At 47.3% G+C, this 70,737-nt stretch overlaps 2 protein-coding genes across 13 annotated transcripts; one reads left to right on the top strand and one right to left on the bottom strand.

Annotated features, from left to right (window-relative positions):
• Positions 1-25,343: 25,343 nt before the first annotated feature.
• MTRR (5-methyltetrahydrofolate-homocysteine methyltransferase reductase) lies at positions 25,344-56,120 on the bottom strand. Of its 11 annotated transcripts, none has more exons than XM_045082000.1 (16): positions 56,030-56,120; positions 55,005-55,165; positions 54,180-54,340; positions 52,306-52,459; positions 50,408-50,525; positions 47,513-47,900; positions 42,198-42,320; positions 40,255-40,408; positions 39,231-39,319; positions 37,804-37,984; positions 35,465-35,507; positions 34,685-34,871; positions 31,426-31,544; positions 30,318-30,410; positions 30,021-30,203; positions 25,344-27,184 (listed from the first exon to the last, which is right to left on the bottom strand). In XM_045082000.1, the coding sequence occupies exons 3-16, from the start codon at positions 54,306-54,308 to the stop codon at positions 27,040-27,042; spliced, it is 2,106 nt and encodes a 701-aa protein (XP_044937935.1). In that variant the 5' UTR covers positions 54,309-54,340; positions 55,005-55,165; positions 56,030-56,120; the 3' UTR covers positions 25,344-27,039. The 11 variants fall into 11 exon arrangements, with proteins under 11 accessions (XP_044937935.1, XP_044937932.1, XP_044937930.1 ...); XM_045081997.1 differs by having other exon boundaries at positions 56,035-56,120; XM_045081995.1 differs by having other exon boundaries at positions 55,331-56,113.
• Positions 56,121-56,216: 96 nt separating this feature from the next.
• FASTKD3 (FAST kinase domains 3) lies at positions 56,217-66,472 on the top strand. 2 transcript variants are annotated; one of them, XM_045081992.1, is made up of 7 exons: positions 56,217-56,299; positions 57,154-58,627; positions 59,217-59,302; positions 62,343-62,517; positions 63,694-63,763; positions 65,066-65,180; positions 66,111-66,472. In XM_045081992.1, the coding sequence occupies exons 2-7, from the start codon at positions 57,187-57,189 to the stop codon at positions 66,207-66,209; spliced, it is 1,986 nt and encodes a 661-aa protein (XP_044937927.1). In that variant the 5' UTR covers positions 56,217-56,299; positions 57,154-57,186; the 3' UTR covers positions 66,210-66,472. The 2 variants fall into 2 exon arrangements, with proteins under 2 accessions (XP_044937927.1, XP_044937928.1); XM_045081993.1 differs by lacking the exons at positions 65,066-65,180; positions 66,111-66,472 and having other exon boundaries at positions 63,574-63,708.
• The last annotated feature ends 4,265 nt before the right edge of the window (positions 66,473-70,737 follow it).

Raw genomic sequence — 70,737 nt, 5'->3', positions numbered from 1 at the left:
ACACATACATATGTACATATACACATGTGGCATTTTGGCATATATATACATATACACACACATATATATACACATACACAGAGATATATCTTTAATGAAGTCATGAATACTGAAATATGACTTTCACTAATAGAGTGGTTTTCCCGGGCCAGGCCTCTTCCAGATGTGTTCTGTTGACTGATAGCAGTTTATTCAAGAAAGCTGTCTTTGGTGGATATGTTTACTACTTTGATTGTAGTGACAGTTCCCAAGTATATGCGTATTTCCAAAGACACCCAACTGGATGCATTAAAAATGTATAGTTTTTTGTATATCAATTATACCTCAACAAAACTGTTTATAAAGCAAAACAAAGACCCTTTTTCATGCAAGGAACAGTGGGATATGGTGTGCTAAACGGAGGGTGAGTATAATACAATTTAGTAAATCAATCAATAACCAGACCAGGTATTAACTCCTTGTAAATTAAAAACCTAATAGGCTTTCCTTGTCTGCCAATGGAAATGCTTTTTTTTTTTTTTTTAATTGTTGAGGACATCACAGAGTCAGCCTGCTGCTGGTTGGCCCTCTCCAGGCACCTAGGCAAGAGGCCACAGGGATCTGAAGGTCACACAGGAGCGTGTCATGGGGTTTGACCAGGAGGTCTTCTCCAGTCTCACTTCTTAACAGGAACCTTCAAGGAACCATGGCGCCTAGGCACATCTGGAGACTCAACTCTCTTTGAGGCTATGCAAAAAAGGTGCACCATCAAATTGTTCTCTAAATGGAAAGGATTTATTTTCATGCTCACAGACAATTGCATGAAACAGACTATTTACATAAAACATAAGTACAAACAATATAATACAACTTATAATGCACATAATTAGGATTCTCTTATTTTTGCTCAGAACAATATTGGCAGAGACAGCAGGACCGTTGCTAAAGGAAGAATCTGAGAATTGTTAGCAATACTCTGAATCATTTCTCATGCCTTTTTTTTTTTTTAAGAAGAATCAGTTTGGGTTATAGAAATTGGAAATTCACTAACAGCATGAGTGAGCACACTTTCACTTCTGTGATAATGACTAATTTTATCTTATAAACGTGTTGTTTTCCTCAGAGCTGGGGCTTGGAATGGGTGTGAGCAGTTTCTTCTGACTGTTTAGGTAAATTCCCACTCCTCAGAACTTTCATAATTGATCCAATGCCCCAGGCAATGAGTGCCCAGCCCTGGCTGCCACAACTCGTGTCTTAAACTGACTTTTAAAAACAATGTCTCTGACAGATGTCATTAAACAACATTTTTTACAGGTAGAACTGGACAGCTCTCAAAGGAGCATTTGACATCAGTGAATTAAAGGGGAAATTTATATTGTTCACATCTAACAACAAGATTTCAAATGACTGTCATAATTAAGATCTTAAGACTGCAAAAATGTATGGTGCCTCCATATGACCCATAGAGGAAATATCCAGCAAAACATGAGCATCGCAACAGAACAACCAAAATTACCCTCTCTCATCCCAATGAAGGAAGAAATGCCATCTCATCGTATAAAAGCTCCGTTGTAATTCGAGGTTTCTGAGAGAAGCAAGGTTGGTAATTTCCTATACTTTTGCCAAGGTTTGAAGTTGACTTTCAAGAATGTCCAAAGACAAAATAAAATAATTCCAAATAGGTTTGATTTTATACCACAAAACATGCAACATGATCAAATAAAAATTAGGAATTTAACATTTCATGTTTTTAGAAGTGTCTTCAAATGGTAGAGCACTAGTTCATTGTCAGGCACTTTATAAGAATCCTACATTGGACCGAGTGTATGCATGTTTTCTGCGGATGATGTCATTTCGTTGGTGATTCTGGATGCTCAGACTGGAGGTTCATATTGTACTTCCCTTCAAAGTGCAGAAGTTCGAGTCTGGTGGTGGTTACGAGTCATGGTATAGGCCAAAATAATCAACTTTAACAGGATAAACATTAGCTTTCTTAGTCAAAGCTAAGGAGGACACTGTTGCACACTCGCGAAGCAGTTTGACACTTACCTTTAAAAAAATCAGGTGGTGTTCTAGGTGCTTCTCGTATGGCCAGTCACCATGTCTGCGGCAGGCAAGAGCCAGTGTCTGACTTCCCTGTAGCTATGGTTTTCCTGAGGAAGAAGAGTAACAAGTCCTCTGATTTCCCAGGTATCACATTCCCATTCTACTACAGAACAAACACTACAGTGGTATGAGATTGGTTGGCTTGTTTGTCTGTTTCTGGAAAATGTAAAAATTAGAATGGAGTCAGGCTCTGGAGGCTGAGGCTGGGTTGGCCTAAATTTTAAATTGATTTTTTTCCAGTACCACCTCCCCAGCAGAGTCGGATGGGCGTTGTGTCAGTGGTTTTCTATTCCCGGGTTCAAAGAGAGTCATGAGTAATTTCCTTAAAGTATATCCAGTCAATCATCTGCTTCTAACTAGAACCAACAGTATCTATGAGTAATGATTAATCATCTTAAACAGGGTGCTGGCAACTTTTCATAGGATATTAAACTATCTACAGTAGGTATGCTAATATCAGAGAGGACAGTTTGATGTTCCAGAATCCAGATCTCCTCCTTAGCTTATGAGTCTGTAACGTTGAGTCATTTCAAGTTTTTCTTGTTGTGGAGGATTAAATTAGCAGGAGTCGAGAAAGGAAGAAAGCACGTTTGAATGCCTGGTTTCTGATCTCTGATTAAATTAGGAGAAGTGGAGCACAGTTTCTTGGCCAACCTACATCTGAGTTAAGACATTTTCAACTGCTAGCAATGTGTAGTGAATATTCTACCACTTTTCTTCTCTCTGGTCTGAAAATGTGCTGGCTAACTCTATCTTGTCAACACAATAAAATAGGTTTATCTGAATTAGATCTGATATCAACTTTTATCATGGGTAATAAGCCTTATTTTTTTCCAATGGCAGAGCTAATATGATCTTTAGAAAAGACTATATGAAGTGACTTTTGCTAGAAACTGTACAATTGGTATCATACTCTGATTAGGTTTTTATGATGCTGTAAGTCACTTTGCAGTGTGAACTAGATTTTCAAAAGAGAGCAGGTCTCCATTCCTGATGTTTTAATGCCAAATTTCTGATCATAGACTATATTAAAGTTGAATAAAATTTTAACCCATCTGCTAAAAGAAATGTATAATTCATATTTAATATAAATCCATTTTAAAAAGAGTAGGAATACCATCATTTTAAAAATCACTATCAGAACTTGAGCATTGCAGAGAGGCAATCAGACATGAATAATGCATCTCATTTATTGTTTTTCAATATTCAAAAGAGAAAGGAAGCAAAGATTAGAGCAATATATTTTCTTTGGTTTTGTAGTTTTGAAACAAATACCCTGAATGCTTTGGTCCAGTATTTATTGAGTTACAAAACATCATTAACTCGATTATAAATCAATTACGAGTAGTGTTCTCAACGAGAGAAAACAGCAAAATAACATCAAAAATGGTACCCAGCCTGCAAATATTTTACCCAAATGGGAATGCATTGTGCAATATTTGGTTTACCTTTGGTGCACTTCTTAGGTGCAAATAAATATTATTTTATGTTATCTCACTTCACGAGGACTGATTGGTATGGCCTTCTGGTATCTGCCATAGATAATTCACAGAAGAATAATCAAATATTGGCCATGCCATGTCAGTAGAAATTGCCAAGCACACCATGAATGAATGGATGTACTGGGCGTGACCAAAGCAATCATCTTAAAAAAGAGTAGCAAAGAGTTTGCAAATGAGTTCGTTTAACAGTGTCATTTGAATACCTATGTAGAAATTGGTTACTGTAGCAATGAGACTACAGCATGAGCCCTCCACATGGAGAGCAGCCACTTTGAGGCAAAGAGAGTTACTGTATCCATCCATGACACCTGTTATTTGCCCCAGAGCTATCTTTTGAGATAAAAATGCTCAATTCTTACATAATAGAGATACTTAAAAAAAACGTATGTATAAAAAAAAGAACCCTTATGGAGTATACAAGGCATCCTGGGGCTGAAGAAAGTCTATGGCCGTCAGCAAAGTCTATCCTGAAGGTGTTTTCACAGTGCTGAAGACAGGTTCACGATTTATTCTGAAAGCAAGGAAAATGTCATAAAGAAGCAGCAGGATATTTGTGAACTCAGACGCTACCAACACTACACCTTCAGTGTGCATTACGGCAGTGTTCATGCAAAATGATTAGCTGAGTGCAGACTTGCTACATGTTTAACATAAAATCTCCTCTGATCTTCCAGTAGACCCTGGAGTATCCTGGGGACACGGGACTCCTCCGCTGAGACTGTGTCCCTAACTCAGAAAGGCGGTCTGACCCATGGATTCTGCCAAAGCTCCAGTGGAAACCCTCACCGTCCTGGACTTTGAGTCCCACGACTCTCACCCCTGTGCAGAGAAATAAGGAAATAAGGCCATCCTCGGCTGAAACTCCCGCCCTCAGGACAGTCGGTTCTGGAAGAGTCCCAGCGTCAGACCCACAGAACTGTGCGCGCATCCCGGCTCCCCACCTGGGACCCGCCCTCACACTCAGCTCGGGAGCCACTGGGTCCCCATTGTCACCTTTTCTCACTTTTGCTTCTCTGCCCTCTGGCATCACTCCGTGAGTCCGTGGGACCAGACCCTGGTCCGCCCTGAGCACGGGGGCGACCCCTTCCCAGGGACAGGGCTACTCCGGGGCAGGGATGCTCGTCCCGCACCGTCCATTCCTCCGCAGGCCCTGAGGTACCCCGCCCGGCCCGGCGCGCACACAGGGAAGCGCCACTGGCGGTCAGGACACACCTGAGTGGGCTTGCTGGACGTCCCCGCGGGAGTGGGGTGCAGAGACCGCCCCAAAGCATCACGGACATGGGCCTCCAGCGAGCCTGGCAACCGAGCGCAGAAGCACGGAGTCTGCTGGCGGAGGGGCTTCCGTGGGGCAGAGCTGCCCCCAAGTCGCTGTCCCATCGCTCAGGGGTGACGAACCCATGTTCATGCCAGCCGCTGGTCCACAGCGCTCCCTGAGAAAACTGTGCTGAGGTCTCCCTCCGAAGGATGGTGGCCTCCACAGTCTATTTTCTCAAAACAGAGACTTGTCCCCTCTGGAGAAAAGACCCTGAGCCCTGCCTCTGGGAATCGCTTCCAAAGAATTTAATGTGAGCCCCAGGAAAGCCAGTTTCCTAATGAAAAGCAAAAAAACTTCAACTGTATCCAGAAATAACCCTAGAGATTAAACTGTGATAGTGTCATTTGATATTAATGGCATTTGATTTTTCCTTTAGCAGGATTAAATTGGTTGGTGCAGCTTGAAAGTATTACTCTCCAATTGTGTTTCACATAGTAAAAAGAAAAAAGGATGATAACAGGTGTTGGCGAGGACGCAGAGAAAGAAGAACCGTCTCACACTGGTGGTGGGAATGCAAGCTGGTGCAGCCACTCTGGAAAAAAGTATGGAGGCTCCTTAAAAAGTTAGAAATAGAACTACTCTAAGACCAAGAATTTGCACTACTTGGTATTTACTGAAAGAATACAAAAATACTGATTCAAAGTCTATAATCACCCCAATGTCTATAGCAGCACTTTCCACCATAGCCAAACTATGGAAAGACCCCAAGTGTTCATCAGCTGATGAATGGATAAAGAAGACACATATAAAATAGAATATTATGCAGCCATCAAAAATGACATGTTGACACTTGTAACAAGATAGAGAGAACTAGAGAGTATTATGCTCTGCGAAATAAGTCAGAGAAAGATAAATACCATATGATGTCACTCATATGTAGAATTTGAGAAACAAAACAAATGGGCAAAAGGAAAAAAAAGAGAGACGAACTAAGAAACAGACTCTTAACCACAGAGAACACATGGATGGTTACCCTAGGGGAGGGGGGATGGCAGAAATACATGAAGATTAAGGTGCACAGTTGTCATGTTGGGAAAAAAAATTAATTACAAAGGAAAAGAGAAAAGAATGAAAAAGTCGCAAAGAAATTAAAAATATGACAAGCATCCCAGAAGTTCTCGGCAGGAATCCCAAACATTCCAAGCCAAAGAAGAGCTGCTTTGTGAAGGGGTGGGTGGAAGTGGCGGACGTGCTGAAAGCCCACTTGGGGCTCAAGGAATCACCAAGGGTGGGGAGACCAGGGCAGACTCGTGAGCAGCCTCTGTACAGGGATGGGAAAACAGAGATACTCCCCAGGAGTGAAAATGCCTTGATTATAGCTAAAAATTTTTTTAATGTTTTTTAAAGATTTTATTTATTTATTTGACAGGGAGAGAGAGATCACAAGCAGGCAGAGCTGCAGGCAGAGAGAGAGGGGGAAGCAGGCTCCCCACTGAGCAGAGAGTCCCATGCAGGGCTCGATCCCAGGACCCTGAGATCATGACCTGAGCCAAAGGCAGAGGCTTAACCCACTGAACTACCCAGGCACCCCTAGCTAAAATTCTTCTAAACCAATCATTCTTGTGTTAAGGAATCCTTTTGTTTATTATTTTTTTAAAGATTTATTTATTTATTTATGTGAGAGAGAAAGAGAGAGAGCATGTGCGGGGAGGGACAGGGGAGAAGGAGGGAGAGCATCTCAAGCAGACTCCACGCTCAGTGCGGAGCCTGATGCGGGGCTCGATCTCCTGACCTCGCGATCATGATCAGAGCCAAAATCAAGAGTCAGCAGCCCATCTGACTGAGGCTCCCCAAGGCATTCTTTCAAAAGATTACAACAGGGACATACCCCCACATACCCAGTAAGAAAACTAAACTACAAGTAATGGCCGCAGCATTACTGGCAGGGATGTGGAGTGACGGGGACCCTCATGCATTGCTGGCGGGAACGAGGTCCTGCTGCCGCTTTGGAAGACGGGGAGCAGCGCTGTACCAAGCTCCAAGCAGCCTTATCTCATCATCCAGCAGTGTTCCTCCTGGGTTTTTCGTAACTGATTCTAAAACTTAGGGCCACACAAAAACTGGCACTCAGAAGTTTATAGCAGCTTTTTTTCCCTCATAATTAGGGAAAGCTAGAGGCAGTCAAGGTGTCCTGCAGTAGGTGTACAGATAAACAAATCAAGGTACATCCATACAATGGGGCATTTATTATTGAGCAGTAAAAAGAAATGCTAAGAAGCCTCACAAAGATGTAGATGAGATTTTAATGTAAATTGCGTTAAGATTTCCCATTAACTCTGAAGGTTCCTGTGCCCTGAGTGAACCCCAAGGACCAGTGAATCACTTGTCCAAATGCCCAACGTAATGGGGATCTGGGACCCTTTTGCTGGAATCCCATTTAGACAAATCCCATTTTTTTTTTTTAATCATTCTGGAAATTCATTTGGAAAGTTCTGGAGAACTCCACAGTATCTGTTAGGTGTGGGTGTGAGTGCCTCCCCGCCCCCACGAGGTGAGTTCCTTCCTCTTCCTCATGCTGCGGGGGGCTCTGTGAGAAGCATGTTACTCCTAGGAGGCGCCCATGGCTTCTGGATCCTGCTTCCCTCAGAGGCCCCGCGGGGAAACACAAACGGATTGGAAGGGACAGAAATGATACTGGTGGAACAGAGAGGCCATCCAAACACTCCTTCCGTATTTTTTGAATCATCAAATGAAATAGAACATCAATATTTAGTTTACTCCATTCTGGAAAATTCCCCTCCCTCCTGTATGTGGACGTGGAGGTTGGACATCCTTGATGCCTTTCCAAGGACATTTATCGCCACTTGTGCACACTTGGTAGCAAGGCTGGACCCTCCTTGCTGGTCACGGGGCTTTATGCGCTGAACCCATTTAAACCTTACTGCCATATGGAAGTCGTTGTCCTAAGCGGTGGTGCACCTCTTAGACATGTAGAAACCAAGATACAAAGAAGCCAAATAAGTTTCCCAGCACCACAATAGAAATGACCACTGGGGGAGAAGAAAGAAAAAAAAAGAAATGACAGTAGACAGTCTTGCTCCAAGCCTTGTGCTCTGAACCACCACTCAAATCCCGAAACCCCGGTTTAACGAGCATTCATGCACCATACGCCGGTCGAGGAATTTTATAGAGAATTTCTCATTCGATGCTTGCAGCCGTCCTGGAAGCCGGGCCCTATTATCTCCAATTTATAGACAGAGCAATGGAGGCTTGGAAGGTCCAAGCTGCTTTCTCAAGGTTATGCAGGTCAGTCAAGTCCAAAGTTAATGTTCCCTCCCCCACCTCTTCCTGGGAACTAGGAGACTGGCCCTCTACACAATTGTTTGGTTTAAAAACTCACGGTTTAATTGCCCACTGGGAAAAGAAATAGCAATATGCACCACTTCACACCAGAAACGGGAAGCATCTCCTTACAGTGTGCAAAGAACCTTCCCTGCACTTGGAAAGAGGTTGATGCCGGTGAAAATACTGCAAACGTTGTCTCAGGGCGCCATCTAGGGGACAGTCCTTGAAGTGACACCCTTTTCCTCGTTGCTCTCAACTGCCGGGCAGGCCTGCGGGCCTCGGGCCAGCGCAGCACAACTTCCTGCCCAGAAGCACCTGAGTCTGGGGTTTAGACACATCTGGACGTCGGACAACTGTCCAACACGGAGGAAGTCTTCATTTCTTGTGTTTCGCTTGTTCTTCTACATGTGCGCAACTCATGTGGCCTACCACGGTGTGGGGAGCAAAGCAGAACTAAAAAGGGAGTGGGTCAGGGGCGGGGCGGGGGCATCACCGTTGCCAGCCTGACACCTGCGCCACTGGGTTCTGCCAGCAGCCACCAGGGTCCACTGCCTTCCTTGCACACCTGGCTGCAGGCGTCGCTGCCCATCCCTGACCTTGGTGGCCTCTTGCTCCGTCGTTCCCTTACGTGCACCCTTCCCTCGGAACCTGGACGATTCCGTCCACAGGAGCAGAACCAGGCAGGCGTGTGCAGGTGCCCCAGACACAGGCCCCAGGGCTCTGCCGAGTCCCTCCTGAGCCCGGAGGGGCTCGAGGCCCATGGGGAGCGCCACGGCCTCACTGGATCCACAGCAGGAGTGGGCTACCTTCCACACCCTGACGTCCCCCTATGCCGTGTCCCTTTACGACTCCCGGACGCCGCGCTCCTGGGACCCCTGAGAGACAGAGCGGCGTCCCCAGGGGAGCGGCCAGCATGCACGGAGGCGGGGCGCACCGGAAGCTGCAGCCCACTCCTCCCCCATTCCTGCCGCAGGTGTCCAAGCCGGCAGCTCCAGGCCCTGGATCATCCGGCCGGACGTGACTAGAATATTCCACAAGCATCACTTCCCCCACCTCCAGCTGTTTCTCACTTCTTGATTCTCTGGTCCCTGGTCTAACAAAATGGAAGCAATTCACAACTCTCTGACCTTTCCGGATTTTGTCTGAAGCCTCCAGAGCTGGACCTGGACGGGTTGGACCAAGCCCCGGGGGGCAGCCCACCAGCCACTAGAGGTGTCCACGAGAACACTGAAACTGTGCTCAAGGCACGCGAGAACGGATGTCATATGGGCTGTCATCACTTTATACTGCAGCCACTTTGAGTCCCCAGGGTCAACGCCACCTACCGAGAAGAGTGCTTTCTGCGGCACTGATGGCGTTTGATTATAACGTGCGGAGACGGAGACGAACGGTGCTCGCCATATGCGGATACTTTGTCATCGTGGATGAATCATGGGTGCAGGTGCGGGGGTGGGGGCTGGGGCCAACCGACATCTTTATGAGGATTACATAGTCTATGCAACTAAAAATAGCCAAGCTGGAAATTTTCACTAGAGCCTACACTTTTCTGGATAAGGGGAAAATAGTGCCAAGTAAATCTCTTTTGAATTTGCTTAGTGAGGCTCTTTCCTTTAAATATGCTTTTTTGCTGTTATTGGTCAGTAAGCTGACCTAGAACCACCCCCTGCCCGCACTGGTAGGTGTGTAGGGAACCGATTTTCTGAGCAAAGTCTGATTTATTTCTCAATGAAAAAAAGGAAGAAGTGTATATTGTCTTCCTAAGCCTTCTCAACCATCACTGTTGAATAATTGCTTATTTTCACGCATCGGGCTGACAGTGAGATGCACTGACCTCCCGCCAGCCTCTGTGGATGTGTTAACGTGGGCAGCCTCAGCGGTCACGCCGCCTTTCCGGCGACTGTGAAGTTCTTGTCGCTTCAGGCAGCATCGCGGCGAGGCATGCTTCCGGGCCGTACCCGTATTTGGTGCAGAAGCAGCATTTGCAGACAGGAGTGGGCTCTGCAGCATGTCGTCCTGGTGGGCGAGGCCCTTGCTGGACTCCGCTGTCCTACCGCCGAGCGAGCCAGTGCGGATGGTCTGGGGCTCGATCAGCCCTCCTACCCGGCACGCGTGAGAGACACACAAGTGCTCAGGTGCCCTCCGGACGGCACAGTCTGAAACGTCCCAAGTCACAGTGGACTTGAACCCGAGTGTGCTGTTTGCCCTCCGGGGCGATGGAAAGTTAACGGTAAGTTAACTTATTACTGCACATCAGGCCCTGTTCTACTTCTCACGCCAAACTGGAGACTTCGGTGGATTCCCGCAGATCTTCCAGGTATGTGTCCCTGAACACTCCGGTGCCGTCTCACTCCCGGGCGCTCTCTAGAGGCCAAGCACTTGCACCGGCATGTGTACAATTATATACGGGGTTTGGGGGGTCCATGGGGCATCTTCATTCTGTCAGTCCTGGTCCCTAGCAGAAGGAACAAAAGGTAGGGGGTGGGGAATGGTCATAAAGTGTCAGAAGGTGGGTTCACCTTTGAGGGAAAAACTTGCCTCTAAGCCTCTTCTCTTCTACTCACAGACTTTGCCACAGATCCTTCTGGAAGAACAAAGTCATGGAAGGATGATGACTTTCACACTTTAAGAATACCTGTTTTGGGGGTCACTTGGGTGGTCTGTTGGTTAAGCATCCAACGGTTGATTTCAGCTCCTGTCATGGTCCCAGGGATGTGAGGTCGAGCCCCGTGTCGGGCTCCGTGCTCGGTGTGGAGTCTGCTGGAGATTTTCTCTCTCCCTCTGTCCTTCCCAGTCGAGGAAACAAAGTCTATCTCCCTCTTAAAAATATATATGTGTAAAAGAATACCTATTTTTTACATGACTTGAAGTTCTAGAAGCTTGTTTTATGATAAAAATTACAATCTGTAGGTGGCGATTCTTTTTTTCTACTTTGTGTTTTATATTTGTGTGTTTCTGTGGCTGACTTTGGTCAGAAATGCCCTGAGGAAAGAGAGGGAGGATGTGGCCATTTGCTGCCTTTGGAGCTGAAACCATGGCCCCGGAGTCAGATCCCCCATGCTGGATTTCCGGTGGAATCTCGCGGCCAGCTGTCAATCCTGGACGGTGCTCCCTGCCCCAGCTCTTCGGTTCATCAGAGCCCTGCTGCCCCACTGCCCACAGAGGGGAACCGACCGGGAGATCTCAAGATGCCCCTGTAAATCAGCGGACCATCACTACTCATCAGGCAAATGCAAATTACAAGCACAGTGAGAAAAGGCAACTAGACACAGATCTCAAGCCCTTCGCACAATCAGCTCAGAACGGATCACGGTCCTCAATGTAAAACACAGGACTGAAACTCCCAGCAGATCACAGGAGGAAACCCAGGTGCCCTGGGGCATGCAGTGGCTTCTTACATACAACACCAGTGACGTGACCCATGAAAGAAGTCGCTGATAAGCTGGACTGCATGAAAAACACACACTCCTACTCCCCAAAAGATTGTATCAAGAGAATTAAAGACAAACCGCAGGCTAGGGGAAAAAAAAAATTGTAAAAGACACATCTGATTAAGGACTGTTCTCCCAAATATACAAAGAACTCCTAAAACTCAACAGTAAGAGAACAAACAGCCTGATTAAAAAATGGGCCAAAAACATTAAGAGACACCTCACCAAAGATACACAAGTGGCAGGTTAGTCCATGAAAAGATGCTCCACCTGGTGTGATCAGAGGAGTGCAAACAAGGCCAGGCCACTACGCGGTGACTGCCTCACCCGGATCCGGAGATCTGACACCACCAAATGCTGGCAGGGATGTGGAGGAATGGGAACTCTCATGCATTCCTGGAGAACACAGAATGCTACAACTACTTTGGAAGACTGTCTCGCAGTTTCTTATAACACTAAACAGACCTTTACCCTACAATCAGGCGATCAGGCTCCTTGGCATTTACCCAAAGGAGCTTAAAACATGTCCACACAGAATCCTGTACACACGGTTTGGAGCAGCTTTATTCATAATCACCCAAACTTGGAAGCAGCAAAAATGTCTTTTAGTGGGTGAATGGATTAGAAGTATATCCAGACGATAGAATATTATTCAGCACTAAAAAGAAACGAGCTATCAAGTCGTGAAAAGACATGGAAGAAACTGAAGTGCATACTACTCAGTGAGAGAAGTCCATCTGAACAGGCTCATAAGGTACAATACCGACTAACGCATTCTGGAAAAGGCAGAAGTACGGGGACAGTAAAACGATCAGAGGTTATGGGAGGAGGAAGATGGGCGGAGGGAAATAGGCAGAGCACTGAGGATTTTTAGGGCTGTGAAAATATTCTGCACCCTATTATAATAATGGACAAGCACCGTTATGCATTCGTCCTAATCCAAGAGTGAATCTTTACGTCAACCATGGACTTTGGTGAGAGTGTTGTGTCAGTGAAGGTTCATCCTAGGCTAAGACAAAGGATCCATTCTGCTGAGGGATGTTGACGATGGTGGGGAGGGCCGGGGCAGTAAGAAATCTCTGTACCTGCCTCTCAGTTTCATTGTAAATTGAGAACTGCTGTAAAAACAAAGTCTTTAAAAAACTGGGGAATGGAGATCTCATGCCGCCAAAGGGACATAAGACAGTATAATCTCTTTGGAAAGCAGTTTGGCAGAGTTAAACACACATCCTCGTATAACCCAGTTATTTGATACCTAGGCATTTGCTGAAGAGTAGAAAAGCACATGGCCACACAGTTCTTGTATGCCAATGTCATAGCAGCTTTATTCAGAAGAGCCAACAGCTGGAAAGATGTGACTGGTTATCAACAGGTAAATGAATCCACAAATCATGGCATGTCCATACAGTGGAATATTACTCTGCAAGGAAAAGGAATAAACTATTGATTGCATGCAATGATATGAATAAATTTCAAAATAATTATGGTCACCAAAAGAATCTAAAAGAAAAGAGAGTATATGGTGTATGATTCCATTTACAGGAAGTTCTAGAAAATGCAAAGTAATGTATAATGACATCCCGCAGCTCAGTGGTTGAGGTGGGGTTATTGGTGTGAAAGGAGGCATGTATCTATCTCAAAGGGACACAACAAAATTTTTGGAGTTCATTATCTTGATGTTTTGATAGTTTCACAGGTGTACATGTATGTCAAAGGTCATCGAATTGTGCACATAAGGTATATGCGCTTCATTTGATGTGTGTTATCCTTCAATAAAACTAAAAGGGGGGGTGCCTGGATGGCTCTGTCAGTTAAGTGTCCAACTCTTGATTTTGGCTCAAATCATGATCTCAGGGTCCTGAGATCAAACCCCACATTGGGTTCTGCACTGGGCTGGAGCCTGTTTGAGGTCATCTCTCCCCCTCTCCCACTTTACAAAATTATCTTTCTCTCTCTGTCTCTCAAAAAAAAAAAAAAAGGTAATTTGTTTCCTAAGTAAAAGGTCTATTATTCAATAACTATTATGGGCTAAGTAATGTCTCCCCAATATTCCTGTGTTGAAGTCCTAACACCCATGACCCCAGAATGTGCTATTTTAAGCCCCTAGTGGAATTGTGTTAAGGCAGCCTTGGGAGACTATTGCAATAATTTGCATAAACTTGCAGAATTTGACGTTTCCCTTTCTAATGCCTACTCGACTTTTTATTATCTAACAATATATGTAAGAAAATAAGGAGGAATCAAACATTTGACAAAAGTTGTATCAGTAGTAAGAATACAAGCGTTTGCCTAGAATTTTGTAATTTTCAAAAACAATCCCACAAAATTTTCTATCTCAACAGATTTTCTGGTATCTTTTCTCCCCTCTGACTATAATATTAGTCCAAGCTTGAATCACCCACATGCTAAGGAGCAGGAAAACCATTGCCGCTATTACGGGAAGGAAATCCCAGGGGTCAAAAAATTTGGCTGCCTGAGTATACAAGTGTACAAAGGACCAGGGTCTCAGAGGGATTTATTGACTTACGGAGAGAGTAGAAGAGTCCACTTTGGAACCAGCCCTGTAGTTGGGGGTTCCTTGGCTTCTAAATCCCATGACGTCTCTAGAGATAAAAGCGTAAGTGTATGCGTTCACGATCTTTCTACAATCAGGAGATCTTGCGCAAGACAAATGACGCATCCAACAGTGCTTATCCCGGTCCGTTTTGCAAGGAATTCTGACACCAGCTTGTAAGAGATCTGACCGAACACATCGCCTGCCCGGTCTTGCAGCCCGGAATCCATTCCCCGTGCAAAGCGGCTTCCCGGGGCTGCGGAGCGTAGGGCTGTGTGAAATGTGAGCCGAAGGAGGGAGCCCTAGAGGTTTATGTGACATTTGTAACACAATCCAGGTTCTAAATCATTCCCACATGTGAAATTCAAAGTCAACACGACGCTACCCAGCTATCATCTTCAATTGCACTGCCCTTGGGGCTAAATCCAAGAAGCTAGGGAGATGGCTGTTTCCAGTGCTCAGGTAATCGTGGAGGTTGGAGAGCCCCGTCAGTTTTATGCTTGTTCCCCTTGCTTTGTGCTCCTTTGCACTTGTTTCCCAGTCCATCTATTAGCAATTATTTCCAGTTGTCTGGACGTTGCCTTGCAGCCGACGGGGATTCCGTCAGCGGGAAGAGCGTCTGTCTTCCTGGACAGGACGCTGCGTGCACATGCAGTCCTGAGGCTGGCTGTCCTGGTCAGTGCGTTAGCCCTCTCTGTGCTCCTCCTGCCGAGTCCTGGGAGCAGCCCTCACACCTGACTCACTGCACCTGATCTTCCCCGTAACCCAAGACCCCTTCATCGACGCCTCACGGCCACCCGAGCGCTGTCTAGGGCTCTGCATGTTGCCTCTGACTGTGCCCCATGACCGTTCCGGAACAGCAGGAACTTCCATGACGGTCCCGCTCACTGCGGCACCCCCAGCTCCCTGCACAGGCTGGCACACACGGGACAACCATCAGTCATCCTTCGCTGGGGCCTGAGGGAGAGGCAGGAGTTGGCCACATAGAGGAAGGGAATGGGGAGTGAGGGAGGGGTCATTCCAAACCTCAGATGCAGAGAAACGTGTGAGCATAACCTCTTTTTCGGTGGGTACAAGCAATTTAGTCGCGCTGGAGAAGGAGACGAGATTGGAGCAGGGATTGTAGGAGTCATGGAGCAGATGGGCAGAGGCGTGTGTTTCCTTTTTCTTCTCTTTTCTTTCTTTTTTGTTTTTTTTTAGGGACACATATTTTCGATCCTTCCGGTACTTAGTAGTATACTGTGCTTTGATTTATGTAGTACTTGTGAATTGATTATCACATTATTTATCAATTCATATAACTGTTCCCACTCAAGAGTGAGCCTTCCCCGAGGGTCAGCTAGCACCTCGCAGGTTGGTAACAGCGGCTCAGTGAGCCTCTGTTGGGCAGACGGGTGCATGAGTGGAGAGGAGCAGGAGCGTGGGGACAGATGGATGGACGGCGGACGGGCGGACGGCTTGGGGGACGGACAGACAAATGGACGGATGAATGAGTATGAAAGTTAAATGGAAAACGCAGAGTTCCCAGGGCAGGGGGGACTATTTTGAGTTTTAGTTACTAAAATTTCATTTAGCCAGCAAGCAGAACTGCAGATCTGCCGATCTGATAGTCTAGAAAGAAAGTAGACCAGAAGTATCTTCCTCCATTTTCCCTTTGACTTTTTGGATTTAATAGTCAATGACTTTGTCTCATGGAATTGTACAACCAGTGCTGGACACCTGGTCCAGAATTATTGAAGTACTTCCATGCATCACTAAGGGACCCACAAGGCTGCTTGTGGGTCCCAAATTATTGGATGTGGGGGATTATCGGATTATATTACCATAAAACAAGTCAGATTCATGGTCTGGAATCTTCTAGTCCAACTCCAAGTTGACCCTTACCAGCCCATCCCTTTTGACCATCAGTAAGACAAAAAGATGCAGGTCCGTAGCAAGCTGCCCCACTCTAGCGTATGTATCTGTGGTTGCTGTCAAACCAGGGTGTACTTGAGGAAACAATTTTTCCATGTGGAAAAGTCCCAGAGCTATAGCAGGTCTTGTGATACAGAGTTCACATATATTACTTAGAAACTTCTTACAAAGAAAATACAAGTATCTCACCTCCCCTTGAAAATCCAGAAGAAAAAAATCTTAACAACCTCCAGATATGTTCTGAAATAAAAGCAAGATTTAACTGCTCTTATACACAATGGAGTCACGCTCTTGTGTTGAAGTCATCCGTCCGGAAAAATGGAAACATGATTTAGACCTTTTCTGAACCTGTTCCTTTGCCTGTTAACCTTTGGAAAGTGAATTAAAGCTGGCGGAAGGTGCTGAGTTAACTGCTATTGAATCAAGGGCCACGGAGACGGATGTCTGCTCCGGAGCCATGCGGTGGGCTGGACACACGCCAGGGAACGGAAAACATACCAGAGTGACCTTGCCATACATCAAACGCTCCTCTGAAATTCGGAGCACACCCATCCCCAGAATGTCCCTCCGGGAACAACTGCAGCAGCGACAGTAATCCTCGTAGGAGTAGCAACAGTAGCGATAAAGCAGAGTAACACTGTTTTGTTTTAGTTTTTTTAAGATTGCTTTATTTTTTAGAGAGAGTACGTGGGGGGGGGGGCAGAGGGATAGAATCTCAAGCCGGGTCCCTGCTGAGTGTGGAGCCCAACTCGGGGCCCAATCCCAGGACCTTGGGGTCATGACCTGAGCGGAAACCGAGAGCGGAAACCTTAACCAACTGAGCCCCCCAGGCGCCCCCATACAAACACCGTTTTAAATGCTTACTTTCTGGGGCCATCATCAAAACACTTGCTCACTTAGGTTTGAACACCTACCCGGTTGCCAAGATCAATACGGCTGTAAAAATGTTCTTGTAAGGTAGACAAGGTGACCCAGACTCTCGCCCAGTCTGCCAATCAGAGGCCTCAGTCGTGAGAAGCAGACCAAGAGGCAAATACATCATTAACCACTGAAGAAATACCGAGCAATTAAGTCTTATCTTGGGTGGTCAGAGTCAAGGAGTGTCCTGGGTTTGTTTTTTGTTTTTGTTTTTTTTTGTTTTTGGTGTGTGGCTGATTGGTTTGCTGTTTGTTTTCAGAAAACCCATACCCAAAGTGTGAGCAGAACTCGAAGCCATAAACCACACGAACTCGCCTGGCCTTTTGAAGCCATGTTCCTCACACCCCGTTGGAAAATGAGTATTTGTGTGCTTGGCTTCTGGTCTGATATTTACAACAAAGATCAGCTTTGGTTAAAGTATCTGAAAACAGAAGTTTAAAAAGGTTCCGAAATCAGAGTGTAATTTAATACACACAGAAGTAATGGGGCATTTTCTCTTCACTTGGATGACTTAAAAGATACTAGGTTGTCTGCTTTGCTATCAGAGGACAGAGGACGGGAGTGGAGACCACCCGGTCACCACTCGGTATACCAGACCTCGGTGTTTTGCGTTCCCCCAAGCAGGCCATGCCATGGCAGGATCTCGGGAAAGCACGTGTGTGACCGTGCGCAGTCCTATGTCCCCGCCTTGGTGTTCGTGGCGGGCAGCTGGCTCACTGGAGCTGGTGTGGAGCTGGTGACCCCTTTGACATGGCCATGTGACACGTCAAAGGGAGTGAAGGATTCCCGACCAAATCCCCTTCCCGCGTGGGGCTCACAGACGCCAGCGGACCTCAGCCCCTCACACTCGCCGTCTGTCATTCTTCAGGTAGTGTCAGATGCTGAACAATGAAAAAAGTGCGATTTCTGTCCGTGAAAAAGGCGAAATAAGTAGCAGTCACGTGTTAGATGATCTGTATTCAATTTCTGTATTTTAACACAGTCATGAAATAAAGCATGGTAGCCTTTTTACATGTTTCATCTTTCTGTTTTTTGTTTTTTTTTTTTTTAAGAAAATTCTCCCTCCCACGTGATAGAAACCTCTTGCCTCAGAACGCTGTGTTTTTTATTCTTATGACCCCAGGCCACACCCTCTTTCTGAAACCACGCTTTGGGCCAGCAGTGACCTACCTAGCACGTTTCACACCCGGAGCAGATCCCACCTCCTCTGTGCAAATTATTTCCAGCAGTAATTACGTTAATGAAACACATAATAATAATAGCAGGCAAGAAACACAGAGAAAATTCCCCTTTATTGAATTTGATATGTGTATGTAATTGTGCCAATTAAAAAGAAGGTAAAATAAATATTATAATACAAAATACACTAAGACGCTAATATATTTTTTTTGAAAAACAAGGGAGACTTGTAGCTACATATTGGTCTAACACCTGAATGAACTACACCGCCATGTCTAGTTTCAATCCTTAAGTTCTATGTATTTGTCAAAATTAGCGTTTTAGCACATTCATGTTCAACAGACATAAAATAAGATTTGTCCTGCCTCCTCACCCATAGCTAACAAAAAATACTTTCTAAATTCTAATTTTGAAAAAAATCTTTTTTCACATGAGGGAACAGACATGTGAATTGTTAGGACAAGTCTCCAGTACAAGCGTGAGTTTGTCAGAGATTTATACAAATCACGTTTCACAATAATTTCCAGAAGCAGCAATAGTGTTGGTATCTCTGTTTCTTCGGGGTTGATTCTAACAGCCTTCCGATGTCTCTGCCGTTGAAGCATTTCCCCGAAGATACCTGCCCCAGAAACCTCACCATCGATTTCTTTTTTTCTTTTTCTTTTTTTTTTTTTAAGATTTTATTTATTTGACAGATATCAATATCACAAGTAGGCAGAGAGGCAGGCAGAGAGGGAGGAAGCAGACTCCCTGCTGAGCAGAGAGCCTGACACGGGGCTCGATCCCAGGACCCTGAGATCATGACCTGAGCCGAAGGCAGAGGCTTTAACCCACTGAGCCAGCCAGGCGCCCCCTCACCATCGATTTCTATTAAGGGAAAACATCCAAAAGAACCTGAGAATACGGCTGAAGGTTGACAGACACTGAGAATATTGAAGCTGTCACTTTAGGAGAAGTGGCCTGTTCTTGGGGACATTAATAAAGCTATTCAAATAAGCCCCACCGTTCCTTCTGCCATCGCGAGGCCAACACCTTCTCTCCTTTCCCCCGACATTCTGCCTTGAAATCTGATTCTTTTCTTTCTGTGTAAATTTCCATCTGCTTCTGGTTTTGGTTGCAGAGTTAATGGGTTTCTCTGGCGGGACTGTGCGCTGATCTTCGAGGAACGATTTCAAAGCTTGTGTTTCGCTCTGATTTTTAGGGTCAGTTCTGGATATTTGTAAATATTTTTTATCTGATTTACTTGATTTAAAATTTCACATCAGAAAAAAAGATGGCTCGGAGAAAACATGGCGTAGAGCAGAGAACAAAATCGAAGGGGCACCTCTCCCGGCCTCTCCATGTTCAGGTTGCGGCGCCCTTGCAAGGTGCAGGCCGACCTCAACCTTGGCCTGTGCTCTGTGGGGAGCCTCGTAATGAGCACATGTTTCCGGCAGGGGGAGCCTTTTCATGATTCTACCTCTATCTGAGAGCATTTGCCACTTACATAAAGAGGTGGAAAGGAATAAATGATTGTTTTCCAAAGGTTGAAAAGAGCCACCAGGAAGCACAACTTCAAATGGTCATAGAGACGAACAGCACTGAAGGAACCCAAGTTCTGCTTCTTTGTGTTTCTAGTGACTATTGCTGCCACGTCAAGTTTTGCATTCCCTGCTTAAATGCAGCAATCCGTCACTGTGCGGCTGGGGGCCTGGAGGGCACCCACAGCGAAATCTAACAGCGCTGAGCTCCGACCAGTCTGCTCTCAGAATAAATGCAGGAGCGTTCGCTCCTTGCTGGTGGGAATGCAAAATGAGACAGCCGCGTTGGAAGACAGCTCTGCAGTTTCCTACGATTGTGTTTCTAAAAAAGGAAAATAAAATGAAAACTGAATATTTGACCCAGAAATCCCACTCCTGTGTGTTTCTGCAAGTGAACTAAAGTCTTGTGTTTACACAGAAGATTCCCTTCAGTCAGCAAATGAGTGAGCAGTCATGCATTCCCACAACAGAATGCTGCTTGGTGATAAAGTGGGACTCAATACCGATTCACGGAGCCACATGGAGGCACCTTAAAGCCGTTTCGTTAGATGAAAGGCGACTTACCCAAAAAGCCACATGTTGTATAATTCTAATCATATCACAGTCTGGAAAAAGGCAAAATGAGAAGTATTGAAAAGAGATCAGTGGTCGTCAGGGTTCTCTAATAAAAGGAATTGGGGCTCTTTGGGGAAATGGTCTGTAATGCCTCGGGGTTAAGAAATGAAAATCGAAGGACAGCCAATCACAGGCAGCCAGGCTATCCCAAATAATGCAGCGCCTGAAGCCATAGCCAACCCAATAATGTCCTCGCTTTGCTTCCCTGTCTTTTCTGGAAAAGCATTTCTGGAAAAGCCTAGCTCCATCCTGGGGAGCACTCCTAACGACTTCTGTTTTGGTGCTGTCCGATTTGAACTGATTTTTGTTCAAATAAAATCTTGGAACTTTCACTATGCCTCGGTTTATCTTTACCAAATCTATACAAGGGAATATTATTCAGCCACGAGAAAGAAGGAAATCCTGCCTTTTGTGACATGAATATACACAGAGGACATGCAGCTAAGTGAAGTAAGCCTGAAGTAAGCAAGGAAAGACACGTGTCACTCATATGTGGAATCTAACGTAACCCAGAAGGTCAAAATCATATAAATAGAGAGTGGGATGGGGATTGTCGGGGAGGAGCTGGAGAGTGAGGAAATGGGGAGACGCTGGTCAAAGATTCAAAGTCTCCAGTTAGAAGACGAATAGGGTCTGGGGACTCTCACACGTTGTGTGGTGACTGTCAAGAATGTGGCAGCGTACCCTTGAAGGTGCTAAAAGAATGAAGTGTTCTCATCTCACTCACACACAGTGGTAAGCATGTGAGGAGAAAAGCGCGTTCCCCTTCGTAACCTTGGTACCCTTTGTAAATGTGATCGCTTCGCACAGTACATCACACTGTACACTTAAATACATACAAATTTATTTGTTAATTATACCTCAGTAAAGCTGGGGAAATCCTGAACAATTTACTTTGGCTTTCTGATTATTTTTTCTATTGTGCCCTTTTTTCCTATTCTGTTCTTCTCTCACCTTCGAAATATCCTTCCATATTCTTGGTGTTTCATTTCCTGATCATGTTCTAACTTCCCAATATATGAGTTTAAATCATTGACTTTTAAGGTTTTGGGGTTTTTTTAAAGATTTTATTTATTTATTTGTCAGAGAGACAGAGAGAGTGAGCACAAGGCAGACAGAGTGGCAGAGGGTGAAGCAGGCTCCCTGCAGAGCAAGGAGCCTGATGCGGGACTCAATCCCAGGACGCTGAGCCAAAGGCAGTCGCTTAACCAACTGAGCCACTCAGGCGTCCCTAAGATTTTTTTTTTTTAAGATTTTATTTATTTACTTGACAGACAGAGATCACAAGTAGGCAGAGAGAGAGAGGAGGAGGAGGCAGGCTCCCTGCTGAGCAGAGAGCCCGATGCGGGGCTCGATCCCAGGACCCTGGGATCATGACCTAGGCTGAAGGCAGAGGCTTTAACCCACTGAGCCACCCAGGTGCTCCAGCCTAAGATTTTTTTTAATAAGAATTCAGATCCACCCATGGAGACCCAGAGCACTGATCAAGCCGCAAACTACAAATTTGGTATGTCCCTTTTTCTTCTTCAAAATAATTTCTAAATCCCTTTGTGATTTTTTTTTTTTACTTGGGAGTGGTGTGTTACTTATTTTTTAATGGTTGGGGAGTTTTCTAGTTTCATTTAGATACTGACTTTCGATTCTTAGAAAGTCCACTGTATGGTCTCCATCTTTCTGGAAGTTGGTCAACTCTGGCAGAGACTCAGTGTAAAGTAGAACAGAAGTTCGGAAGGGGTCGGTGTCAGAATGCTCTCTATGTCTACCAGTCCCATTGGTTTTGTTGCTAAAAATCTAAATGTTTACTGCTTTGTCTGCTTGTGCTTTCCGCTACTAAGAATGGTGTATTGCATTTCCCAATTGGGATTTTAGATTTGGCTTTTCTTCCTCTTAGCTTTTCTGACAAATGTATGTATTTTGGAGTTTTGTTATTAATGCATACTTGGGATTTTTCCTGTCTTCCTTATTAACTCTAATCACCATGAAAATATCTCTACTAGCATTTCTTGCTTTAAGTTTCCTGTTTATATTAAGTGCATCTGCTTTCTTGTGTGCGTGGCATGTCCCATTCCAAGCTTTTAAACATAAAGTAGAGCTTGTCTCTTCTAAACAGCATATGGATGGGTTTGCTTAACATTCTTTCTTTTCCTTGGATTGTTTCATACTCTTAATGCAATTACTAAATTCTTTGTGCAGGGTGTACTCAGGGTGTCCAGCACGCACACTATAAGTAAACCTAGGATGGAAAATTTATGAGGCTTGGCTTTCCAGAAAGTGTTACATTCACTGTGTGATTTTTCTCATGTAAAATGAAGACATTTCGTGACCTAAATAACTCCTTTTGTATGAGGGATGCCCCCTCTGTGATTTATGGATATGTTAACTCTCAGCCAGGACCTAAGGACCTGAGAAGGAAGAAGAAGGGAGCAGTGGAGGGGGGTCCTAGATTTCTCCACCCTTCACCTGTGTCCTGAAATTACCTGCACACACCTGGTGTTAGTAAAGGTACAATCGATCTCGTGAGTCTGATTCGAGGATCTGACCCCTTGTTTGCATCATGTCAGCTTGCCAAGAGGTTTTGCTGCTCTGATCCTTGGCTTCCCCAGGACAGCCAGAGGAAGCGCTCCAGGGTGGAAGCTAGATCCTATTACTCCTTCCATCAAGTGGCTCTCTGGACGCTTCGGGTAGACGCCTTAATCTGCAATGACCTCCAATGACCTCCAGGCATGCACCATCAGACCTCCCCTTCTCTTCTCCTCCCATGATCAGACACTGTCCTCAAGGCCTTTGTCTTTTCCCCTCAGCCTGAAGAAATCCACAGTGGCTGGCTCTAATGTAGGAGAGACGTTAAGGTTTGAAACCAATGGCCAGAAAAGCACTATTTATTTGGTGCAAAAAGGTGGTGGGGGTTAAAGCACAGGGACAGCACCGATTGGCAGAAAGAGCTGCACCGGGGTCATTAGTGGCTGATTGTACACTTTCAAGTTGGGAGGGGGTTAGGGATAGACTTAGGGTTTAGAGATAGACTTCCCAAGTCTAAGGAATTTTGGAAGCAAGTTTTCCAGGACCAGAGGGGGCTAGATATTGTTGGGGAAAGGTCATTTATTACCACCTGATAAAACCCTAAGTCATGAGACCCTTCAGATGTATATCGGTGGGTCATATGGTTGGGGGGTGATTGCCAACATGTATCTTGCGGGGGGGAGGGGCAGGGGTCAGGCTAGGATTGCCTTTTGCCCATAGCAAAGGGTCAACATCAACGAAGTTGAGTCCCTAGAGGAATGTCACTCTGCCTGCTTCAAGGACTTGTCAGTGGGCTGTAGGTAGTGAGGACATTTAAGGTTTTCTTCTGCCTCTGTTGCCCAGATCACGGAGACCCTTCAGATGTCTATCCATGGGTCATATGCTTCGGGGGTGACTGCCAATATGTATCTTGGGGGTAGAGATAATGGAAGTTCCCAAAGGAATTTTTATATAGTAAAGTAGACTCACGGGATCCTGGAGAGTCTGGCCAAGATCGCCTTTTGCCCTTAGCAAGGTATTAACCTTGAGGAGCTGAGCTCCTGGAGGAACATCACTCTGCCTGTTTCAAGGACCTGTCAATGGGCTGTAAGTAGTAAGAACATTTTTTTTTTTTTTTTGCCTGTTTCCCACATCAGCTCTCTTGTTCAAGTTTTCCCTTTTCCAGTGAGACTGTCCCCGACTCCCCCGAGGTTGCCTGGCCCCTGGAATACTCCTTCCCACCGCACCCTGGACCACCTCCTCAGACGCATGTAACCAGGCCATCGCTTACTCACCGACAGGTCTCTTCTCCACTTGCGAACGTGAGCTTCCTGAGAACAGAGGCTTGGTTTCGCTCACGGCTGTACCCGCAGTACTGAGCAGTACTTGACAAAGCACTCTCGACCACCTGTGGCATGCAGGAACGCCCCCTCTGCGTACTGTTTTAGCTGTACCCCACACTCATTTAGTAGTCTAAATCAGTCCCAAATACCCTGTGATCTGGTATTTCCTCCTACGCCATGAGTCAATGGCCTGTGTTCTTATGTGTGCTTTGTGGATTGCTTTCTACAGCTTAGTGTTAACTCCACTAGGGTCAGAGAACTTGCCTTATTTTATGCACCTGTTTTCCCCATGGCCTAGCTCATAATCCCATTTCCAATCACGTGTCTTGGAAAGCAGTGAGGGAACTCTTTTTCCAGATGTGGCATATACTAGTTTTTTAACTGTCAAATTGGAATCCTGTTTTATCTGACTCAGTATAGGATACTTCGGCCCAGATACGCAGAGTAAAGAACGCTTGGGTGTAGTTAGCACTCTAGTAAAAAAACCCACATTGCAGACAGCTGGCCGCCCAGCTCCTCGGTGATCAGCATTGGTACTGAAAACCACGGGTCCGACAGCAGCTTGATGGAATGACTGAGTTTGGAAAGGATGTCTTGTTGGTGGAACCAGTGGTGTTCAAGATCTGATGGGAGTTTGGGTAGGCGGGGCGCTCCCCACCCCTACACACAGCTCAGATTACCTGGCGAGGCCCCCGGGGAGTGCCTGAGGCTTGGCCCTACAGCAGCACTGTGTCCAGCCCACGGTGGTAAGAGGGACATAATCCTGACCCTGGAAAGTCGAAACCACCTTGAAAGACAGGCCGTGGACCTTCTAGAGACCTAACGCCCCTAAGCACACCTAAGCACGCTGGGCGTCTACCGCTGCCTAAGGAAGTAAGGGGGTTGCCGGAGGGAGACGAGACGGCTAAGGGCAGGTGCCAGCACCCACTGGGAAGGCGTATTTGTCAGTTTCTCTTTCCAGGTCAGCTTTGGGGCCACGTTCATAGACAACACGGCAGGTGAACACAAGTTCTTGTTCCACTTTGTGACACTTACCAGTGAAGAACATTGTCCTTTTGAATGTTCTCATCTCGTCTGCTTTGGCTGATGTACACAGCATATGCATAGAATTAGGTCTGTAACCAGATCTGCTTGACATGTTCTACTTTGTAGGTCTGTTTCCATTACAAGATGTAAGACATATGACTAGACATTAAACAGCTATAAAGCTTTATCAAATCTTAACACTGTTATTTTTTCAAAATGACCAGAAACCTTTGACAGGTAGATGTTTTTGAAATGCCAATCTCTTGAATAAAAAACCAATATACACCAGAGCCTAGAAAAATTAATCATACCCTTTTACACTGTCTTCTGTTCTGACAAATTTTAAGAGAATCTGTCACTAGGAATTGTCATAGTCCATTTGGGCGGCTTGTAATAAAACACCAGCCAGTGGCGGCTCATAAATAAGGATTTCTTTCTCTCTGTCCTGGAGGCTGGAAGTCCAGGAGTGGGCTGTGGGTGGGGTGGGCAGAAGGAGCCCGAGCGCTGGGGGGCCTCCCATCAGGGCCCTGATCCCAGGCCGGAGGGCTCCCCGCTCATGACCTAAGCACCTCCCAGAGGCCCCACCTCTTAAGGTCATCGTAATGGAGGTTAGGACTGGAACGTAGGAATTTGGAGGGACGTAAATATTCAGAATGGTAGAACTTTTAAAAATGCAAAGATACTAATTTAAGCAGGCATTTTAAGCCCAGGATACAATTTTATATCATGGGATTAATGTAGAAAAACTAAAAAAATATGCCAAAAAGAGCACAGAGGAAGAGTAGGAGGGATTGTAGTTTTACTAAAATATGTACTGCCTTGCACCTATACACAGGGTACAAATTTCCTAAATTCTAAAACTGTGATATTATCAATTGTGATAAAAATATCATATTTCACATTTCTAAAGTCATTTTAAAAATATCTCTAAGCGTTACCTTAATATTTTATCAGAAATATAGCTTTGGTAATAAATAACCATTTGATAAGGTTATACAGATCTTCCTTAACTTATAGTGAAGTTACATCCCAATAAATCCATGGTAAGTTGAAAATCTCGTTAGGTCAAAAGGCACTTAAGGCACCGACCACCACAGCTGGGCCTGTCCTTCCTCACACGTGCTCAGAGCCTTACGGAGCCCGCAGTCACCTAACGGGAAGGATCCCATGTTACTGACTGAACGCCACAGGATGGGACAGAACGGTTGCGTGGGCGCCGACGGCTGCTGGCCCTGGAGACCGGCGCCACTGCCCAGCGCCAGGAGGGCGGAGGTGATCAGTCGCCAGCAGCCCGGGACTCGAACTGGAGCTCGAACGCGGGCGGTCTCTGCTGACCGAGTACGGCTTTACACCGTTGTCCCTCGCACGTCCGGCGCTATCCAGGTGAACAAGTAATCAGATACGCTGTACCGAGTTCATTTCAATACATTAATAGGCATTCTTTATGGGAGAGTTCATTAAAAAATAAATTATTTTGTCCTTATTTTAAAAACTGGCAACAGAAGTTGAGAGGCTGTAACCATCTATGCGGTGGGCGCGCGTGCCCATATCCACACCAGGAAGCCTCATCACACGCAGACAGACGCTCTCCTGTGACCCGGAGGCAGCACCTGTGATGTTCTCTAGGACACGGTGGCCGACTCCTCAGCTCAGGCGGCCTCCAGGCTGAAGCCAGCGCTGCAGGAAAACCCGACCGGGAGGCTGCTGCCGCGGGAAGGTGGCCGCTCCACTCTACCTCCTCCAAAAATTTTCATTTTTAATTTTAAAAATGGAAAGTCTGTTTCAGCCAGTCTTTTACTTTTTTTTTACTTTCAGCCAAAAAAAAAAGCATCGTACTCTTCCTTTATTTTTTGATTTTATGACCAAATGTCCTGAAGATACCGTTTTTCTTCTTTCAAAGTAGCCAACATTTTCAGTGCTTCTAGCTTTTCAACTCCAGCCTGTTTGCTGATTATCTCCACAAGGGTGTCACTGACGTCTTTGGCCATATTCTTAGCATCTCTAGAAAAAAGAACCGCATCTGTGTTTGTTCAGAAAACAAGAATTTTACCAAAGCCTCCATAATTCACAAATCTAACTCCCACTGACTCCCCCACCCCGCAGCCTGGCCTCCAGTTCTCTGGGAAGCGTCTCAACAGGTGTCCCAGCCGGTCACCCGTCAGGCCTCTCCCCAGGGACCAACCCAATCCGCAAAGCCGACCCCGTCATTCACAGCTGAAAGCCCCTCACAGGCGTCCTGTCCCAGGAGCAGCTGAGTCTTCGGTTAGTGTGGAGGGACCTCACGGACCTGGCTCCTCACGTCACTGTCATCCCCGCCCGTCATCCCCCGGGCACACACGGAACCTACATTCCCAAGGGCAACAGGCTTTTAGGCCTACAAGCCTTCATGTACACACTGTGCGCACACACACGCGTCCAATCACCAACAGACGCGATCTCCACCACCCCAGCTGTGGGCCCGGCTCTCAGGGCTGACGGGTTTCAGCGCACTCGTTCACAGGACTGGGGAGGGGCCCCCGAGTCCCCCTGCGGCCCCGCCATGGCGCCTAGTTTCCCCCCAGAGAGCGGGCGGCCTGCCGGCGGGGGCGGGCCTCGCTGCGCCTTGCATCTCTCAACACCTGAGCCGGGCCACAGCACTCGGGAGGCACCGAATGCTGTGGAATGACGAAAACTGGACAGGACACTAATATGTCAGCAAGAGAGCTTGTCCTGTCCCTTACAGTGACATTTCCTGAAAAGGGGGTCTCCAGGGGCCACTGCAACTTCCTCCATCATGCTTCCCCTCAAGCACGACGAAGCAGCCAGTCCCACAGCTGCTCCCCGAGGCACCAGCAGCCGCCAGCAGCCAAACCTACCAGCCCCTCTGTCTTCCTTTTTTTTTTTTTAAAGATATTATTTATTTATTTATTTATTTGAGAGAGATATCGCAATAGGTAGAGAGGCAGGCAGAGAGAGAGAAGGAAGCAGGCTCCACACTGAGCAGAGAGCCCGAAGTGGGGCTCAATCTCAGGACCCTGAGACCAGGACCTGAGCTGAAGGCAGAGGCTTTAACCCACTGAGCCACCCAGGCCCCCCCCCTCCCCGTTTTCTTACTGGACTATCAGAGCATAAGGCTCCCCTGCTTGGGAGTGTCCCCTGGACTCAGGGACAAATTCACTCCTTCCAAGGGGCTGGTCTGCGTTAGGGGGCCATGGGGCCTCCCTCCGAGCCCGCACCACTGACCACCATGAACACTATCAACTCCACTGTACAGACAGAAGAATGAAAGCACCAGGGATTGTAAAGCAATTTCTGGGCTAATGTGTTGGGACATTTGACATGTTCCCAAGCTGTCATTTACCAGTTATTCATGAATTTGTACAACTGACTGTGCCTCTATTAGTTAGACGCACATCTAAAACTCCAGCCTGGGGGTGCCTGGGGGGCTCAGTCGGTTATTCGTCTGCCTTCGGCTCAGGTCTCGATCCCAGAGTCCTGGTATCGATTCCTGCATCAGGCTCCCTGTTCAGATGGGGGTCTGCTTCTCCCTCTGCCTCTGTCACTCCCCCCACTTGTGCTCATGCTCTTGCTCTCAAATAAATAAATAAATCTTTAAAACTCCAGCCTGTTCTTCAACACTGACAGCTCTATCCTCTACAAAGTGAAGGTCAGACACTTCTTTAAAAGCTAAATGAAAATGTAAACCAGCACAACGTCCAGAATCTATGCCCTTTATCAACCTAAAGTAGGGTTTCTCAACTGAGAGTCAAAAATCCATGAACAGGTCATAAAGTCAACTTAGAAGGCAAAATCAGTGTTTAAAAAACAATGAAACAAAAATTATCATACTATGTCATGAGAAGTAAACAGAAAAAGTTCTGTTTTATAAAACCTGTTTCTATTATATTTATATCTATTCTAGGTCATATACCAGTATTTCTTCTTTGTATCACAGTTAAAAACAAAACAAGGGGCACCTGGGTGGCTCAGTGGTTAAGCCTCTGCCTTCAACTCAGGTTGCGATCTTAGGGTCCTGGGATCAAGTTCCGCATCGGGGTCTCTGCCCAGTGAGGAGACTGCTTCCCCCTCTCTCTCTGCCTGCTGCTCTGCCTATTTGTGATCTCTCTCTCTGTCAAATAAATAAAATCTTAAAAAAAAAAAAAAAAAAAAGAGAGAGAGAGAAAGAAAAAAAACCCCACACCTAATTTGGTGATGTATATAAGTTTCTAAATGCCTGGGATGTGTCAGAATTAAAAAGAGCTATTTCTTACTCAAAAGACCTTTTTAATTAACACAGTATTTTTGAATTCCATTAAAACAAGTTGGTAAGTTTCTAAAACTTTCATTTTTCACGGCAATTTTGAGTTTCCGTAACAGATCTTGCCTCAGAAAGTATATAAAACTTAACATAAAAATGATTCCTCGCTTACTGCCAATTTTGACAATACAAATTATGCCTTAAAAAAAAATCTTGAGATCTCCATTCTCAGAGTCAAAGCCACGGTTTTCTTAGCCAGGTCAAATGCACAAATCACGTATTCTTGCATACAACAAATCAATCTTGAGACTTCAAGTTAAAGTAGCATCTTCACACCAAACAGAACTTCTGGAGGCTAAAACATGTATCCATACAGCACCATGTACTCTGAAATGCAAGAGCTGATTTCACTTCTATTTACATGATAATGATAACATCTCGGCTATGAAATGTATATTAAAGTCATTTCAGAACTTGTATTTCTATTCCAGTCCTTAAGAATCAAACCTCTCGTCCCTGTCTGGATTAATGGTCCCGGCCCAGTCAGTAAACACCATCAGCTGCCCTCATCTGCCCAGCCTCTGGGTGACGGCCACGTACCCACACACGTAAATGCAGCCGCGCTCATGAAGAAGGAGCCTCGCCACCTGCTCGCTGTGAAGCCGGATGTTGTCCTGCACGTACTTCACCGGGGCTTCCTCCTCCCCAACAGGAGCATCTCTTGAGAAGGAAACCTTCAAGTGAGTTAGGACTCCACGCTGGTGGAAACGTCTGAGCTCTTCCCTGAAACACAGCATGTAACGGGACACTGAAAGGTTTGTCACTGACGGTTACAAGGTCTGAAACGAGAACTGTAGGCCCGCTGCTGAGTCCTCCAGTACCAGAATCACACAGTACCTGAATAAATAATCCCTATCTTTGTGTCGGCAGCCAAAAAACAACCACATTGCTCCAAAGTGCCCATCTGGATGTTGTTCTTGGAGTTTCTCTCTACGTGGAAAAGAAAGCAGAGATAGGATAGAAAGAATATGTAAAACCCATCTATTGGTCAGAAACGTCACCAACCAATCCAGACAGGATTCACCGTCACTGTTGAGTTTAGCCACTGAGGTACCGTCGTCCTGTCCACAGGGACCCAAGCGCCCCAGCAGACACCCGGACAAGCACGTGCATCTGTTGGTTACGGACACCTACAAGCTCTGTACGACATCTATGAGGATAATTCAAAATATCCCAGTGTGAAACCTACACTAATTTCTACATTAAAAATTAACAGAAACTTTATGAATAAAATTAACTCTCAATCAATGTAAGAGAAAGTGGCCCAGGGTTTTAAACGGTAGAACTATTTGCCGTGAACGGTTTCAGGAATGACCCAGCAAGGAGACTTGCTGAGTATGTCTGCCATTATTCTCTGCTTCCTTAAAGGAAAAAACCAAGGATAAAAACAACAAAAAGACCTTGTCCAAAGGCTATTACACCATTAAATGTGGACCGGCACATGAAGAATTGTTCATTATCTCACAAGCAGGGAGAGAAGCACGATTTCTTTTATGTCATATAGTTCTAGAATAGCAATCGGCTGAAAACTACTGATGTTTGGGTTTAAGTTGGAAACTTCTGGTGTAATTGTATCTCTGTTAGTAGCAAATTTATCTAGTTAAGGAACAGCCTGTACATCATCACAGCATAAAGATGTGTCTGAAATTTGTCCCCAGCTACATACGTTATAAACTATAGTGCAGCTGGGGGAAAAGAAAGTGCTATAGTAGAAAGGGAAGTTCTAATACAAAACAAAACCTCTGGAAGACATCACGCTTACTTTTCCCATGGTGACAAATTATGCTATTCTATCACACATTCGACAGTAATTTCTTTAAAATAAAAACTTCACAACTGAAGTCTGATATCTAAAAGAAAATCTCTAAAGAGACAAAAAGGCTACCATATTTCCACTGAGGATCACAAGGGATACATTTTCTCAGCAATCAAAGAAAGCTCATACCTGTGTTGCAGGAAACCAATGAAGGGCGCTATGCCAGTTCCCGGACCCACCATTATGACGGGGGCAGAGGAGTCACTCGGTAAGTGGAAAAAATTGGTTGTTCGAGGAGAGATGGATATCTGGAATGTTAAACCAATGCTCATAAGTCTGAAAGAAAACCTAGGCAAAAGCATATAACCAAGATGATCTTTGCTAAAGAAAACAGCAGCATTAAATCTTACTGAAACCATGAACACATCTGTCATTACAGAGAAAAACAAAATCTATCTTATAAATTTTTCTTTTCTTTCTTTTTTTTTTTCTTTAAAGATTTATTTAGTTAGTTAGTTAGTTGACAGACAGAGATCACAAGGAGGCAGAGAGGCAGGCAGAGAGAGAGGGGGAAAGCAGGCTCCCCGCTGAGCAGAGAGCCCAACATGGGGCTCGATTCCAGGACACTGAGATCATGACCTGAGCCGATGGCAGAGGCTTAACCCCCTGAGCCACCCAGGTGCCCCGCAAATTTTTCTTTTCCATCAAAATCAAAGGTGCTTCAAAAATCACAAGCGTATTTCCAAGGGAGAACACTGGTACAAGTCCTTTTCCTAGGCCCGTGAGAAGCACACACCTCCTAGCAGGCAGCCTCCATGTGCTCCCTGGAGAAGTGCGGGCAAACCGCAGCTGGGATTCTGTGTTTGCACATAAGGGGGCAACAAAGACCAGCATCCAGATGGAGTGAGCGCTTCAAGGGCAAACTGGCACCTGAAGGAAAACTGAGGGGGTCGCTCCAAAGATGCTGAAGGACTGTGTCATGTTTGTTAATCTAAGTTCAATGTTACGTGTTTGTGCAAAACCAGAGGAATAAGCAGCACGCACAGATAAAGACAATCTTTTTGCTAAAATTTCAAAAGATTTTTCTCCTAAACCATGTGCTAGGGATACGTGCGAGGAATCCATCTAAAAATATTTCAGTTCCCGTGTCACTTCGCCATGAGTGAGTTACACCAAGTCACAGAATCTGTTCTGAGTGTAATGGTGCACATTTTAACCTTTAACATAAAAAAAACCTTTCAAATTTTGACAGGATGGGCAGGAAAGAACAGGCAGAGCGATGGGAGAGGAGTGCTGGCCTTCTGCAATGAGACTGTCACTCGTCTCACATGAGTCTCACTGACCCACCACTTACCAGTCCCACGGACGGTACTCAGTAGGACACGCACCACAGATACAGAAATGAACAGAAACCCTGTCCTCGTGGGCCTACATTCTACTGGGAGGAAGAGACAATAATCAAACATTTATCTGTAAAATGACTGGGAATAAGATCCATGAAGCAAACCAGAGCAGGAGACCCTGGGTCGGACCAGAGCGGGTAGCGAGAGCACACCGCCTGCGTTCTAGGGACTGTCCAGGGGCTGTCCGGAGACCCGGACTGGCCCTCTCTCGCCGCAGTCACCTCAAATGCTGACAACAGCAAACACTTCTTTCTGCCTGGTCGCCGTAATGGCCACAGGCGGGCTACAGCTCTGCAGCCCAGGTACCTCCTACTGGCAGCCAAGCCCCAGGGGCGTCCCTGACCCGCATCCGCCCAGCCTCCTGTCAAAAAGGAAAAACAAGCCCCACCAGCAGGCGTGCGGCGCTCCCACTCAGAGGGGACGCAGCCAGACCGCACACCATGGGGGGGGGCGCCCTAAGCCTCCCACGGACGGGGTATCTCAACATCCGCCAGCTGGAGGAGAGTGTGGGTGGGTCATGTGAATGTGAACATTCTCCGCACTTCCTATAAATTATGCACGACAGTAAGCGCCAATTTAAATTGTATCCTTATTCCCAGACCTCCAGTGCCTGAAGAGTAGGCAGTCTGTGATGAAGATCTGTTAAAAGGGAGAAAAGAGAAAAGGCAGCAGGAAGGAAAGAATGAATGCGTGGACGGCGCCCATGCCGGGTGTCTGCAATAGGTCGTGGGTAGATCTATTTCTTGAACTTTCTGGAGAGCATCCATTTTTACAGGATCATAAAATGACATAATACTTTTCTGTCCATACCATAATGTTTCTTTTCAAAAAAGGAACAGTGTCTCAAGTTCTTAATATTTTGTTGATGCATTATGGGAAAATACCACGGAAAAGGGCAATTTCAAGCAGCAGCTTCCCATGAGCCCTCTCAGGCATATACTGAAGTCTTACTTTCCCCTTAGGGCATGAACTTTTCAACTCCAATAACTTACAGCAACCAAACCAGTCCTAAGATAATGCTACAGACGACACGTTCATTTTTTCAATACCACAGAAAAAGACGACTTCATGATAACACCTGAAAGGTTTTGTTTTATTTCAACCAGCCTTATGGGCAGGAAGGGACTTTAAATTGTTCCTTACGCTGTGGTCCTGAGTGAGATTTGCCAAGTGCTGTATCAAAGCATGAAGGATGGCACTAAGTCTGCATGTAAATGTGTCCACGGTTTGGTCACTCACTCACTCGAGAATTATCAAGGAATACGCTTCTCCTACGTGTTTCAAAAGTGCTTCCCCTTCATTACGCCTTCACACGAAGAGCGCTAATTTGGATTCTACACCACACTAAGACAAAAAGGGAAGAAACGGCAAAAATCCTACTACCCTAAACTGAAGGACAAAGTTACTCTTTGGTTGTGAACGGACTGCCAAGTAAGGATTCACCTGGGACATGGTATGGTCTACACAGAAGACGAGGTTGTCTCTCAACACCGGCCTTCAGACTTTACTTCAGTCTTTACTTGGCTCTTTTCCTGTGCTCAGTCTTCCAAGAGTATTAGCCAAAGACTGTCTTTTCTATGAATATGATGAGGAAGGAGAAAAGAGTATTATGGAAAATTCACACTTTATATATTCGAGAAACACACAGATTTTAATAGTGAATGAACGGGGCGCTGGGGTGGCTCAGTGGGTTAAGCCTCTGCCTCTCAGCGTCCTGGGATCGAGCCCTGAACCGGGCTCTCTGCTCAGCAGGGAGCCTGCTTCCCCTCTCTCTGCCTGCCTCTCTGCCTGCTTGTGATCTCTGTCTCCCTCTGTCAAATAAATAAATAAAACCTTTAAAAGAATTAAAAATAAAAAAAAAATAGTAAATGAAAAAAGTAATGTTTTCCTGACTTTCCAACAGAGATTTTAAAATTCAAGTAGGACAAACATTTTCCTTTGAATAATCTTGATGGTAACGGGCAACACAGGGGAGACCACATCGTTCTTCCTAACTAGGCGAACAGCGTCATTCTAGTAACGCCCAAACCGTGCACTCCCAGTACCTCTGGAGCCGGGGCTTTCCCGCCTTCAGCACGGGACACTCGCATGTCTGGACGAAGAACTGGTGCGACCACCGCGGCCAGCCAGCCTGTGCACACGCCCTTCCGCAGAACCTCCTTTGTGGTGTGAGACAGAAACTCCACAATGTTGAAAATGAAACGAAGCTTCCCTGGGTGCGACAGGTTTGAGCTGCAGAGACACACAGGTCAGTTTTAAACTCTGCATCAGGACTAATGCATACAGGCCAGATGCAGCCTTTTTCCTAAACTGAAGGATTTTTCCTGTGGGCTGTCCTCTACCTCTACTTTTCAGGGGAAAGACTTCTGTTGCTACTTAAAAGCTCCTCCTCTCCTGCCCCCGTTTTGTGATATTCAGAAAAGTTTCCAACGACCTGTTTGCTTTAAGACTCCGTAAGATTGACACAACTTTTCATCTCCCCGCTGCCCGCCTCTGGTGCCCAGTGGAGATGGCCTGGCACGGCCGTAAAGGCAGCAGGTAGAGGCGCGAGGCACTCGCAGCCCGACCTGGGGAAACGTGGCTGTGGACCACAATGTGGTTGTGCTGCTGGAGACTCTACATTCTGTGCACGCCCACAGGACGGGAGTCCCAACACCCGCCTCCTCCATTCCTTACCATGCCGGCTATTGTCCACAAATCAGGTACATTTTCCCTGGGTGATAAGGATGTGAAAGCCAGAGATTCACATTTTGGGAGAAAGATACTCTATGTTTTGGCTTTTTTTTTTTTTTTTAAAGATGTTGTACGCTAATAAACATCAGTACCTCGCGCATGAATATGGTCTGGGCTGGAGCTTAGGAAGGTGTTCTGGGAAAAAAAAAAACACACAAGCAATTAATTCACTGCTACTGAGAATTATATGAAAGGGTTTGTAAAAATTCAAGACTGAGTTGGATTTTTCTTATTTAGAACACCCAAAATAACATTTTAATTTAAATCATATTTTAGAGCAAGTATAAATTCACTGTACCTAAGTAAGTCTCTACTGATTATTTTTTTCCAATTCCTCACGTTAAAAACCAGACATATTGAATTTCTTTACCTGGAATCAGTGTCATTCTAAAGGCTGGTTTCTTAAACCGAAGGATAATAAAAGCATTCACGAACGGGTTTCAGAATCAAGAAACCCATGAAATTTTCTGTGTGTACACAGTTTTCTGCAGAAGTGTCCAGAGTTTTCATATTTGAAATAAGATGATGACCCCCCCAGAAGGTTAAAGATCACTATTTTAAGGATTACGGGAAATGGGAAATACCTAAGCTTAAAATATCTTTCCTTCTTAATAAAAAAAGGAAATATTTTTCCTTCTTATATTTCTATAAAAACAAAATGAGAGCATCATGATAAAACCTTTAAGTTACCCAGGCCCCAGTGGTTTCTCATACATTGGGGCTCTTTTCAAAGCAGGACAAAGGGGCGCCTGGGTGGCAGTCGGTTAAGCACCTGCCTTCGGCTCGGGTCATGAACCCACGGTCGGGGGATCGAGCCCCACATCATCGGTCTCCCTGCTCAGCAGGAAGCCTGCTTCTCCCTCTCCTGCTTCCCCTACTTGTGCTCCCTCTCTCACTGTCTCTCTATCAAATACATAAATAAAATCTTTTAATAAATAAATAAGTAAAAGCAGGTCAAAGAATCGATCTTTGAATACTTAACTGCCCACACACAAACTCTGAATTTTTTTTCTGTTCAAGGTTATATTTTCAATAGTTATCTGGCAAAGATTCAGAAAGACCTTTCTAAAATTTAATAAATAAAAGAATAAGCTTAATAGAGAGCTCAACATAATACTAAGCTCTAATATGTTTACTTAAAGAAGTGGAAAATAAATTTCTTTAAGTCTCAATGCTTTTATCAGTTTTTTATAGAACTACATAATAAATGTTATATACAAGCTTAAAAAAAAACCAACACAGCAAATCCACACAAAGAACTGAAACACTGTCATACGCAGGACAGCTTTACAAGAGTTCTAACAACTTCCCCACTCTGTTTCTGATTATTCTCCCGACCCCTGCATTCATTCTAAACGGAGAAGGAGAGGAGTGTGTGTTTGAATACAGGCAAGTGGGAAGAGCCACGTCATTTAGTAACGTCACCATTTCGAGGGGGAAAAAGAATAATAAAAGGGAGAGAAAGCAGGATCTGACTTAATAAAGGAGAGTACCCCGAACTGTACTGGACATCGGGGGATCCTGGAGCCTTAAAGTGAAAAGCACAACACACATTTTCCTATCACCGAAGACAAATGCAAATTTTGGAGACTTTATTACTTGTCCCCACAGGGAAGGAGAGAGGAGAGGAGAAAATTGCCAGCGCAGGAAGTACTCGAGGTTTAAGAATCCTGTCCAGTTCCCACAGTCGCTGCCCCTCATAAATGCCCCCGATCCCTAGCGAGGTCACCACCAAAACCCCCTCTGCTGACCCCAGTTCCTCAGGCAGATCTTCTCTCTTCTGTGGGCATGAAGACCCCAGGGGCCAGTGAGGACAAAAACCAGAATCGCCTTATATTTGAGCATTTGGTGACAGGTCGTGTCCCGGCTTCAAGCCTGGAGCACTCTGAACAAGGCCACTTGCCCTGGCATGGCCGGCGGTGGGGGGTTCCCCCCACTGCCCTCACCGATCCCGGAGATGAGCTTGGCCAGATGCAGCCTTTCTGTCTTCCGCACAGACAGCACACTGCATTAACCTCTGTCAATTACATCTAATGTTCCTCAGCTTTGAAAAAGAAGAAAAAAAAATGTCTTTTCTTTTCGTTGGGAAACTCATTTTTAGGTAACACTGGACTGAAAAACAACAACAACAACAAAGCTTTCTGAAAACCCGCTGAGTAGACAGGATGCTGCATACTGACCCCCGGAAAGAGAATTAGGGCTGGCTATGGTGAGGGAGCAAGGGCTGGTGAGGATGGTGAGGAAGCAGCAGGAGCCAGTCCACCTCGGCAGAGGGATTCCTTCCCACTCGCAGGAGGCCCTGAACACACTCGGATGTTTCCCCAGTGAGACGTGTCCCCACGTGCCAGACAGCCTCTGGCGGGAGGCTGACAAGCAGAGGGCTGTGCGCCAGAAGGCCCGCTGGCGCAGGGGCCAGCGGAGCGGCACTCACCGAGCAGGAGACGGAGCGGCGGCCGGCAGGACGGGAAAGCGAGGAGGAGGTCCAGCAGGCCGGCGCGCTCGTCCCGCACGAAACGGTTGTAATCGGCCGCGCCCTCCCGGCTGCACAGCTCCTGCAGCCTTCGCTTCTCCTGCCCGTCGCTGGTGTGGTCCACGAGGGCTCGTAGCAACGCCTGCAGCCAAGGCAAAGGGAGCAGACTGAAAGTACCTCGTGCGGTCAGGCTGCTAGAATCTGGTTAGGATCGAACTGGGGATGTGCGCAGTGACCCAAGAAAAAGTGACAGCGCCCTTCGGAGTTTGATCAAGAAAAGAGAATTTAACTTATTTGCTTTAATGTCAGCCTCTTAAAAAAAATCACCTTCCATGTTCTCCTTTTTAGCCACCTTTCCTGTTTCCTAAACCAACCTCATCAGTCCCAAGTATGATCTCAAATTACGTGTCCGATATATCTGAGTAACAATGCCCAGCGATCTCCTAACGCATTGCTTTAACTCAAGACGAAATGCTTGTTCTTCTCTCAGTGGATGATTCCACGCCAGACTTCTGCGTCCATCTGACAACTGCTAGTGCTCTTTATACAACAGGCAGTGGGCATGACAGCTCTGTGCTGACAAGGGCTCACCGGCGAGGGACAGCGTGCAAGAGGCCAACTACCCCAACAGGGGCACACAGGGGCACACCCAGGAGGTCAGGGGCTTCTGAAGCCTAAGGTGCGCCAGAACGCAAGCATGGGCTGAGGGCTGCCCACAGGAAGAAAGTGTGAAGCAGGGCTAAGCCGATGGCCCCGCTGCAGGAAGGCACAGGAGGCAGGCAAAGGCTCGCTCCCGGGGCTACACACAGTTCCATGTGGGCCCCAGTCATGCGGACACGGGACGAAGGCTGAAAAGACCAGCTGGGCCAGAACCTCTAGAAGCCTCCTGCACAAGGACTCTTAGTCATCTCAGACTCACTGGAAAAAGAGGAGGAGAATATAAACGAAGAAAGCAAAGCAACAACATCCGGAATCCCAAGTGCCAAAGACAGAGCCAAGTCCAAACTCTTGGACAAAAGAGCACATCAAGTGGATATCCAGTAAAAATAAGAAAAAGCGCTACTTTAAAAACTTAACAATAAAGAATTATTTCAATACAAAACAGCTGGGTGACACAAGGTCATGTGGGGTCAAAAAGTGGATATCCAGTAAAAATAAGAAAAAGCGCTACTTTGAAAACCTTATTTCAATACAAAACAAAATTTCAATACAAGCGTAACACAAAAATATCTATGACAACTGCAAAAATACAATGTACCTTTAGGATCCATTTTTGAAAACATGGGTACGAAAGCCCTATTTTCGAAGCCTTCAAAGGGCAAATACCAGATTTAATAAATCCTACACAGCGCTAGTACACTTTTAAATAGTTACCCAAAGAAAAGTACCTTTTTAGGAACTGCTCGTATTTCAAGGCACCAAGTCAGAATGAACTGGAGAGAACGTCCGTCAGGTAGGTGCGGGGGTAAGGCTGCTCCTTTTCAGACAGACAGGAAGAGAGTCCGTGACACAGAAAGTAAAGAACAAAACATCTCTGCTTTCTTAAAAAAACAATTAACTGTACACATTACAGTACTAGCAATGTAAACATGATTTGCGGCCATGTTTGCGGAGTCAAAAAAATTTTCAAAATGGATGCAGGGGGGAGAAATACCTTACAAAAAATAAATAAATAAAACAATCATAAATTCAATAGCATTATTAGCCACATCTTAAATCTACCAAAGATAAATCTTTGGTGTGTTTCATAAAGATACCAAATCAAAGTATGCCAAACAAGAGGGTAATTATCCAAAGCCAAGGAACAAAAACCCAAAAGATGGCACTTGTCCATTAACACTGCGTATTATTCTCAAAAAGGATTTCAAACTGATGGAACTTCAGTTCAAGATTCTAAGCAAATAACTTAAAAAAAAAACCAAAATTTTCCTTTAATCATGAAAAAATGTTTTACATATTAAATCAGCAATAATATACTATGAGAAATACACATGATTAAAAAAAACTTTAAAAAGGTTCATATAATAAACTTTTACTTTAGGACTACTCTTGTATAACTCAGAAACAAAATAATGCTAACTCAAAAAGCAAACTAACAAATCAGCTCAACTAATCCACCGGCTTCTCTAAGACTACAGCTACATTCTGGATGCAGAGTTTCCAGCATTCTTACTGGACATTTTTTCTGTCCAGTAGTGTCCAAATAAGCATAAAATCCACCATCCTCTCATTCAGTGTACCTGATGTGAAAGTTAAAAAACCCACAAACCAGAGAGAGTATTGGGATTCTGTCCACCAACCCGTGGCCAACCTCGGACCACCTGTGCAGCCATCACAAAAGGGCTGGGGAGGGGGTCCTTAGACTTGTCACCATTAGCCCAATGACATCCTAAGAAGAGATCAGGGGTGTACCTTTCTTTTTTGTGTCTTCCTTAATTTTCAAGTGGACACAGTGTTCTCTTCTGTCCGTGAGCTGCAGTCTTTGGAGAAGGTTTTGTACCTCAGAATCACTGTTGGGACAGATCACATTGAAGGCATCTCCAGGCTGATAGGAAAAATCTGTTTTCTAGAAACAACCAACATGAAAGAGAAAAAAAAAAGTCCAAGAGTTAAAGAGTTTTAGTTATGGGGTAACAAAAGCATGTTTTTTACTATATGATCCTTTAAAAATATGAATTAGAAACAAAATGATTCTAACTGCAAAAAACAAATGAGCCCAACCAAACAATCTTTTTTTTTTAAAGATTTTATTTACTTGACAGCGACACAGTGAGAGAGGGAACACAAGCAGGGGGAGTGGGAGAAGGAGAAGCAGGCTTCCCACCAAACAGGGAGCCTGATGTGGGGCTCAATCCCAGGACTCTGGGATTGTGACCCAAGCTGAAGGCAGACACCCAACAACTGAGCCACCCAGGTGGCCCTGAATCTTTCATTATAAATTATCATTTTTTTTTTAAATTTTAAGTAATTTCTATATACACTACGGGCCTCAAACTCATAACCCCAAGATCAAGAGTCACATGCTAGCCAGGCACCCAAAGAGTCACTTTAAAGAAAAAAAACTCAGTTATCCAGTGTTTTGCTTTAAATCATTTCAGTATTTTTTACCATATTAGTTAAAACTATTCTCATTTAAGGTGTCTCAGTAAGTAATGTTTTACCAATGTAAAAACCCCTCTTATGAAAACATCCATGATGAGGGAGAGAAACCATTTAGGGCTGCCCACATTGGTTCTCAATTTCCTTTCTGTAGGGGAAGACGACGGGTCGGAGAGGACACTAGTTTTCCCGACTGAGCACAGGCCACCGCAGCACCTGGCTGGGCACTGTGCGTGAACGAGGGCTGGGCGAGCCGCCCCCCACCGCACGGCTGTTTATGGAGGGCTGCAGCGCGAGGGCAGCATCCGGAGACAGCCTCTGACCACACGTGCTCCCGGCCCTGGCCTGAGACGGGCACAGCCTGACCCCACCTACTGGCCAACCCTCACCACTTTATGACAAGAGTATAGAACAGAATAAAAAAACAAATGCTTTGGTGGACAAAGAGTATTTAACAATATGGATATTAAAATGTGGAATGTGGAACATCCAACAGTATGTAAGCAAACCACCTGGTCTTGATGCCTGCCATCCGTTCCCCAGGAGGGGTTCACTGAAATCTACACGCACAGCCCTGATACACACCCTTTCCTGCAAGCACAACCCTCCTCCCAGCACCTCCATCGAAACACAGAGCAGAGTGACTCCGAAGACGTAAGTCAAGCTTTACTGAGGTTACGGGATTAGCGGGTGGCTTCTTAACCGAGGCCAGTGGTTTGGGGCAGGGGTGGGCTTGTGGACGTGGACGGAGGTGAGAGGCAGCACGGGAGCCTCCGAAGCTACATGAAAAATGTTTCTATGTAAGTATTTTCCTGCGGGGTGGGGAGCGGGCTGTGACTTCTTCCAGAGTCTCAAAGGAATGAGACCATCACTGTAAAAAATGAAGCACTGTAGGCCCGTCCGGCCTGAGCTCGACTTCCAACTACTGGCTGACCTCGGGTGAGCAGGGGCCTTTCTCAGGACTCCTCTCACACCGAAAAGGCTGCTCTAACTCCATTACTCTTCCGCGGCTTCCTGGGTAAGGGGGCAACGCTGGTCTTTCAAACTGAGTCACCTGCGGGGTCACTCCTCATGTTAAGCTCCTTCCTGAAGTGACAAGAACGGGTGTGAGGTGGGGAGGAAGAACGAGGGGTCAAGAGTAGAGAGGCCAGAGCTCCTGTAGAGGCGCTCCTCCCTCCCGAACGTGTGGACTACGACAGCACGCAGGTCTCCGCGCTTCCTGACAACAATGCTGAGAGATAAATTCTGTAACTTACCGAAATGTCCAATTCCACCAGAAGAGTGGTTTTTACGGCATCATTTGTAGTCAGTTGAACTGCCTTTGAAATTGGAACTTGAAAAATTGGATCCACTGAAGTCACAGATGCTTGGCTTTCCTCCTTGAGAAACAAATGTGATAAAATATTACTAAATGCAATTTTCTATCTTATCGCCATTGCTTCACTTAGTGACCAGGTAAGATCAATAGGATTTTATAAAACGTCCTAGATATTGAAGTATTCTTATCTAAGACAGATGGCTACAGACATAGGCCTCTCAATCTTTCAGAAGAGAGAGCTCATCCGTATCTTAAACTCCTTGACTATCATTTGACTTAAACTCCTTGATTAAATTTCTGGGATGTATATATTGAAAATAACAGATACCAGCATTTTCCTGTGAAGGTCTAAGAGTATTCCAAAATAAACCATGCAAAAGGAGACCATATGCATGCACAGTTTCAGGAAGGAGATTCTAAAAGGAAGGACATTTAGGGCTGGAAGACGCCTGAAGAAAGGTTCACAAGAATCTGCAGAGTGGCGGGCCCTGGCGTGGGAATGTTCCACACCTACGTCAGTCAGTACAGGAGCCACTAGCCAGATATGCCTAAACCCCTGAATTCTTAGTTTTATTTTCATTTATTTGAATTTGAGTGGTCACACATGACTAGCAGCTTTTATATTAGATAGCATAGGTCTTGGGAAACTGCAAAGAAACCCAATTCATTGCACTACGTCCGCTTCTTTTCTAACTCGATATTTCTAAGTTCTGTTGAAGACAGAAACTTACAAAATGCTCATCAGTTAATAGTGGATAAATGGCTATGTGGAAAAACTAGAAAAAGGATCAAACTCAGAGCCTGACAGTCATGATATATGGGACACTGGGAGATGCCGCCCAAGACCGACCTCGGCAAGGCTGCTGGTAAGGTTGTCAGCAGATGGCCCTCAGCTAGCTCAGAGTCATCTCAGTGACCTCAGCATTCCCAGGTCATACCCCTTTTCAGAGGCAGCCCACATCCAACGGTTCATCGAGGACTATAAAGGCCCAGCCCTTTGCCCCAACTCAGGACAATGTTGAAGGGCCATCCTAGCTCTGGAGAACCCTGTTGAGGCTAGCGGGGGCCTTTGCTGGGACACATCACAATGCACTTCTCACTGTGCCCACTCCTGCTTCTGTCCTCTGCATTCCCCAAGGTGAGGATCCCAAGGGGATAACCTAAGAAATAATCACACAGTTCTATTCAAAGGAAGCCAGTTGGTGACAGCTGGCGCTAGCCCGGTTTCAAGGAAGATGCTACATGGGCGTCTGGAGCTGCATAGCCCACCTGGCTGACAATGAGCACACAACACTGGTGACAGTTGGGAGAGAGGGAGCACAAGGTGATGACAGTGCACGAGCTAAGTGTGATGATACACCATAAGAGGGAAGGCATTAGTGTGTACGCAGTAGCTGGTGCTTGAGATCTATGGGGAAATGGCACTGATAAGGCCTGCAGAATTGTGGGTATTGCCAGCCTTCCATGATAACTCTGGAAAAAATGCAAAAAAACTGAGAACAATTAATGAACAATTAAGCACTAAGTGTGAAAGCCAGAGGACAGCTCTGCAGCACACGAAGAAGCTGCTCATCTCCTGCTGCTAGAATGCTAAGACCTGACTCGGGGAGGCAAAGAATGGCCTGCTGGCAGCTGGGAGAGGGGCATGTGGGTCAAAAATCTCGACTCCCTAGATGTCCTTGAACCTGCTGAGCCTGCACAAGTGACTACTTCTTCCTAAGAAGAGCAAGAATGTCCTCCTCGCATTCAGACCTCCGTCCGGCAAGACAGGCCCATATCCCCGCTCCTGAGTCCCATCTCCTCTCCTGGCTGCTGGGCCAGTGAGGCTCAAGTCAGACACACTAGGCCTCAGATGGGCTGGGCCAGCTAAGGCAGGAGAGGGACTATGCTCTAAGAGTGTGCAGGACACAGCAACCGCACCAGCAAAAACCAGCAGCGTGTGCACAAGACGGAACGTTGAGGTCCCGGGCCAACAAGGGTAGAATGTCAACTTGGACAGAGAAGTTTTGCTCACTGGGAGCACTATCTCAGGATACTGGCTTTAGCACCTTGGCAACAGCCTCTAGAGATGGTTATGAGGCCAAGGAGGAAGCTAAAGTCCACACTAAATGAGGAAGAACTGCTGACAGTTCCATGGCCAGCACCAGATGACAGGAGTAAAAGGCAAAGAGAAGTGGACAGAGTAAAACGGATGACACTATGAAGAGCCAAAACCTATGGGATGCTGCTGCTCCCTGGAGGGCCCAGAGCACACTCCATTGCCAAGGCCGACAGGACAGTGCTGGTGAGGGGCACCGACATCATGGAGGAGTTCAGGGCTGGCCGCTCTGCCGGCCCGAGCTAACGGACCGGGCCAAGAATAAGGGCGGACCACCGAAGACCAGAGGGACGTGGGAGCGCTTAGTCAGCAAAGTCCTGTGGGGTGTTGGAGGGAGGCCTAAGTATCCCAGCAGGAAGGCTGGAGGGGTGGCTGAACGCAGTCTCCCATGGGTAGGGGAGGTGGTGGGGGAGACTCAGCAGCATCGCAGAGATCATACTCGGTCAAGTTCTTTCAGGCAGAAAACATACACTGGGCCAAGGGGAATACCCAGATACTCCAGGAACTGCTAGAAGAGGGTCCAGCTATGCTGTTACCCAGGAACTCAAAGTGTCATCATGGGCCACATACTAGAGTGCGACCTACAGGGCCAGGCTGTAAACGGGGATCCTGGGCCAGGGCTGGTTCCATGGGTCCACTCAGTTCTTGGCCTGTGGCTAAGGGCTGTACAGGGGGGAGGCCAAGAGGAAGCCTCTAAATCTGACGCTGTCCTCTCCCCTCACCCAAATAGAAAGTGAAAAATACTCCATCCTGAGGAATGGCAGGTATCGATACTGTTATCAATACAACCCCTAAAAACGTACAGGACCAGGGATGGTCTCCATCTAACTCACCAACCCAGTCCCTGCACGCAACCAGGCGGATGCTGGGGGAGAACAATGAAGCGCAAGGAACACCAGCAGTAGCCCCAGTGACGGCCTCCACGATGGATGGTTTCCTTTGCTAGGGTGGATTAAAATGGCCTCAGGCACAGGGCATGTGGACAGAGTGAGCCGCTGGGCTCTTTTCCATCTCTACCCCTAAAGTGGGGCACACTTTCACTTGGAACAATTTCCATTTACCATTTTGACACCAGATTGTGATAATGCTCCTGCCAGCTGCTTCAGGACAGCCTGAATCGACGCAGAACATCTGGACCTCCCGCAGAACGTCACGTCAGCCCATGACATTAGGAACATTATGCTACCCACTACCCACTACCCACTACCGACTCACACGCAATGTGCAAAGTGGCCAGTGTGTAGGAGTTTCTGGAAAGGCCAGACCCTGTGCAGACTGAGAGGCCAGTTTCCAGGAGTCCAGCAGCCTGAGGCACGTCAGGACGCCCCCTCCAGTACAGGACACGCTAGTGCATCTTGTACCTCATGTCTCCTGGAGAGCGGGAGAAGAGCTGGCATGCCTTTCAGGTCCTGCAAGCACCAGCACTTGCCACACCTGGGATGACAGTGCCGACCCAAGCACCAGGGGACACAATGGGCAGCGGCTGTGAGAGGGGGCCCAAGCAGGAAAGGGCTGTGCAGCAGTTCTGAGCAATGGTGTGGACGAGAGCCCCTGCAGCCTGCACCACAAGACCCGGAGACCCCACAGGATCTGAGACACAGCGCTGGGGAACTGACGCTGTGTGGAGCGGGCCTGGCCGAGAGGACATTGAGGCTCAGCTGCCCACTCTGCCCAGTGCTGCTTCCTCCTCCCCTTCTCAGTTCCCTAATGTGAGGATCCCAAGAGGATGCCCCCCCAAATCTTTTTCCAACCCCTTGTCGTCTAAGCATACCCCTTGAGCAAATGTACACGAATATGCGTTAACTGGGTGAGATCTTAAATATTTCTCCACCACATGACCAGAAACTGAAGCCTCTTTAACGACCTGTGCCATACCCCAAGCCTTCTCAGACCCTCCTCCTCAGGAACGTTCACGTTCCTGTGCCTCTGCCACACGCACTGTCCTTGCGGCCTGCAACGGGGGCGCTCACCCTGCCCGCGCACCCCCACCCGCTGTCCAGCCAGGGGCTCACTGCTCACTCCCCTCTACTCCCAAGCCTGAAAAAATACTTACCCTAAGTACCTCACTTAACTAAGCAATTTGCACAATAAGGGAGCGTGAGTGGAAAGCAACACCTGACAGCTGTTTCTAGAAACACATTTGCCTGAATGCTCTAGGAAAACACCATAAGCAGATGTTAGAAAAACATTATCCTATCAGGTGCTGGCCAACAGTTCTAAGGGCTAGAAAGCTGTATTTAAATTGCTTCTAAGTTGTACTTAAATTGCTTCTAAAATGCTGGCCTTGCTTCATTAAAATAAATCAAGAAACAAGAAATCGCAATCCTGCACCCGGGGAGGCTTATGGGAGACAACCCACAGGGAGCCCCACCATGAGCCACGCTAGAGAAAGGGCGTGGCTCCCCGGAAAGAGGGGCTGCAGCAGAGAGTCTCGGCCTGATAGAAGAAGTGTCAGGGTGCCGCACGCTGGCAGTGCTGAGGAGAAATGAGTTGTTAATCAACCCAATGCTCAAAATTTAGAGACTACTTTAAGGACACTTCTTTATTAAGAGAAAAAACACACCCGACAAAAAAATGACAATATAGGCAAAAACCAGGCTGTAAAATTTCACCAAGAAAAAGAATAATCCCCAAAGTGGCGCACCCAGGGCACAAAGTCCCTGCTGGAAAAGCGATTGTGCTGTGAAGTCGCGCTTTAAGTATAGCTGAGGTCATTTCCTGAGTGCCTACAACACCTGCCATCACCTGACCCACAGAGAAATTAAGAAACAAATGAATTCTCCAAAATGACAGAGAAACTGAGCTCTTAGCTATTCTTGCTTCAAAGACAGAAATGACGGTATGCAAGCGCTTCTGCCCAGGCACCTTCTCTGGAAGGGGCCAGACAGTAACCATCTCAGGCGCGCCCGCCTCCAGGCACCCCTCTGCCACCCCCCGAACCCCGCCGCTGCGGCACAGAAGAAGCCACGGGCCACACGGGGACGGACGCGCAGGCCTGGGTCCCGATAAGCCTTACTTTCCGAGGCACGAGGCAGGCCGCATGGGCCCAGCAGGCCGGCTTGCAGACCCCTGCCGCAATGCAGTGAGGCCGACGAAGCGGCTGCTCTGGGAAGCAGAGGTTCTGCAGCCGGTGGCCGGATGGGGAAAGCACTTACCTGGCCCGGACACTCCTGCAGGCGCACGTGCAGGTACTCGGGCGGCGCGGCAGGGATGCTCAGGGCCGCCTGTGAGAGCGGCGGTTCTGAGCGGGTGAGCGAGGAGGACTTGGACTCCGACTCCACCACTGGGGCACCTGACCGACCTCCGTCCACTGCATTCTGTCCCCGCGCCTCAGAATCCCTTCTCCGCGGATCACCTAATCTCAGAAGTTCAACTTGTGATTCAATGTGTAGTAATTCTGGTTTCAGAGGATCCATCCTTTGGGAAGCATCCAATGCCACCCTGAGAGCGCCGATTCTCTCTGCTTTTCCTCGACTGGACGTGAAGTGCTTCGTGAGGGCAGCCCAGAGTCCATCAACCCATGGCTCCACCACAAGTTCTAAACTGGGTTGTTGCAATAAAAAAAGGAAAAAAAATGCCTAAGTTCTCCATTTAAATACAAAATCATGGGATAGTGGCAGTCTACTTGGCAGAACGCTATGCAAATGTCAAAAACACTAAATATAATAATTATTCGGAATACAAAACATACCTATGCTTAAGTTAAAAGCATTACAGTGTGTTTGTTAGAACTTCAGCTGTAAAAAAATTGAGCATAAAGGTCAGAACAGAAATAAAGCCATTTCAATAATAGGTAGCATGAATGGGATTGCTCTTAACTTCCTAAAATATAGTTGGTACTATTTTAAGAAGTTATAATTGTAAGTAGGCCTGCGAAATTCTGATGAGGATAACAGAACTTATCCCAAATCCAAGCCTACTCTAGGATCACGTGATAATTACATATGTCAAATGCAACATCATTTCTTCCCCCTAATTTAGTGAATTTTTTTCCCCTACAAATTAAAATATCACCAAGAAATCCCTCTGGATTAATGCTAGGTATTCTAAGAGTTCAAACCTTTAACGGGTTCTGAACATTTCTGATGAAATTTTCAGGGCGTCTGAACACAAGAGAAAGAAAACCTAATATTCCTGTAGGAAAGCTGAATGAATCATAGAGAAGTTTTAGAGTGTGGCAGTGTGTTCACTAACAGACAAAGTAGGGCAAGCCAACAATAATATTCCCTACGTTCCCCGAATGGAGAAACTTTAACTGAACAAGTAAGAAACCACGCATCAGAATCTTGGAAATCATAGCCTTTTCATTTTTAATCACAACTCAAAGGAGGTGTCAAGTAAATCCTAATTCATAAAGTTAAGTGACAGAAAAAGGCACATTTCAGACTTCTGTCTTACTAGGGACTCTGGCTATAATCTCGTTAGTACAAACCCATCCTTCAGAGCCTTTGGGAAAGCAAGGACATAAAACTCTGAGCTCAGCAACGACAGCTACGTTTAAAAGCCATCTTCGCAGCTCAAAAACACGAAGTGGCTAACACGTCCACTAGGAGAGCTAATGTTCACGGCACACTTACAGCAGGGCAAGTATTACTCTAAGACGACAACCTGCATCAAGTCATTTGTTCCTCCCCCAAATCTTCCACGACACACACTATTATCCCCTCTCAGAGAGGGAGAACGTGGAGCACACAAGTAAGTAATACGACCAAGGTTTCAGTGCTCCGTGAAGGCGGTTGGTTATCAAGGATCTGCAGGCAGGCGACTGGACCCCACTCTGCATCCTTGTCCCCATCAGTGTGGGGGCTACGACACTACGCCAGGGTATTTCCTTGAAAATAATTTTAGAAGAGGGCAAACTCAAGCGAGGTAGTTAGGCTGAAAATTGAAGAGCTACAGGTTGATGAAAACACCTTCAGGAATTTTAACGCTGGATCCAGTAAACGAACAGGGCAACTGAAAGACTGAAGAGAAGGAAAATGTGGATTCAGTGACAGGCCACGTGGGTTCTGTAAGAAGTTAGCAAGCACATGGCTCATACAAGACAATAAATAAAGGCAACATGACTCCGGCAAAAAACAAGAAACACAAAAACACACACAAAGAAATCAACATAATGGGAGACCAGACTAGAAGGTGAACACGCGAGGCAATATGGCAGAGCTTCGTCACGATCAAGAACATACGCACTGCGCCGTGCGAAAAGACCAGCGCGTCGCCCTCACAGACGGAGCATGAGGGAGCGGAGGGCCGGCTAAGCAGTAACAGAAGTGTATCCGGCATACCCAAGCAAGGGTGCTATGCAGAAAAGCACAGCATGTGCTGAATTTGTCGTCATTCATAAGCAAAGATCAAGCGGTGAGAATATGCACACCAAGTAGGAAAAAAAAAAGAGGTGGTCAGCTGTCATCTGCTGAAATAGCCAGAGGCTGAACGATAACTTAGCTGTAGGACAACATCCATTCGATCTCTGAATAAACACATCAAGAGGAGTTCAAAGGTGGCCCAGAGGGTGAAATGCTGAGGTGTAAAACCACCAGTGAACTAATGCAAACAGGAATTAGATTTCTGGCTGGCATGAGGGCAAGCAGCCATTAAGACGGTAAAGAGAGAGCCAGGGCCCATAGCGTGCCGGCGCGTGAACGCTTCTGGCCTGCGCTCACTGCCAGGGATGCCAGGCGGGATGGGCAGCCTCCGCGCGAGGACCCGCATCCAGTCTCTGTGTGTGCAGGGCAGAAAGCAAACATGCAGGCGATCGAAGTTCCTAAAGAAAATGCGGACTTCTACAAATGCCTCCAGGGCATCTTTACAGATTTCTTCTTTCAGCAGAATCTGGAGGCACTTCAAGTGAACAGAATATAGAAATCAAGCCCTTGCTGATCTTTGGTCCTAGGGCTAAAAAAAGCTAAAAAAAAAAAAAGGAAAATAACTTTTAAAATAAAAGCTTCAGTGCTAAATCAAAAGTCATCATATTTCATAAACTCACAAGCTTTCATGTAGTAGAAAGAGGGGCTGACTGGAAATGTGGAGGGGAAGCACACTGCTCTTACCCCACGCAGTCATCCGCATGGCCCGTGTCATAGAAATGTCTGGCACCCAGCTCCTGAAGTCGCTTGTCAATGATCTTCCCGCCGTTGCAGAAGTACGTGTACTCCGAATCACCCAGCCCTAGGGAGCCCAAACGGGTTATCAGTGCACACACGGTAAGGTTTAAATTTAAAGAAGCTATACAGAACAAATATTTAAAACAATACCATTCCATGCTCTGATTAATAATGCACACCTTCATGTCTCCTGAGGTTTGCCCTGGGTATATACTAAGTATGCAAATATTTGCCTTCTATTTTACAATATTACAGTAACAGACCCATCAAAATAGAAACACTTCTTGGCCACTGTTAACAAATATTTTCACATTTTTGTTTCCATGAATCTGTGAAAAAATATGGAAATCTTAAAAGAAAAATTAGATAGGTTTAAAAAAAAAAAACAGTTATCTGTATTTGCAGACTTCTGATCTTGTGCAAACTACATCCTGTGGGCCAAATACAACTCCTGGACTGAGCCACCCAGGTGCCCCCTAAGGACTGTCCTTATAAAGTCAAGCTGGAACACAGCCAAGCCCATTTGTTCACATAGTTTACGGCAGCTCTCCAGATACAACAACAGAGTTAAGTAGTTGTTACAAAGAACACATGGTCTGCAAAGCCTAAGACAGTTACCTTCTGGCCCTTTATAGACTTTACTGACCCCTAATTGAGAGCATAGACAGGTACGTCTGCAGTATAATTTCCTGTATTTCTGTGTTAGGTGAAATAGGAACTCCTATGTTTCCTGGCAAGAAAATGGACTAACATTTTCATACTTGGTTAAAAATTTAGGGTTAAAAGTGTTAATTTCTCAGTTGTTTAATCATCTCCACATACTTTCACAAAAAGAACAGGGTAAGCAGGGCACCTGGGTGGCTCAGTGGGTTAAAGCCTCTGCCTTCAGCTCAGGTCATGATCTCAGGGTCCTGGGATCAAGTCCTACATCGGGCTCTCTGCTCAGCGGGGAGCCTGCTTCCTCCTCGCTCTTTCTCTGCTTGCCTCTCTGCCCACTTGTGATCTCTGCCAAATAAATAAAATCTTTAAAAAAAAAAAAAAAAAAAAGAACAGGGTAAGCAATCGCAGTGGGCACGGGAAGGTCCATAAATGGCCTAACAGTGACTAGAATGGTTGATACCATTTTTTGAGGAATTTTTTAAAGCAACACATACATGTTCATTCTTGAAAACAGAAATTAGAAAAAACTTGAATTAAAAAAATGTAAATGGGGTGCCTGGGTGGCTCAGCCATTGAGCATCTGCCTTCCCCTCAGGTCATGATCGCAGGGTCCTGGGATCGAGCCCCGCATCGGGCTCCCTGCTCAGCAGGAGGCCTGCTTCCCTCTCTCCGCTCCCCCTGCTTGTGTTCCCTCTTACACTGTCAAATAAATACAAATCTTTTTTTTTTTTTAAAGATTTTATTTATTTGTAAGAGAGAGAGAGAGTGAGAGTGAGCACAGGCAGACAGAGTGGAAGGCAGAGTCAGAGGGAGAAGCAGGCTCCCTGCAGAGCAAGGAGCCCGATGTGGGACTCGATCCCAGGACGCTGGGATCATGACCTGAGCCGAAGGCCGCTGCTTAACCAACTGAGCCACCCAGGCGTCCCGACAAATAAATACAAATCTTAAAAAAAAAAAAAAAAATGCTATTCCAGGGGCTCCACAGAGGAGCTGCTATGAAGTGAAGACAAGGGAGGCATTCACAGAACACAGGACACCATAGAAATAGAAAACATGTAACCGTAAACAGAAAACCAACAACAAAATCTACACAACTCTATATCATGGTTTTGAAGGATACATTCAGATACCAGAATTAAACCAGGAATAACCGAGGATCAGCAGAGCGCAAACACGGTCCATACCCAGTAATCCGTAGTGCAGGTGAGCAAGGAAGTCTCCCGGCAGGGCCTTGTCCTGTATTGCTTTCACGAACTTGCGCGCGGTGTCGGGCGGGTCTCCAGTGCCCGTGGTGGAAACCACCACCACGAGAGGCGCTGTTTCAGTTTTCAGATCATACTACAAAACGAGGACCACGCGTCAGGGATCTACAGCTGTACATAGTTCTGACTTGACACATCAGCAAGGCAACCAGCTAGATCTCCTCTATCAAGAACCAGGCATGTGTGCTGCCCGAGGCCTCACGGCAGAGGATGAGGAGGGGGAGTGCAAGCGTTACTCCTCAGGTAACATGGAACCTGGCCCACTCCTCACCCCCTCCGGATCCTGGGAGCTGGGAATACGGAGGCGGGGAATGGAAACCATCGGCAGAAAAGTCGGCAACTTACAGATAAGTTTCTTCACTCTAAGCCTCACCTAATTTAAATATTCCAAAGAGAACACTTCACCCTCTCTATTCCTAATGACTCCATGATCTCTACTGCTCATGTGTATCATCGAATCTGACTGAGGGATTCACTTCTTCTTCATGCTGATACAAGGATTTGAGCTAACAGATTACTAGGTGATTCAATGCTTACAGGAGACAGCACACCCTGTATAGTGAACTTTTACAGTTCATGTAACTTTGTCTTAAAAAGGACTACCATGACCTAGCAAGTAGACAGCTATCTGTTTAAACGTGGATCAAGAACTAGAGAAACCAATGAGCTGGGGAGAGCAAACAGGACCGCTAACATGACTGGCAGCATTCACCTAAGGTTCAAATAGCTGCTGGCCTAGGTGGTGAGGTGAGCCCAAAGGGCCAAACAGGGCTAGTTATATGGTGCTGACAACTTGTTGTTTACAGTAACAGATTCAGATTATATTCTAGCGTGTGGCACCCTCCACACCAACACCGAAGTTGCTGTAGGATTACAGGAACTGCTGACTGGCGGAATCCTCCAGGATGCTCCCTGCGGGGTGAGTGGCTACATCTGGAGTCATCTTGACCCTGACACATACAGATACATGAAGGTTCTCCCATGAGTGGAGTTTATAATTCACTTGTGCTGCTGACAGTCTAGTCCTTTGAACTACAGATGTGGAAAAGGCCAGAGGAGACTATGAACTTGAGTATACCGGCTACACTGAGGTGAATTTTTAAAGTACTGAGGGATATTTTTAAAGTGTTAGTGGCTGGCACATCAACTTGTCCTTATATAAAAAGCTCCTGCTAGTTGCTACAGACTGACTTGTAGAAGACAGTAAAATCCAGAAAACTCCATCACACTTACTGAAAGAAGAATACAGATCTGTTACAATCTTCCATGACCTAAGGTAGGAATTTCTGCAGAGACTGAGCCTAAAAATAAGCATTCCCTGCCATAAAGAAGCTGAATCTTCTCTAGAACTTCCACTCCTGCTTTAAATTGTAGTCCACAAAGGAACTGCCTAGTCCTTCACTTGGAGGAACTCTGACATGAACAGCAAAGTCTTTATTTTGAGGAAATGCAAACGGGGCACTTGGGATTCGTGAGTTGAAAAACACACAAGTGCAAGCAAACACTCATCTGTTTAGTTCTCACAGCCAACGAGAGAGAAAGGAAGCACTACGACTACCCCTCACAGTTGAGTAGTTACTTGTTTTTGCTTTTGAAACTGTTGGGTCAAATTCAAATGTACACTTGTATGTTAAAAAAATGACAAATCTTAACAAGAGCTGATAAAATAAATTTCTAAGTGTTGAAAGAAAAGGAAGCATGGAGACATTTAGCAGCTTACTTTGCTGTTTAACATCACCTCCCAACCAACATACTCTGAGCATAAAACACAGTAAAATCCATGAGCAGCCGCTCACCTTATCTGACTCACTAATACAGTGAAGATCTGCGGAAAATCCATGTGCGAATGCTTTTTCACATATTTCTTCCGCTATGGCCTTCGCTTGTCCTTTCTGTGTAGCATAGAGTAACAAAAACCTCCTCATCGCCTCACGGCATGTGCTACAGCTTCAACACACTGTGGAACAGAAGAGACAGGGATTTCTCTTTGTTCCTGACTGAGGCATACACCACAGGTGTTCTCCCTCAGTCTTTCTAAAAGCCTCCGACAATATCCACACGTAACATGAAACAGGCTTCTCTGAGTACGTGAGCGTCATACTCAGCGAGTCTAAAAAAAGAGAATTCATCCAACCAGGGAGAATACAGGAGAAAAGCTCTACATCCACGGTTCAGAAATCGGACGCTGGGGTCCGACTACTCGCACTCGAATCTGGCGCCCATCATGCACGACGGCAGAACTGCGGGCAAGCTTTTCCACTGGTCTGTGCCTCAGCTCCTCGCCCTTGAAATGGGGTAACAGCACCCCGCCCCGACAAAGATGTGCCAGCTGTGGAGATCTGAACCGCAGCTGAGACAGCAGTGCTCAGTACATCTGATGTTTTTATGTTAACAAATGCAATGGGGCGCCTGGGCGGCTCAGTCCATTAAGCACCTGCCTTCCGCTCAGGTCGTAAACTCCAAGTCCTGGGATGGAGCCCTGAGGCAGTCTCCCTGCGCGGTGGAGAGTCTGCTTCTCCTCTTCCTCAACTTGTACGCATGCTCTCGCTCTCAGATGAATACATGCTTTTCTTTTAAAAAAGTGTAAAAATTCCATTGGAAGTATACGATTCTGTTCCTACCTGTTCCGAATGCCAAATAAGCTAATCACAGCAGTGACGTGCACGAAGCTACGTACTCCGCTCTGCTTCAGTATCAGACACGGACACACGCGAGTGCACACGTATACACGCACGGAGACAGAGGAAATATTTCCAATCCACTCAAGCTGAAGATGTGTTTCCTGAAGAGAAAACCAGGAGTAAAACACGGGCCTCTCTCATCCAGGATCTAAAGCTGGGGCACTGGAGGGCGCCTGGCTGGCTCAGTCCAGAGTGTGAGACCCTTGACCCCCAGGGGGTGAACTTCCAGCACCCGCAGCGGGTGTAGACATTACTCAGTAAATTACACTTTGCGCGCACGGAACGCCCTTACGGAACGGCACGCCGCCTGGCTCCGAGCAGGCGGTCACCGAGTCACCCGAACCAACGAAGCGACACACATTTTGGGCTCAGCGGCAACTGTGGAAATGCAGTGATGGAAATGTCACCGCTTACTGTCCCCACAGCTAAGGACCTCGGGCTCTTCGGGCCGCCAGGCACAGCCCCGGGCGCTCCCGGGGAGGAGGAACCCCTCAGGCCCACCACCACCTCACAGAGGTCTGTGACCCCGTTTCTCCGAGGCGGATCCCCGGCACCCGCCCGGCTCCCGCAGGCGGAGAAGCGGGGAGCAGCACCCCGCGTGACCCCCGCCGCCGCACCCCTTTCCGACGCCCCCTTGGGTCCCCTCGACCCCAGTCTAGGGAAGTGTTCGGGACACAGACGCCCACGGAGGCGCCCACAGGGACCGGCGGGGCCGGCGCCGCCCGTGCAGACGCCGCCGCGGGGCCCGACCCGCTCCCGGGAGGCGACGGGAGGCCCAGCCCCAGGCTCCGGCGCAGTCCGCCCAGCCGCTCTCCTTCCAACCGGGCCCAAACGTGAGGGCCCAGCCCCGGCCGCGGGGGGGACGTGCGGGCGCAGAGGCCGGTGCCTTCCCCCAGCCGTACCGCCTCCCCGCGGGCTCCAGCTGGGCGGACCGACAGCCCGGGAACCGCAGCCAGCGCTCTCACCGGACCTGCCCAGCCCGAAGCGCCCGGGGCAAGAGTAGGAACGCGAGGCGGCTCCCGCGCGGCGCGCTCCGTCACGGCGCGCACCTGCCCAGCGCCCAAGACCAATAAGGAGCTCGGGAAGGAACGGAGCCAATCACAGAGCTCCCGGCGCGGGCGTGGCCTTCTCTCTGCGCATGCGCCTAGCTGCTGGGGGGGGGGCATCTGCCCGTACGGAAGCCCACGAGGTTCCGGTGGCTCGGCGCCGCTCGGAGCTCCCGCGTTCTGAGCGCGGTAGGTGTCCCGGCCCCGCGTACGTGAGCCCGCGGCGCCGCCGAGGTGTCCGCGTCGCCATGGCCCGCCCACTCCTCTCCGGCCGCCGCCCCTGCACTCCCCGGGCTGGAGCGCAGGTTCCCGGGTCGCCGGGTTTACAGGCGCCCGGCGCGTGGGGTCCTTTCCCTCCGAAGACGCGGGTCCTGGGGCGCGTCCCCCTGGCCTGCCCACTCGTGTCCCCAGGTCCCACGCGAGCGCTTAGGTGGGCCCGGAGCTCTCCCTCCCCTCCGTGCGCTGCGTCGTGTCCCTTCTTTCCCATCTGCCTTTTCCCCCAAACTCGAGCCCGCTCTCGCTCAGCCCTGGCCGGATCCGAACTGCGCGAGGAGGGCGACGCCTCGGGCGTTTCCCCGCGCTGGAGCCTGGCTCTGCGTGGACCCTACGGACTGGGGCCGTTTTACCGTGGCCCCCTTTGGGTGTGTTTTCCCAAACGCAGTGCGGCCAGCCGCCGCGCAGGAGGCGTGTTCGGGGTGCGGACCGCGCGAGGGGAGTCCCCGCTCTGCCGCGGATGAGCCGCGCAGACCTCTTTGGGCTCAGTTTTCTCATCTGTAGAATGAGCAGAAGTACTTGATGCCTTGTGTGGTGAGGGTTAGCTCTGCCGGTAAAGCAGGGGGAGGCGGGAGGATGCCAGGTAGCGGTGAGTATGACTCTTCGATGCCGGCCGCCTTTCCAAGCTGCCGCTGCGGAGACTGGTGTTGGGTACTTGGGCTTATGAGTCACTTGTCTCCAGTACCCCTGCTCGGTTTCTTGAGCACTCATGTGGTTGGATTATGCACTGTATGTATTTGACCTTTTTTTTTTTTTTTAATTTCCTTTAGTGGTAAATCAAGAAGTGTGGAGAATCTGATGGCATGGCCTTAATTACCTTGTGGAGGAACCTTTGCCATTTATATGATTTTCGGATCCACCGAGCTCTGGCCGCTCTGAAAAACCATCCTGTGATTCATGTTCACAAGGTAGCCGAGGAGCGTCTGTGTCCGTGGTTCTGTTCACCGCAGGCTCAGCCTCTCGGGGTCAGGTTCCATCACGGCTGTTGTAAAAACTTCCATTCAGAAAACAGAAATGACCTTCATCCGGCTGATGAGGCAGTGTTCTCTCAAGCACACGACTGGGACAGGCCCGAACAAAGTCTTACAAGTGTGGATGAGCAGACGTTTTACAGGAGACTAAACAGCTTCACGTCCTCAGAAGAAGTGTTGAGTTTTATAAGCTGCAAACTGCAAACTTTGCCTGATACTCTAGCAGCAGGCGCCTTACAGCGGATTTGTGAAGTGGAGAGAAAAGATGGTGATGAAAAGCTGCCAAAAGAAATACTAAAGAACCGTGTCTTTCAGGCGCTGTGCATTCAGTGTGAACAGGAACCCTCAGGTCTGCCAGACACGGTGTTGGTGACCACTTTGCAAGCTCTGACTCTGTTGCATGTGGATCCCCACAGTAGCTTGGTTCTGAGCCTGGTGGCAGAATGCCAGCGTCGCCTCAAAGCGGGTGGCCTAGAAGTCCACAGTCTTTGTATTCTTGGGGAAAGTCTGATCAAACTGCAGGGGCCGGGCTGCACGACGCTAGAACTGGTGATATGTCAGCTGAAAAGGGAAAAGTTGGAAGAATTTACCCCTGAGGGTATCGTGGCTCTTTATAGAATCCTGCAGGCTTGTACTGAAAAAGTGGGCCAACACCAAGCATTTCTTAATAAGCTAAACAACTTTGCTCTGTCCGTAGTTTACAGCTTGAGTCCGACATCGATGAGCCAAATCCTCAGTGCCCTGGTGGTTCTTGATCAAACCCAGGCACTTCCTCTGGTTATAAAATTGGGAAAATACGTTGTGAGGCATATCCCTCGTTTTACTAATGAAGAGCTCAGAAAAGTCTTAGAGGCTTTCATATACTTTGGGCACAACGACAGATTTTTTACAAAAGCCCTCGAGCAGCATGTAGCCTCAGTGTGTCTCACTTTGGATCCTGAGGTTGTCAGCAAGGTCACGGAGTACTGCAGTAGGAAGCGGATTCTTTCAAAACCCATCCTCGATGCAGTGGCAGAAACCTTTGTTTGCCAATCAGAAAAATTCTCACCTCATCAGATCTCTGAGTTAATCGAACCATTTGGAAAACTCAATTACTTGCCCCCGAATGCCTCTGCTTTCTTTAGAAAGCTAGAAAACACGTTGCTCACTCATTTCAATTATTTTCCACCCAAAACACTACTGAAAATTCTCCATACGTGTTCACTAATTGAATGCCATCCGGTCAACTTCATGGCAAAAATATTCAGCCCTTATTTTCTTCAAAAGCTGCAAGGTGGGTTGGTTATAAGTTCAAGTGGGGAAATTAACCCTGGAACGTGTGAGGTTTTTGAGGCGCCTGTCTGCCCATACACTTGCCTCTTTTGTAATAACCTTAATAAGAGGGTCAGGTGCGAATCAAAACATAGAGTTCCAGGGTGATGGAATACACACAGGGAAAAGAGTTTCGGCTCAACAGACTGCCGGCCCGAGTCTTGTGGGATGACGTGGCCCCAGTCAGAAGCTGTGAGGGCAACTGGAGACTTCCCGGTTTTGAAAGGCTGGCGTCCGTCAGCTCAGTGGATGGCCACCCAGACATGTCGGGTGTCCATGTCTCCAGTTCAAGGGACTCCGTACTGATTTTAACATACCTGTTTCTTTTAATTATATTTTGTCATTTGGAGCTTGAGTTCCTTGGAAGTTAAAATGAGATCGCACGGATGGCAAGCATACTTAACTCTGACACGTTCTTCTGCCAGGTTCATTTAAAAGTACGTTACTTCCGGGGCGGTTAATATACATTGTATGTTCCTGGATGTTCCTTTCTGTCATCACACAGAACAAAATCTAAATGTAACCACAACCGGAACGCTTTTTTATTTCAGGTGAAGAATCACATTTGGACAGACTGAGCCTCGCACAGCTGACCCAACTGTTCTTAAGCGCAGTCCTAGAATGCCCTTTCTATAAGGTAAGAGCGGGAGCCCTGCTGCCTGATTCCGCCATGACGGCAGCTTGCTTTGTGTCCCCGCCCCGAGTCTTTGAAGCTTGTCCTCTTTTTATCTCAGTAACCACATCAGAAAGCGGAACATTCCTGCACTTGGAGTTACTTGCCACCAGGTAACATTTTCTTTGAGAAATTACCCCATTGCTGCCGACTTGGGACCGTTTCCTGCGACAGGGTGTCTTGGAATATTTCATCAAGTGCCGCAGTCAGAGTGCCCCTAGATTCCCTCAGGGCTGTGAAGGGCTTTAGCGCTCCCCACAGCTGTTGGATACAAACCTGCGAATCTCTGGACTGAACAAATCTTAAATGATTACAAGCACATGTTTAAGCCAGACCAGAAATTTCCCTCTTCTCTGTTTAGTTGAGGTGAAGGTTGTGCTTCCCATCTAGGCCTCTAGAGAGTAACTGTCCTGACTTAATCAGGCCCCGTGTGTGGGGTCCCAGATGGCATCTCCAGACTTGCTTGTTTTGCCTGGTCCTCCGGGTCACATTGGATCGCCTTTAAGAGTAGCTCATTTCAGGGGCTCCTGGGTGGCTCAGTGGGTTAAAGCCTTTGCCTTCGGCTCAGGTCATGATCCCAGGGTCCTGGGATCGAGCCCCGCATTGGGCTCTCTGTTTGTCGGGGAGCCTGCTTCCTCCTCTCTCTCTCTGCCTGCCTCTCTGCCTACTTGTGATCTTTGTCTGTCAAATAAATAAATAAATTAATTAATAAAAAGAGTAGCTCCTTTCAGAGTAAGGTGTAAAAATGGAGATACCACTATTTTCTTCTTCTTCTTTTTTTTTTTTTTTTTAAGATTTTACTTACGTATTTGACAGTGGGGGGAGGGAGCGCACAAGCAGCGGGAGCAGCAGCAGGAGCGGGGGAAGCAGGCTCCCCGCTGAGCAGGGAGCCTGGTGCGAGGCCCCATCCCAAGACCCCAGGATCATGACCAGAGTCGAAGGCAGATGCTTAACCAACTGGGCTACCCCGACCCCATCCCCCCCCCCCCCGCCCACCACCGCCAGCTATTTTGTTTAAAGCAGCTTCAACAGTGCTAAGGCAGCTTAAGAGCAGTGACTTAGCCCAGCCTCCTTCCGTCCCTGAGGGAGCAGTGTTGACCGCAGTTTTTATGTCCAAATGGACACAAAGGCACGAACACTGTCCTGGTTTCTCTCTTGCCTTGGAATGGGGCTACTGCCAGGACAGGGTGCTTTTATGTATACACAGTACATCATGGACATTCCTTGGAGACAGTACACAAAGGTGACATGTGCTCTTTTTAGGAATGGCACGCCATTTCCAGATACTTATTCTGTTCCATCATTGTTGGACTCGCAGGTTTTTCCCCAGCGTTTCTCTCCATCAGCGGGCTGTAGTGAACCTTCTTACGTGTCCTTCCCTACTGGAGCCTTTTTGTTTTTCAATCTAGAGACTAGATTCCTGAAAGTGAGATGACTGAGTTACCTACACACTTGTTGGCGCTGATGGCTGTAGATGTCCCTTCCCCGGCCATGGCCCTGCCCCTCTGTCGCTGTGTGTTATCAGTCCTTTACTTGTTACCATTCGGCTCCCTGAGGAACACTACTGTGTCACATGTTTAAATTGCATTTTCATGAGCAATAACGAGTTGAACGTACTTCCACAGTGCTTCATGGTCATTTAAGTTGCTACGAATCCTCTTCGAATCCGTGTCTTTACTCACGCTCCTGTTCGGTTGCTTGTCCCTTTGCTCTTTGTCTCATCCTAGAACACATTGTGAGATGGAGATACTAGTTCCTGTATATCTGTGTATGGTGTACATATTTTCTCCTGGTTTGTAGTTCTTCTTTTTTTTTAAGATCTTACTTATTTGACACAGAGAGAGAGATCACAAGCAGGCAGAGAGGCAGGCAGAGAGGGGGTGGAGGAAGCAGGTTTCCCGCTGAGCAGAGAGCCCGATGCAGGCTCGATTCCAGGTCGCTGAGGTCATGACCTGGGCTGAAGGCAGAGGCTTAACCCACTGAGCCACCCAGGTGCCCTCCTGGTTTGTAGCTCTTAAATTTTTTTTTTTTTTTTTTTTTTGAGGTTGTGTGTGTGTGTGTGTGTGTGCATGGCGCAGGGGAGGAGCAGATGCAGATGCAGAGGGAGAGGGAGAAACTTCAGCAGACCCACATTGAACACAGCCTGTGGCGGCGGGCTTCGTCTCAGGACCCTGAGATCCTAAGCTGAAAATCAAGAGTTGGATGCTTAATTGACTGAGCTACCCAAGTGCCCCTATAGTTCTTACTTTTTAATTTTAATTTAATATTGTTTATGGTATCTTTCTATTATATAAAAAATTTTAAGTTTTCTGTAGTAAAATCTATCCATCTTTTAAGGTTTCTTCTCTCACTGAGAATACCTTACCTGTCCTAAGGTAGTATAAATATCTTTCTAAGTTTTCAAAAGTATCATTTCCCTTTCTTTATCTAGCTCTTTATCTCACCTGGAATTTATGATAGTCCACAGTGCTCGCTGGAACTCTCACTTAGCTCGTTCCCAGGTGGACTACCAGTTGCAGCATTTACTATATAGCTATCCTTTTTTCCCTGATTTGAAATGTCACCTTTTTCATACTGTCCTCTATTGAAAACATGAGTGTCCTCAAGGCCCTTAAAGTAATTCTAAGAGTTCCAAAGATGTTTCTGGAGCTGTAATAGCATTATTGTTCTACCCCTCCCTTTCTTTCTGTGACCACTGACTACTTTTTTTTTTTTTTTTATTTATTTGACAGAGAGAGAGAGAGATCACAAGTACACAGAGAGGCAGGTAGAGAGAGAGGGGGAAGCAGGGTCCCTGCTGAGCAGAGAGCCCGATGCGGGGCTCGATCCCAGGACCCTGAGATCATGACCTGAGCCGAAGGCAGAGGCTTTAAACCACTGAGCCACCCAGGGGCCCCCACTGACTACTTTTAAAACATATTTATAAGATACATTGAACTATTGGATTTATTTTCTTGTTTTGTATCGTTTCTTCCTTTCTCATGTTTAAACATCCAATTTTTAGGGTCAGAAACTTCTTCCTAAATACCGAGTGAGATCATTTCTTACTCCATGTTCTTCCCTGGAGACGCCTGTGGATTTCCAGCTTTACAAATTTGTGAAGATTGGACTGGTTGACCTTTTGGGAGCAAGATTGTATTTTGCTCCGAAAGTGTTAACGCCGTATTGTTACACAATAGGTAAGTAGTAGGGGGTTTGCTGTGCCTGACCAGCCTCGGCATGCTGTCCTCTTTGGGAATCTGTGGGATTTAGTCGCCCCTGCAAGGTCTAGAAATGTAGCAGGGGTGGCCCTTCCCTGAAGGCACATTGGGGGGTGGGGGTGCAGTCCAGACAGTCGGGGGAGTCCCATGTGGTAGCGGAATGTCTTTGGGCAGAGTAACCTTTCTCTGCTTGCTGCTTTTCTGTAAAATGAATGTAAGAAGCACAGTGACCCAGAATTGCATAAGGACCAAGGGAAAGTGTAGAGTGGTACCGGGACTGTAGTACATGCTGCGTCCCTGCTAGCTGCTGTCGTCATCCAGGGCAGCGCTGGCCAGTGCAGCGGCCAGTAGTACCCGTGGCTACTTAAGTTTCCATCAGCTTCGATTGAAAACCCATCCACAGTTCAGTCCTTCGTTGCATGAGCCACACATCAAGCACTTAAACACCCAGGAGGCTGGCGGATGCTGTGGTGGACAGCAAAGGTGAAAACACCTGCTTCGCGACAGAAAGTTCTGTTGCACAGCACTGACCAGAGAGTTCACATTCTTATGCCCGTCACGTTTTTTTTTCTTAATTAATGAGTAAAAGAAAATCAGCTCAAAGGTGACAGTGCCTTATCGGCTTCAGGTGATCATAGCTCACCTTCTTCACACAGGCTCTTTCTACAGAAGGAATGGCAGGACATCAGAGGGAAGGAAGCGGTGGTCTGCTGTGCCCGGCGACCGCACATCAGGGTGCAGGAGGCGTTGCTCGGGGAGGCTCTGGGAGCCGCAGTGATGAAAGTTCTGACTTGCGGAGGTTATACTCGTGCTTCGCTTAAAGGGCTTCCTTCACTCTCTGGGTTGAAGGATTCCCGCCACTTTCTACAGAAGGAGAAGAAGAAAGGCGAGGTTCTTGTTCTGCCCGGTATCTAGAGGGCGCCACTCCTGGTCTTCTCATGGCGGAGCCTCCTTAACTTAAGGCTGACTTGGGTGATTGTAGAGCTGGTTAAAGTGAAATTCTCACCATGGTCTGGTGTGGTCATTGCTTCGCAGACTTCAGCGCGGCTGGCCCATCGCAGTGTGGAAGAAATCAGAACAGGAGGAGGAGGAGGGCAGGCGTGTAGTGTTTGTGAGGGTATCACACGGAGAATGTTTCCTTTCTTCTCTCACCAGATGTTGAAATTAAATTAGACGAAGAAGGATTAGTACTGCCATTTACAGTCAATGAAGATGTGCATAAGAGGTAAAGAAAACTGGTGTGGTTTGATGTGGCGAGACTTGGCAGGCTTGGTAACCGATGCTGTTTTCCCAGGGTGGGAGAGGAGACGAGGTTCTAGAAGTGAAGGCACTGGCATGCAGCATCCCGATTGTGGAAATTCCGTGTAACATAGACATTAATGTTAATAAACTTGAGTGCCATTTCAACACAGGAAAGGATAGCACACCTGTGAGCTACTGGAAATCATGCTGACACATAGGAATAACCGAATCCCAAGCGAATCTGTGCCACTAAGAATATATAAGTATTTTGGATTGTCTTAAAAATTAAATTTCTCCCTCTTATCAGATAAAGGGCTAGTATCCAAAACCTGTAAAGAACTTCTCAGACTCAATACCCAAAAATCAAATAAACCAGTCAAGAAATGGGCAGAAGACATGAGCAGACATTTCTCCAAAGAAGACACACAAATGGCCAACAAACCCATGAAAAGATGTTCAACATCAATCAGGATCAGGGAAATACAAATCAAAACCAACTGAGATACCACCTCACACCAGTCAGAATGGCTAAAATTAACAGAACAGGAAATGACAGATGCTGGCGAGGATGTGGAGAAAGGGGAACCCTCCTACACTGTTGGTGGGAATGCAAGCTGGTGCAGCCTCTCTGGAAAACAGGAGGTTCCTTAAGACAATAAACATAGAGCGACCTATGACCTAGTAACCGCACTATTAGGTATTTACCCCAAGGATGCAAACGTAGTGATCCAAAGGGGCACGTGCCCCCCAGTGTTCATAGCAGCGATGTCCACATAAGCCAAACTGTGGAAAAGCCCAGATGCCCACTGGCAGATGAGTGGATAAGGGCGAGGTGGGGTGTACATACACGGTGCAGTATTACTCAGCCGTCAGAAAGGATGACCATTCGCAACGTGGCTGGAGCTGGAGCGTATTATGTTAAGCAAAATAAGTCAGCCAGAGAAAGACAAATGCTACTGTATGATTTCACTCATGTGGAATCGACCACATGAACAGATGAACGTAGGGGAGGCAGGGGAAAGAGGGAGGAAACCGTAAGAGGTTCTTAACTGGAGACAAACCGGGTTGCTGTGAGGGGAGGCAGGGAGGCAGGGGACGGGGTAACTGGGTGATGGGCATTGAGGGGGGCGCTCGGTGTAGTGAGCACTGGGAGCGCTGATGCACGCAACTGGGGAGTCCCCGGCCTCTACCTCTGAAACTAACAATACACTGTTAACGAAACTGAATTTAAATAAAGAATTTTAAAAAATAGTAAAAAATTAAGTTTCTCCCTTCAATCTTTCAGGGTAGCGCTGTGCATCGATGATCCAAACAGGTTTTCTCTGAATACCAAACACTTACTGGGAAAGGAAGCCACGAAACAGAGACACCTGCGCCTGCTGGGTTTCCACGTGGTGCAGGTACGGCTTCTCCGGGTGCCTTTGCTGCGAGAGCAGTTGCTGCTTGTGATTGGCTTTGTCCACGGTGCTGGTCCCAGTGGACACCCAGAATCTTACATCTAGTTTAAAGGCCAACTCTGTTCATTAGGCTTAATCTCTGTATGTATATTGGAAATATAGAACATTCACACCTTTTGTCCCTGTATTCTCCATAAGCTATGCTAACCTCTGCTTCTAGAATTTCTAAATTAGTAGAATACCTGTTTTGCTTTCGGTTCCCCCGATTCAACGGCTGGGAGTAGGCCGGAGGACCCGTTAAATCCAGGATCCCCACCCCCTTGTGCCTCGGCCCTCATTCATGGTTGCGTCAGCAGCAGCCCACCAGGGGCTCCTGCGAGGAAGGTGCCTGGAGCTGCCCGGTGTCTGCTGTCCTGTCTGGTCCCTTCCCCACCGCGTGTTTCAGCTGCGTCCCCAGACGGATGTTCTCAAGCCCGCACCCCACTGCGTGTCCAAAGCCTTTATTTTGCATTCACCGCTCACAGGAGAAAGCGAGAAGCCCTCTGCACCTGAGCGTTCAGGACCCTCCACAGCCACGCCGAGCTCTGTGGCCCCTTTCCCGCTCCCAGTGCCCCCACGGGCTCTCCTTCTGCCCTGGCTGCCTCCCCCATCAGACTGGACCCTGCTGCTCTGAGTATCCATGCTCCGGCTCCGGCTGCGCTCCTGCCGGCCCTAGAGCACCACTGTTCCCGCGTGTTCTGGCTCCCGGAGCCCCGACTATGTGCCAACTGTGTGCCAGCCACTGTCGGAGGCCCTGGGGCCACACAACGAAGGGCTGTGCGCCTCGCCCCCCGGGAGCCTGCACTCTGCCACGGGGGTTCAGGAAACCAGGACACCAAGGTGACTTCACAGTGTGGACCCGTTATGATGTCTTTTATTTCCCTCCCTTTACAGATCCCCTATTATGAGATTGAGTTGCTAAAATCAAGAGTGGAATTGGTGGAGTATTTACAAAGAAAACTATTTCCTCAAAAGGTGGGCGTTCATTGGTAACAGGAAGGAATACTGGCTTTAGGACTCAAAAAAACTGGTGTTTTCGTGGGATTCAGGACAAAACCAGAATGAAGATTGTGAATTAGCCGTTTGTGTGTGGACTGCGGTGATCTGGAAATGGTCTAGTTTTCCTTATACTGTGTATACACTTACCAGTGGTAAATTTAAAATAAATTTTTATTTTTATTTAATACTTTTAGAGGGACTTTTATACATGAAGCAACTGGTCGAGTACAATAAAGGAACGTAATGACTGTCCTTACTTTTAAATCCTTGTTTTATGGTAGTTATTTGCTGACTGAAAGTATTTGCTTTTGAGACCTTCGCTTCCTCTTGTCACAAGCATACGGAAGAAATCTTGTCTGTTTCCCTCTCTCTGCTTCGTTAGAGGCAGTCGTACGCGGTCAGGAGGAAGAACGGTGGAGAAGAGACTACGACTAAGCATGGAAATGGAAAGTTACAGAATTATGCAGAAGTGACTCTTTACTTAATAGGAAAATGTTTTCCATTGGAAATGGAGCTACTTACACATCCTCCTTCTAAGGTGTAGAGATGTAAAAGTTAACTTGTTTAGCTGGGGCTTGGGGCCGGGCTTTCGGTTGAGAGAAAGAAGCTTCTGAGTTTTGAATCATGAATCAGACTGTCTCCCGGACCAGATGCGTCCTCGCCCCTTTGAGGTCAGGTTAAAGTTTCAGGGAAGAGGACCAGGAGGCGGGCTGGTGGGGTGGGCGAGCTCTGGAGTGGGGCGCTCAGGCCCTTCCGCCGGCGAGTCCGTGCCCCGTCAGGGAGCTCCGCTCCTCAGCACGCTCTGCCCACGCCGAGCCCCTGCTGAGCTCCGCAGCTGAGCTCCTGCGAGTCCCCTGCCTTCGGATCTGGGTTTTGTTCCCACTTTGCAGGGTCATGGGCCAGCTCTGCGAGCTTGAGTGTCCTGCCCGTTTCATCCATCACGAGAGATGAAAGAAGGTTCCAGTCTAGTCTTGAGGCTCAGTAGAGCGCAGTGGCTGAGACTCCAGCCTGGGCTCCAGCTTCCCACCTGCTGACAGATGACCTTGGGCCTCTGTGGCCCCAGGGTTGATCATACATCATAACAGGGTTGCAAATAGCTTTCGGGGACGGCCACCACAAAGTACCACAAATGGGGCAGCTTGAAACGGCAGAAACTTACTTGTGGCTCTGGGGCTAGAAGGCGGCCGTCGGTGTCAGCAGGACGACGCTCCCTCTGCAGACTCTAGGGGAGGATGTGTTCTTGCTGTGTTCAGCTTCCAGCCGCCCCAACGCTCTTGGTGTGTGGCTGTGTCCCTCCGGTCTCTATGTTCACACGGCTGCTCTCCCTGTGTGTTTTACTGGCCCAGACTCTGCTTTTTATAAGGACTCAAGCCATATGGGATCAGAACCCACCCTAATGACCTCCTCTTAACTTGATCTGCAGAGACCCTCTGTCCAACTAAGGGCATAGTCTCCAGTACTAGGGATCAGCTTTGGGGTGGGGGGCACAGTTCAACGGTCGACATGAGAATTAGTCCAAATACATTCAACACTTGGAAGAGTACCCAGAGCCGAGTGAGGCCCCAGTCTGTGAGCTCGAGAAGGGCTTGCCTCCGACTGCCGAGAAGGAAGAACAGCAGGCAGAGGGAGGTGGGGCGAGGAGCGGTCCCTGAGGCTGTCCTGTCCTGTGCCCACACGACCTCGCTGTCCCCTTCCCGGCCTCGCACGTGGGGTCCCATCCCCTGGTGTGCTCGCCTCCACGGCTCTCCCCTCCCCCTCGCTTGATCGCCAGGTCTTTATTAAGGCGCTCAGACAAGGCTGGGCCCCCCGAATGCTGCAGAGGCAGAGGCAGCAGAAAAGAGCTCAGGATTGAGGGGCGAGGGGTCGAGTGAGGGGAGTCGGTGCGCCAGGTGTATCAGGGACAAAGGAGCTGGCCCCTGAAGAGAGTGTGAGACTCGGAACAGAAAACAATCCAGCCTGCCCAGGGAGGGAGGGAAGGCTTCCAGAGAGCCTGGTGAGCCAAGTTTAGATGGAAAGGAGCCGAGTCTGGGCAATGCAGAGCGTTTCAGGCCTGGCCTGGCCGCAAAGCCCCCCGCACAAAGACAGGGCAGTCTGACCTAAGGAGGCCATGTTTTAAAGTCAATTTTAATCCTGAAAATGGACATGCATGTCCCAAAAATAATTTAGGCTAGTGAATAGACACAAGGTGTCTGGTTTCTCCAGCTGGAAGTGAATTTAACGAACTCCGTAAAATGATAAAGTTGAGTTCTCATCAACTTCATCCTCAGGGCTCTTGAGCTGAAATGTTTACCCATACAAGCATGGTATTGTTGGAATGACATGTCCAGTCCATAGCTCTTGCTACCACACAGCGATGACATCGTTCAATATCTTGCTGTAGCTTTTCAAAAGTAAAAGCAAACCAAATTTTAAAAAATGAAAAATTGTTCTGCACGCAAGCATAACCCTAGAAGCACCGGGTGATATTCTTTAGGCAGACCTCTAGGGGGCAGCAAAGCTCCAGACCCTCCCTGGGTTGCTGCAGTTCAGAAGGGAAGCTTTCGGGGCAGTAGATCCTCCGCAGGCCGGTGAGGTCAGGGCAGGGAGTAGGAGCCCTGGCAGCACGCGGTGACCATAGCCAGCATAAAGCAGGCAGCTTTCCTTACCTGCCTCTAAGGAAGGAATGCGCTTGGCCTGAACAAGTCCTACCCAGACATGGAGGGTGAAGGACCCCTGCTAGGGGTGCCCACTGGGGGGCGGAGTTCCTCGGAGACCAGGACCCTATCTGCCCATCCTTGCGTGGCCAGGTGTGTATGGAGAGAAGGAGAAATAGGAAGGAGAACTCAGTGTGCTTGATGAGATTCTGGGAGGGCAGAAGGCCTCCCTCCCCTCTAAAAGTGCTGTGCCCACTCGAGGACCTCGTGTTCGAGGGCAGTGAAGGCACCTGGGATTGGTGGTGGTGTTGAGCTCGGGGAATTAACCTCCAAAAGCTGAGATTTCCCCAAACGGGAACATGCCCAGACACCTCGGAGTCTAAAGGCTTCACACAGGATAGTGAAAATGGGGCACACCTTGTCACGTGTTTGGCCAGTCCCGGGAAAGTGGTAAACCCTGGGAAAGGCTTGTGGGCTCTTGTCATTGGTGCATGAGTTATGTTGCGCTCAGTTCAAGGTCACTGTTACTAGGGGCAGGGGTGCATGTGGGGAATGCTCTCGAGGAGGAGCAGGGCTGGCAGGTGAATCCTGGGGATACCACCGTGAACTTGGCAGTGGTTCTTGTTAACATCAAGGACACTGTGCTGAGAGTCCCTCCCACCGTAAAATCTCCGCCATCTGAAGCCGTGTCATTAAGAATGGAACATCCCTTTATTGCCTGCAAGATCGGAGCCAGAGGGTGAGTGGGGGGGGGGGGCGGTCTCTGACACAAAGAAGTAGCCTCCGTTTCCAACTACATGCAGAGCTTCAGTGTTGGGGGGGGTGCCTTGGACACAACATCCCACATTAATCTTACTTTTGGGGACTCTGAGTCAGCTTCCCCAGCGGGCCCAATGTTAAGCCCTTCTACATGCACATCTGCTCTGCAGAGAGTATCTCTACCCCAGCTCCATTGAATTTTGCCCCAACCCATCATTTTCCATGTCCTCTGATCATCCGGCTGCCCCTCCATTTGGTTCTCCTGAGGTGCTGTCTCCCTTGCTCAAAAGTCAGTCGGCCTGACTTCACGTGGGTGCTCTTTGCTGCTGGACTCCTTCCTAGGACATTTTACCTTAATACACGCACAATCCCCTCTCAGAAGACGAGCATCTGTCTCTCCACCCGTCCCAAAGTCCCTGGCATCGAGTACATACTCCGTGATATTTTGGGTTCTGATGACTGCAAGAAACAGTATCTCTTAATCATTCTGTTTTTTACTTTGATTATGGAAAATTTTGCAGACAGAAAGTTTAGAGACAGAACAGCATAATGAATTCATGGGAGTCCTTTTATTCAGCAGGAAAAATTAGAACAATTTTCTGATCACTGTTTCATCTGTTCATTCCCCTTATTTCTTTTCCTTTTCTCTTATTGGGAAGTTTGTAGAGAAATCCAAACCATCACACACTTTTACCCTAATACTTCAGTATACATCCACCACTACAAACACAATCCACCAATCACCAGCCACACTTTTTTTTTACTAATCGAACTGGTATTCATCATTACAACTAACAAAACTAGTAATTATTATCTACGGTCACTTAATGCCTGCTCTCTATTCTAAATTACCTTGGCTGTCTCAAAAATAATTAACTGTTGGCTTGTTTGAGTCCAGCTCCACAAAGGTTACATCCTACTTCTACATGTTCTATCACAAAGCCCGACGTCTCCCTCCCGCACCTGCGACCTCCCTCACCTGGTGCGTCGCTCATTCTGTGCGGGGCAGAATCCAGCCGCACGGGGCCTGCGGTCTTCAGGGCATCTCCATGGCTGACGTCTTTAGGGCCCGGTCTCCACGCAATGCCAGGCAGCTACCTCAGACATCCAGTGTGACAGAGTCGATTTTC

The sequence above is a fragment of the Mustela putorius genome, unplaced genomic scaffold, assembly GCF_011764305.1.
Source record: "Mustela putorius furo isolate JIRA1106 unplaced genomic scaffold, ASM1176430v1.1 tig00000589_pilon_pilon_pilon, whole genome shotgun sequence".
NCBI lineage: Eukaryota > Metazoa > Chordata > Mammalia > Carnivora > Mustelidae > Mustela > Mustela putorius.
This window is presented reverse-complemented; position numbering and strand designations above follow the sequence as displayed.

Excerpts from the sequence above, each read along its gene's own strand:
- MTRR (XM_045082000.1), bottom strand. The coding sequence starts at position 54,308 with ATGAGGAGGTTTTTGTTACTCTATGCTACACAGAAAGGACAAGCGAAG. Across the intron at positions 39,320-40,254 it reads GGAAGACACAAAAAAGAAAG|GAGCAGCCTTACCCCCGCAC; the intron begins GTACACCCCTGA and ends CTGTCTGAAAAG. Across the intron at positions 35,508-37,803 it reads GCCGCTCCGTCTCCTGCTCG|AACACCTTCCTAAGCTCCAG; the intron begins GTGAGTGCCGCT and ends TTTTTTTCCCAG.
- FASTKD3 (XM_045081992.1), top strand. The coding sequence starts at position 57,187 with ATGGCCTTAATTACCTTGTGGAGGAACCTTTGCCATTTATATGATTTT. Across the intron at positions 59,303-62,342 it reads TAGAATGCCCTTTCTATAAG|GGTCAGAAACTTCTTCCTAA; the intron begins GTAAGAGCGGGA and ends TCCAATTTTTAG. Across the intron at positions 65,181-66,110 it reads TGGGTTTCCACGTGGTGCAG|ATCCCCTATTATGAGATTGA; the intron begins GTACGGCTTCTC and ends CTCCCTTTACAG.